This window comes from Carassius auratus, chromosome 19, assembly GCF_003368295.1.
Source record: "Carassius auratus strain Wakin chromosome 19, ASM336829v1, whole genome shotgun sequence".
Lineage (NCBI taxonomy): Eukaryota > Metazoa > Chordata > Actinopteri > Cypriniformes > Cyprinidae > Carassius > Carassius auratus.
The window spans coordinates 2,285,665-2,357,753 of record NC_039261.1 but is presented as its reverse complement, the minus strand read 5'-3'; the positions used below and the strand labels follow the sequence as shown (position 1 = coordinate 2,357,753).

The 72,089-nt window shown below is 40.0% G+C and overlaps 1 protein-coding gene and 1 long non-coding RNA gene across 3 annotated transcripts; both read right to left on the bottom strand.

Annotated features, from left to right (window-relative positions):
- Window positions 1–5,162: 5,162 nt before the first annotated feature.
- On the bottom strand, window positions 5,163–5,720 carry LOC113120249 (uncharacterized). The gene is made up of 3 exons (XR_003294557.1): window positions 5,523–5,720; window positions 5,360–5,434; window positions 5,163–5,217 (listed from the first exon to the last, which is right to left on the bottom strand). It is a non-coding gene; the product is annotated as an uncharacterized LOC113120249 (long non-coding RNA).
- Window positions 5,721–38,172: 32,452 nt separating this feature from the next.
- On the bottom strand, window positions 38,173–53,642 carry LOC113119132 (meprin A subunit beta-like). 2 transcript variants are annotated; one of them, XM_026288358.1, is made up of 15 exons: window positions 53,509–53,642; window positions 53,324–53,385; window positions 53,202–53,220; window positions 52,933–52,974; window positions 52,733–52,770; window positions 48,267–48,345; window positions 48,067–48,184; window positions 46,102–46,280; window positions 45,736–45,954; window positions 40,757–40,912; window positions 40,417–40,641; window positions 39,913–40,350; window positions 39,599–39,775; window positions 39,425–39,498; window positions 38,173–38,747 (listed from the first exon to the last, which is right to left on the bottom strand). In XM_026288358.1, exons 2-15 carry the CDS (start codon window positions 53,378–53,380, stop codon window positions 38,685–38,687), a joined length of 1,884 nt encoding a protein of 627 aa, XP_026144143.1. In that variant the 5' UTR covers window positions 53,381–53,385; window positions 53,509–53,642; the 3' UTR covers window positions 38,173–38,684. The 2 variants fall into 2 exon arrangements, with proteins under 2 accessions (XP_026144143.1, XP_026144144.1); XM_026288359.1 differs by lacking the exons at window positions 52,933–52,974; window positions 53,202–53,220; window positions 53,324–53,385; window positions 53,509–53,642 and having other exon boundaries at window positions 48,267–48,340.
- Between the last annotated feature and the right edge of the window lie 18,447 nt (window positions 53,643–72,089).

Here is a 72,089-nt window from a genome sequence, read left to right as displayed (position 1 = left end):
ATGCGAGCCACAGTACTTGCCTTTTGGTCTCGGGTTGGGTACGCTTGGGTAAATTTAGAAAACACATCAGTCACTACTAGCACGTTCTCACATCCATTACTGGCCCGCTCCAAAAGTGTAAAATCAATTGCGAGAATTTCCAAGGGCTTTGAAGCCATCAAATGCCCCATGGTTGTACGAACTTTGGGGCGTAAGGCTTTAGAGACCACACAACGCTCGCATTTGATACACCATTGCTCAACATCCTGGCGCAAATTAGGCCAAAAACATCTCTCCCTCACCAAGGTGGTTGTCCTCTCTATACCTTGATGCCCATGATGGTCATGAAGGCTCTCCAACACTTCCTCCTTTAGAACCTCAGGCAATAAAACCTGAAGCACTCTAACCTTCCCTGGAGCCAAGAAAACTTCTCTATACAAAACACCATCTACTTGTCGAATACGTTTCCATTGGCGAACAAATTCCATTACTTCCCTAGACTCCCTTGCCCTTTCATAACGAGTAGGGGCCACTCCTCTTTGCCAATATTTCAGAAATGCAGCAATATGCACATCTGCCGCCTGAAGAACTTGCATATCTGCCTTTTCACGACAGGGCAGAGCTGCTATTTCTGAAGCTTGAGTACAGGTCGAAGCAGAGCTCAAACACTGAACTAAGGAAAGTTCATGAGGCAAAGTGATACCAGAAGCAATTTCCCTAACCCTTTTAGGAGCTAGATCCACAGGAAGACGGGAGAGTGCATCCGCATTGCGATTGGCTGTCCCAGGACGATATTTCAGCTCAAAATCAAACAACGCCAGCTGTGACGCCCACCGCTGCTCTACAGCAGCCAACTTGGCGGTCTGAAGGTAACTCAAGGGGTTGTTATCTGTGAACACCACGAACTTGACACCCAGCAGATATTCCCGAAACTTCTCGGAGATGGCCCACTTAAGGGCCAAAAGCTCCAGCTTCATGGAACTATAGTTTAACATATTTCTTTCTGCAGGGCGCAAGCCCCGACTGGCATAAGCGATAGGCCTCCGCTGGCCCTCCTGTTCTTGAGACAATACAGCACCAAGACCAACCTGACTAGCATCTATCTCTAACACGAATGACTTTGTGAAATCAGCATAGCCTAAAACTGGGGCCTCTACCAGTGACTTCTTCAAAGCCACAAAGGCATTCTCCGCCGCCTCTGTCCATCGTCCTTCCAAAAGGGTGTCAGTGCCTGAACCCCGCTTCTTACCCTTACCTTGGAGCTCCCCTACTAATCTGTGTAGAGGTGATGCTAATTGAGCAAAACCCTCTACGAACCTTCTGTAGTATGATGCAAAACCCAAAAAGGAACGCAACTCCAAAAGGTTACTGGGTCGCTTCCAGTCAACTACAGCGCTGATTTTCTCTGGGTCAGTGGACACTCCCTGGGAGGAAATTATGTGACCAAGATACTTAACCCTTTCTTGAAAAAATTTACATTTTTGGAACTTCAATTTCAGGTTATTTTGTTGAAGACGCCCCAAAACCATCTCCAACCGTTGAAGATGTTGTTCAAAGGAACCAGAAAAGATGACTATGTCATCCAAATATAACAAAAGGGACTGGAACCGTTGATCACCAAAAATCCTTTCCATAAGCCTTTGGAAAGTACTGGGTGCATTGCACAAACCAAAAGGCATTCTGTTGTATTCAAAGAGGCCAAAAGGAGTGCAGAAAGCAGTCTTCTCTTTGTCCCGTTCGATCACTGGGACTTGGTTGTACCCACTCGTCAAGTCAAGAGTAGAGAACCACTTAGCACCAGTCAGCGCATCAAGTGATTCCTCAATCCTTGGAAGTGGGTAAGCATCCTTCCGTGTTTTCGCATTGAGTTGGCGGTAATCCACGCAAAGACGGATACTCCCATCCTTCTTTTGCACTATCACAATAGGTGATGAGTAAGGACTAGAACTAGGCCGAACTACACCCTGCTCAAGCAGCTCACTAATATGAGTTTTGACTTGCTCATACTGAGAGGGGGGCAACCGGCGATAACGCTGCCGAACAGGAACATTGTCTAGCACTGGGATCTCGTGTTGGACTAGGTGAGTACACCCCAAGTCACCCCCTTCTTTGCTAAAGACAGAACTAAACCGGGTCAAAAGGCATTTAACCTGCTGAGACTGCGTAGTGGATAATGAAGGCCATAACGCCTCATTGAAATCCAAAGATAGCCCACTACCTGCCTCCATGACCTGATTACAGCTCACCATATCCTGGCTATTCACGCTCTCCCCCAACGCAGATTCCAAAGTTGACTGCAGATTGACCACATACAATTGGCCCAAAAAAGTTTTTGGCCTAAGCCATTGGTCCTTTTCTCCCAAGTTTACCACCGGAACATGAACTACGCCCTGCTCTACTGGTAATAAACACTTTGAGATGAGGATATTCGCAGGTAGTATACCATCCTCCCCCATTGGAGGCTCCAAGAATACAGAAGTAATAACACGTGCCATACCTTGACTGCGACTTATAGGAACCCATTGCAGGGAACGCGCTGGCACACGTATAGCCGATCCTGCCCTTACAACTGCCTTCCCCAAGAACCCAGACTCGGCAGTAAGAGCTAAACTTTGGCACTCCAACAGGGCCTGCTTCCACTCCTTCCCGGCTTGCTTAACTGCGGGGGAGGAAAATAAACGCTCTTCGTGTTGACAAAAAAGCTCTTGATAGCAACAATTCAAAACATTCATGCCCAAGAGACCTGGGACTGCAAGCTTTTGTTGCCGTATAAGAGGATCTAGTGGATCTCTCATAATTAGTATCCCCATTTTAGGGAGGATCCTACCCAAAACCTCGACTTCCAGCTCCAAGTAGCCACAATAGGGAATGTCCAGCCCATTTGCAGCCTTCAACCGCAACCAGCTACAAGGTTTCAAACATTCCCTAATATGCAGTGGAAATGCAGACTCAAAGAAGCTCTCTGTGACCATTGACACCATAGACCCCGTGTCCAGTAAGCAGGGAGTTTTCACCCCCCCAAAACAAACTTCCACTATAGGGCACTGCCCAATAAGTTGGACCCAATCTTCCTCAAATACCCCTTTAGAGCCAGAAGAACCCCCCTCTGGTGTCAAGCTCCCAACACCAGAGGGTGCTAGTTTTCCGGCTGCTCGGGGGTTTCCCGTACAACCGTTCGACCTTGCCCATGGGATGACGGTCCCGGACCAATTCCTACACCCTCTCTCACATTCACGTGCATGCCTGCCAAGTCAGATCTGCAGAACCTTGCAATATGGCCAGCTTTATTGCAACGCATACAGATTGGCTTGCCATCGGCTTGGAACCGGGCAGAAACAGGCCGGGAGCCTACAGCACCCCCTACAGGATTTGATGGATTTATACTCAAGTGCTTCAAAATAGCATCCAACTGCGTCTGTTGCTTACGGAGACAATCTTTAAGCTCACCCAATTCATTAGTGGATTCAGAGGAGAATTGAGTTGACCTATACGTACCCACCACCTGAACATCTGCAGTACAGGAATGAGCTCGAGGTCTTATACTAGGAGTGCCTCCCTCATCTGCCCACCGTATAGCCTCAGCACGAACCTCTAGGAACGACATCTCAGCATTCAACCGTACCTGTCGTTTCAGCTCCCTACGAAGGGTATTATCCCGCATGTGTTCAATAAACTGATCACGTAAGGTGTGGTCGGGGTTACAAATGCCTGTCAAGTTCTTACGTTTCATTGCCTCCATTAGAGCCATGAGGGCGTGCGAGTATTCACGAAGCGATTCTCCCTCTAGCTGGCGACGTTGAAAAAACTGCTTCTGCAAACCAACCAAAGACTGAGAACAACCATACATCTCAAGCAAGATTATAAAGATTTTTTCAGGATCATCCCGGTTGCTAGATGGGTGAAACTTTACTTCAGCCTTCGCTTCTCCATCTAAAAGATCATAGACGAACAAAGCTTTCTCGGCCACTGGAACCGGCCGAACGATCAAAGACCTACGTACTTCTTCAACCCAGTCTTCTGCCGTCAACAAATCAACAGACCTCCTCCCAGAAAACCTGGGACACTTTCTTTCACGTGGAACATAAACATAACGTTCAGATGCCGGGATGTTAACAGATGGACGGGCACCAACATCCAGTCTAGAACTAGCAGATTGAGCCTCATCAACAACCTCAACAGGCCTCCTTACAAGTTCTTGCCGAAGTTGCTGGTTATCGGTCTGCAATTGTTGTACCAATTCTGTCAAGACTTTAAGTTGTTCCTCCATAGCAACCTGTAACATACACACAAAAGCAAACCAGAAGACAACTGATGATAGATAAGGATCACCGCTCGTAACAAAATTAAATTCTCGGTCAGTTGCGACCACCGTTTCTTTCCCCACCCAACAAAATACACACTCTAGAACAATACAACCATTTGCACTCAGGCTTCTTTAATGTATGGGACCCTGCCGACTACGCCAAGTGTGACCTAGGCTTGCTGGTTGTTATAAAATAGTCGACGAAATTGACTACGCCACCCACAAATTCTAGGACGTGGGACCCTAACAATGATCTAATCTCTTTTTTGTTTTTTCTTTGAATCACACAGGTGGTTCAAATAAATGAACTAGAAGCCAGAGTACAAAAAGGGTTGCTTTATTTTCCAGAATGAGCAAAATTTTATCTTCTCTTAAGAGTAGAAGGACTTGGTAAAACCATCCATGACACCAAAGAAACCAATAAAAAAAATAAACTAATTACAACAATTAAACACCACTCTGAATGGATTTAAAGTAAACCAAATTAATTTCCAAAAGAAATAACACTCCAAACAAATCGAAATCTAACAACATTCAATAAGAGAAACCAATCATTAGACTGATATTCACATTAATTAAACAGAGAAATCATACTTTAACCCAAAAGAAAACATAAGAATGGCACTCAAAATAACACCCAAATCAACCTAGAATACTAAAATGGGAAATATACCACATGGGAGGAAGAAAAAAACAAACCCAAAAGTCAAACCCAATCAAAAAATATAAAGAAAATAAAAATCAAACCCAATCAAACCATTATACGTAAAACACACAAATTAAACAAGGCCTCCCAATACAGCACTCTACCATTCAAATAAAACAGGCAGATCCTGCAAAATGAATGCCACAAATAAAACAAAACAAAACAACCAAATCCCAAGTTTGGTGGGGAAAAAAAACGATGGCCACTTGCCAAAGAAGGTTTTGATGTCCTGTAATTAAAACCATTTAAATTTTATTACACACCACATTCTACATTTGACAATCCAGAAAATACTCACGTTGCTAATGTATTAATGCTCCTTTAAAGGATACTTAAAGTGTATAAGTCTTTAAAAACTAATCATTACTTACGTCCAGTGGTCGTAACAAAGCGCAAAATGACAAGTGCACTCTGCTCTCACCTCGATCATTAAAACCGGAACAATCCTACAACACATTTACTATGGTAAATGCGAATCTTACTACCAAGCATCTCCTTTACGATAAACATGATTAAAACAACAGGTTTACTCACTCCGAGTTTTCGGACACAATAGGTCAAGTCGTTCCTTCAACGCGCCAGCAGAGGAAGAAGCACAAACTCGCTCACCAAGCGTAGAACGAGAGCAAACGCTGTTTCCTTGACGCCCGCGAGACTTTATACGCCACCTACCCATTACGTCATCTACCTACCTAACCGCACAACATACTCATTCCGGTTACAATGATTTAACAAGTTTATACAATTCTTCCTCTCCTATAGTAGAGAATGAGTGGAACTGTTCCTCAGGGGGTCTATAGTGCACTGTCTGATGTGATACTGTAGCTGACGGCTGAATGGTTGCAATTTTATCTCTAATACAGTAGTATCGATCTTAGAAGTAGTTTATGAAGTCATTGCTGTGATGTTGGGAAATGCCAACACTTGTTGATGCTTTATTTTTTATTAATTTAGCCACTGTATTGAATAAATACATTGTGTTACATTTGTTTTCTTCTAAAAGAGACTAAAAGTAATCAGATCTAGCAGTTTTTATTGCTTTTCTGTAGGATAGGTTACTTTCCTGCCAAGCAATACAAAATACCTCTAGTTTTGTTTTCCTCCAGGCTGCTCTTTTTAGGGTGCGAGTGTGCTCATTATACCATGGTGTCAGACTGTTTTCCTTAACCTTCCTTAAGTGTAAAGGAGCAATTGTATTTAAAATGCTAGAAAAGAGAGAATCCATAGTTTTCGAGAATGAGTCAGTCTTTTGTTTGTTATCTGGCTCAGCTCGGTGTTCATCTTCAGTTCTCTCTTCCAGTGTTTGGAATAACGGCGTTTAAAAGAACGGCGTTAGGTAACGACGTAATTTTTTCAGTAACGGGGTAATCTAACTAATTACTTTTCCCGTCATTACAACGCCCTGAACATTAAATGTGGTGCGTTACTATGCATTGATTTAAGGAACTATGGAATTCGAGCGCACCCCTGGCTCACACAGCGAGTGAGCAGGTGGGTTAATAACGAAATAAGCGATTATGATTGGCTAAGGCAGAGTCATGTGTTTCATGGTAGCCAATCAGAGCCAGTGTTTTTACACATATGCCGACACACGCGCCAGCGCCAGCGGCGCCAAACACACACACACGCAACAGCTGCACAGAGATTCGAAGCAGCAGCAGAAATGGCAAGTCAGGAGCAATCCGATGAAAAGTTGGCATTTTCAAGGTGGAGATATAAGCGCTACTTCAAATTCGTTGTAGTCAAAGGCAGGAACGTGCATATAATGTGTACATGTAATGTGTGACACACGCACGCATTTACAAAGCTAGTGGCCCAAAACACTTTTCTTACAAAGATAATACTTGAAGTGCAGGAAAAAAACTCTTGCTGTCTTTTGACGTGCAATAAATATCGAAAGTTATGTACGAACACCTGTCTGTTCTACTCATTTCAACTGACTTGTGAAAACTGCTAAAAAAAAAAAAAAATATTTGACATATAGCAACTTTTTTTTTTTTTTTTAAGCTGTACATGTGGAAAGTGCAGTTTGATGCCAACATCGCATGTTGTTTACTTGATGTGCTTACGCGCCGATAGCTAAGTTAACAACACAGAGATATTTGAAGCAGTTTAACTCACGATCGTGACCCTTTTTCGTTGGGACTGCATTATCCTTAAACAGCCAGTAAGATGAAAATTCTAAGCTTCCTATCACTGTTTATAAGTCCTGTACAATAGGTTTAAATCCATCCATGGTTAAAAAACATTGTCATTTTGTCAAAATATCATTTTAAAAATACCTCAATTCTCAGAGATCCCCAAACGGTTTGCGCGAAGCTGTTCAAAAGATTCAGTTTTCTTAAACCCCACCTTTTGGTAGCATATTGTGTTCTGATTGGTCAACTGACATAGTCAGGTTTGATTGGTTGTTCTGCACACAACTTCATGGTAAACAATGCGTTAGCATTTTTTGGGGGTGAATTATATCTTATTCCCCTCATTGCAAAGCAAACAGTAAAATAAAAAACTTGAACAGTCTTGCTGCTTTTTCTTCTGTGTGTGTGTATTCAAGACGCGCGCTTCAGTTCAGCATGGGGGCATGGTCACATTAGATATAATGAAGGGAGACGTGAAAAACAGACATCGCGTTGTTTTATATGGATTACTTTATCACAGAATATCTGTTAGCAGCACTTATTTAGTTTTAAAGAAGACATGTCAAGCTTTTTATAGATATCTCTCTCATGTCTCTTCTTTGAGTATTCACATTTGAGTTACACTTCATTTTAATGACGTGTTTGTAAATGAAGATCAGCGCAGAGAAAGGCTGCAGACAGCACACATACTGATAAGACGCTCGGGATAAAACAAACACATAACTTCATAATCATACTTTGTGTTGTGATTCGGAGATGCTCGTTGGTCTAAATAAAGTTGGTAATGAACCCTCTTTTATGGCCAAATGCTTTGAAAATCCCGCCTTGTACTCACCGAGATTAGAAAAGCAGTCATCAGTGAAATGTTGTGAACATGCTCTGGTATTGTGGTAAAACTAAATTTTAGCCATTGGTTCTTCTGATCTTCATTCTTTGGCAGTGAAAATAAAACAAACTTGCCTTTACAATTAAAAACACACTGTCTCCTCGACATGATGCTCTCACACCAACCAGAGCGTCTGTGTGTGTGTGTGTGGGGGGGGGGGGGGGCAGGTCAGAGGTCAGTTTCTCCCAAGACGGTAGGCGGAGATTATTATTCAAAGTGTTCCTAGTGAAGTACATAGAGATGGGCAAAAGATTTGAAATCTATAACGATTCGTTTCAGCGATTCAGAGTCAACTCCTTACTTTAGAAGCCAATAACTTTATAAATCGTGTACTTTTTGGTTTAATTACTTTGCACATTGTTTACACTGATGGACAGCTACACCATACACTGTAATACAGGTAATTTTTGATTTCCCATCTGTGTGGCTCTTTAAAGGTATTTTGTCTAGTCCTGTATTTATTAAGTGTGGAGTTTCTCAAGGGAGTATTTTAGGTCCCTTGTTTTTTCTTTTATATATAAATGATCTTAAAGCAGCATGCTCAGAGGAACTTATTCTGTATGCAGATGATGCAGCGGTTTTAATATCTCATCAGGATAAGGGGGTCATTGAAGAAAAGATGACTTTGCAGCTAGAGGTGATGTCTAAATGATTTTTGGATAATAAACTATCCCTACATGCAGGAAAGACTGAGGCCACTCTTTTTGCATCTAAAATGAAATTAAATAAGGATGATACCTTTTTAATTAAGATAAATGGTAAGGCTATAGAGGTAAAATCTGTAGTAAACTATTTGGGCTGTTTAATAGATAATACATTAACTGTGATTTGATGGCTAGAAAGGCATTTACAAAAAAAAAAAAAGTGGTAAAATTAAGTTTTTGGCGAGGCAAGCCAGTTTATTAGACATTCACTCTTTAAAATTATTAGCAGGTGCCTTGATTCAACCTCATTTTGATTATGCTTCCTCCTTTTGGTATAATGGTTGATCCCAAGTTTTGAAGAATAAATTGCAAAAGGCTCAAAATAAAACAGTTCGGATAATTTTAAAAGTACATTGTAGGGCGCATTTACATAGTGAGAGTTTTAAGGAGTTGGGGATATTGACTGTGTAAAAAAGGGTGATATTTTTAAAAATGGGTCTGACACATAGGATTGTCAATAATGTGGTTTCAAGTTATTTAGAAAATTATTTTTATATGGTGAGTCAGCAACATTCATATAAAACTAGGGGTAGGGATTTTAATATTTGTCCATGTAAATTTAAGAGTTTGGTAGGGAAAAATTATTTTTTATATACTAGTGCTATAGCATGAAATAAATTACCAGTTTCAATAAAGGTAGTAAAAGATTTTTTGAGTTTTAAAAGAATGGTAAAAAGATGGCTGTTTGGTGAGGGTAGTTTTGTGGAGATTTTATTGTAAATTGTGTCATTTAGTGGGATGTTTATTGTCAGTTGTGATTTGTATTTTTGGTGAATTATCTACTATATTGTTAAAAAGTAGATTTTTATTGATTAGATAAATTAGGATTAGGAGATACTGTTTGTTCTGTCTATTCTGCACGTACACATAACCTTTATATTAACATTGAGGGCCGCAATGGAAACAAGCCAAGGGCTTTATTGTGTTTTTATCCTCGACAGTTTTTTCTAAAGTGTATGGAATACTTGTATTTTGTACAATTTTATAAACTTGTCAAATAAATTTCAATTCAATTCAATTCAACAACCAGAGATGACCTAAAACGACGGGTGCAACAGGGGAGTCCATAAGGAGTAAGGATATGGTTTCAGTGTGGTTGCCTGAGGTGAGCAGAGTTATGGGTTCAGTGGTGTGGGTGACATGTGGCAGTTCCTGGCCATTGAATGTGGTGACATGGATCTGATGAGACAAGGGAAGGACAGGAAGGTTCAGGTGACATGCAAGGACAGTGTCAATGAAATTACCTTCGGCTCCAGTGTCCAGAAGGGTGTGACAGTTCTGAGTGTGGTTGTCTCCTCCCGGGATAGTCGAGCTCAACCCACCTGCATGGGTTCGTGATCGATGACGGGACCGACTATGTTCTCTCGACTCAAGCTACCACTCTCTGGATAGTTGGGAAGACGTGAATAACTGTCTGCCTGTGTTCCTAGACGGTTAATCCGGGCATTCACACGACGAAAAACGAACACAAGGAAGGCAGAACGTGAGACACGGGAAAAAAAACAATGGGTCATCCATAACAATCATTTAGTCTAAATCCTATGTCAATGTCATTTCATTGATCTTTACAAGAGGTACTTCCTGTTTGTTGATTTTCTTTGCCACATTTCTGACATAATTTCCAGAAAGTCAAGTGATTTCAATAACTTCACACCCCTGTCTGAATTCAAATCTAATCATGTTTATGGAGTCAATATAATGCCACATATATATGCAAAATAATACATTTTTGCAAAAGAAAATAAAAGTTTTGTAAATGAAAATGAAAGTATTGAGAAAAATAAATGTGCTTTTTGCAAACAAAAATAAAGAATTGCAAAATATAAATTAAACAGCCTGAGAGCAATGATTTTGCAATACATATTTTCCATGGTCATATATACAAATTTATTTGCAACGCTGCTCTTATTTTGTGTTTCAGTCAGGTTTGAGCTTGCGATAAAGATTTCTCTTAACTCTTCATGTTTCTGAGTGTCTCACTTTGTGGCACTGTTTTGATGTGGGGGTGGAGTCAAGGGACGGGGGCGTGTACAACATGACTCCCTGGAAGTGATCGCGAGATGCAGCTCACTGATGCAGGTACTGTCATGATGATGACAGAATGTGAATCCATTTGCAGGAGTTTATTAAAGGAAGATCTTACAATCAGAGTCGTGTAACCAGGCAAAGTGTCAATACCGTAAGTGAAGTGACATGCTGACACATGTTAAATAGTCCCAAACAGGAAATGACTGTAGAAGCAGAGGGAGTGGTGAACAGTCAATACTCTGGTGAAGGCTTCCTCTGCTGGTGTGGCATTACAGATGAGAAGAGGCTTGCGAGTGGATCGTTTCTTTTTATTCACTAGCATTAAAACATTCATGTTTTCTTTTATTAACTTTATTAACAAATTTGTGTATTAGCAGTGTTTGCTCAAGTTAAGGAAGTTGTAACCATGAGCATCTGTTGTTTGTTTCTCTCAATGTACACACTTTTATAGCATTACAATGTGCATTGTTTAATTTGGTTAACTTAATGTGCATTACCAGTTTTTCTAAAATCTCTTAACTTGTGGAGGATGCCAGCTTACAGAAGCGTTCTTTGTTCAGAGTTACTGCTAGTTTTAATGTAAAATAATGCAAATAACTTTATAAACTTTAACTTACATCATTAAAAATACCTATAGTGTTTGGGTTGCTCCAGCATTTGAACCTGTAAATATGGGAAATGAGACGGTTAGATGATATACACATACGAATGTTGGACAGTGACCCATGAGATGTAGAGATTGTAATTCTTCCTTTTTAACAGCAGGTGAAGAGAATTCAGGACCAACCTTATCAACTGCGATCAAGTCATCTTCTCTTGTCTCATCTCACCAATCAGAGGCAGGTGCTGATGTATATCAAGACATGTCTCTGTTTGGCTGGGCTGTTTTGGATCTGGTTATTACTGGAGCAATCTTTGCAGATGCAATATATATTTTGTCAACTGGTCCTCCATTTGGCTTACTAGAACCTTTACATTGTCCAGGCAAAGCTGGATAAATTGGGTTGTATGGAGGAGGCATTACAGTTTTTGCTGAGTTTACTGGTTCTTGCAAATATTTTCTTTCAGCCTCAGCTTTTATATTTGTCCAATCTGGATCAAATGAATCATCAATGATTGTGTTATCTTTTTCTGAATATGTAATAGACATGGTTTTATTCAACTTGTTGAATATGCTTCAATCTGAGGCTTCATTGCTTCAAAAAGTGGAACTGGACTCCCATTTGAACCTTTCTTCAAAAACTTGGCTTGCTTCTTGTTCTTCTTTTCCAAGTACCAAGCAGATATGGTTCTGCTGTTGCAGCCAGTCTCTGTCTTGGTGGTCCACTTGGTGCATGAATTCACTGGCTTCTTCGTGTCCCGTGTATTTGTTGTTCTGTGTGTGAGTGGGCGTGACCGCTCATTATTACTGTTCAGCACTCCAGCAGATCTCATTCACTGCACCAGCTGCTGCCAATTCATTCACCTACAAAAACTCACCGCACTCTCCTCTCTTTGTCAGATCGTTGTTTTGGTGTCCACAGTGTTCGTCGTGTGCTGTACCAGTCCTGTTCCGGTTCCAAGTTCCTGTTCGCTGTTCATGTGATTCTCATCTGGATGTTCACCGTCACCTGTCTTCACCAGCACACTGACCATCTAGTCCCTGCACCACCAGCCCACCCGAACTCCAGTATTGCTCATTGACTTTTTCAATTCCTAATAAAGTGTTCACTTGCAATCTTGCTTCCGCCTCTTGAATCATGACAGCGTGTGAGTATCTGTGTGTGTGTATGCTGAAGGGATGGGTCCTCCCCTCCCCTCTCTTCCTCTCTCTCTAGCTGACAACTCAAAATAAAACAAAGAAAGATAAAGAGAACAAAGTTAAATCCTAAATATTCTTATAATTCCCTTTTTTTCTTTTTAGTCAAGCTGATCTCTCTCTTTCCCAAACCATGAACAGCTTTACTGTCAAAATCAGAAGGCGATTCTAGCCACTATGATTCATAAAGGTACCTTTTTACTTTAGCATGTTTAAATGATTTAGGGTTCTCAAAACAGCACTACCTTTAGTGCAGACCCGCCACTTTAAACCACTCCGAATCTTACAACTCATAACTTTCCCACACTTCTTCTAAATGCAGCTTTTTAGTGTAATGACATGTTTTAGAGTTTAACCTGCCCCTTTTTGCAGACTCGCCACATTCTACTACCTCACAGTAACATGAGCTAATTTCTAAATCGCATTACGGCTTATTCTCCTGAAAATTTGAATAAATGGTATTTTACTCTAAAAGATCCACTTTTATCCACTTAGAGCTTCATTCAAATATTTTGGAGGTCCACTGATCAGAACAACTCAATAAGATACATCAAATTAAATTACTTAAATTTAACTATGTCTGACACATTTATTGGCAACACAGCTGGTATTTTAAAATTACAGCAGTTCTTTTCAACAGTTTCAGTCACCGTCTCAACATCACATATGTCATCAGGCAGATTTAGATTTATTTTTAGGAAAAAGAAAAATGTCTTACCTGATGAATCGTGATAATTGAGACAAATGTCTGAAATGGAGATCCTGTTCGTGACGCCAAATGTTGATCTAAAATCAGTCTTTGTCCCTTTATTATTGACATATGTATCAGGTATAGGAGAGAAACTTGTTGTTTTTGCCAACTGTATGTTCCTTTCTCCATTTCTCTGAGGCTTTAACAGTAACCATAGATTATATACCACTGACCAAATTCCTTACAAGGTACAGAAACATGTTGGTTTGTTTAAAAGAGAATGTATACTTCATGCTGACATCAGTTGATATATGTAAACATACATACATTGGTGGAAAGAAGAAGCCACCCAATGCATCAGTGGAACACATTACATGTACACACTCCTGCATGTACACATTCTGGTATGGTCAAAATTAGCTCTTCTCCCTGTGTCTGTAATATGATCCTAACATTTTCATGCAGACTTTAACTCATGCAGTAAAACTTCATCATCCACTAAAACTTCACACATACATATTATTAAAATAAAAAATTTTTGGTCTACAATAGCATCTATAGCAACTTGGATCTATTGCTAAGAAAATATGTTAATTCCACTTAATTCCACAGTGTAAATAACAAACTACAAACTATTTTTCTTACTCTATTGGCATATAATTTGTAAAATAAGAAAAATGCACTTAAAATATTATTACTAATATTATTATTATATATATATATATATATATTTTGCCCATGAGATACCAAAAAATGATTTGCTATTAGTTCATTAATCTAACGTTCTGCCAGTAATCACTTGTGATATTATAACACTGAGAAGAATTACATCTGTATCGAGTCTGAAGTATGCAGATGGCTTTTTGGCAGCTGCTGTTTCCATGGTGTCGTAATATCAGCGCTCCATTGATAATGGCTTTTTATAGTTGTGGTGCACGTGCTTAACTCAGAGTCAGTCAACTTAGAGTTGATTAAACCAACTCATTTCAGCTGTTCTGTAACCGAAAACTCAGAGTTTCCCATCTCAGGGTAAGTCAATTCAGAGTTCAAGTTTAAACTCAGACTTGGTTGAACCTCCTTAGTGAAACGGGCCCCAGGCCAGAGGAACGACTATAACAGAAGCTTGTTTTTGAGCTATGTGACCCATTTTTGTGTTGTTTTTGAGGTTTGTGTTTGGATTATTGTACGGTTGGAAGATCCAAACATGGCCCATTATAAGATTTCTAACAGAATCAGTCACTTACTGATTTTTTATATGTTGATATTTTATATAATGCATGATGCCATGTGTCTAAACAAGATGTCCAGGATCTTCAGCAGAAATATAGGCCCACAACATCAAAAATACAGCAGTATATTTCATTGTACACATGGGGTACTTTTTATCTCTGTGTTCACCAATCCCATCTTGTTTGGAGTGTTTGCTGCTAAAAAAGCTATTTTTTTAGTTTCATCTCACCATAGAAGCCAGTCCCATTTGAAGTTCCAGTCATGTCTGATAACTGAATATGCCTTAGTTTGTTTTTAAATGAGCTAGAATAATTTTTCTTGAAGCCCTCCCAAACACCAAGGGTGACTTTTATTCTGTCTGACAATTTTTTTTTTTTAGCTTTTCTGAACCAGAGACTCAACTATTTTCTGCAATTCTTCAGCTGTGAGTCTTGAGCCACTCGAACTCTCCTTCTCACTGTGCATTAGGACGTTATAGCCACACATCCCCTTCTAGGCAGTTTCGTAACATTTTAAGTTTATTGGAAATTCTTATTTATTGCCCTGATGGTGGAAATGGAAATTTTCACTGCTCTAGCCCTTTTCTTACATTTACATAACATTTACATTTAATCATTTAGCAGACGCTTTTATCCAAAGCGACTTACAAATGAGAACAATAGAAGCAGTCAGGTCAACAAGAGAACAACAACAGTATACAAGTGCCATGACAAGTCTCAGTTAGTCTAGTATAGAACACATAGCCAGGATTTTTTTTTTATTTTTTTTTTTATAAATGAATAGACAAAAAAAGGAAAAGTGCTAGTGTTAGTTGGTTAAGTGCAGGCGAAAAAGATGAGTCTTTAGATGTTTCTTGAAAATGAGTAAAGACTCAGCTGTACGAATTGAGATTGGGAGGTCATTCCACCAGCTGGGCACAGTCCAGGAAAAGGTCAGTGAGAGTGATTTTGAACTTCTTTGGGATGGTACCACAAGGCGTCGTTCACTTGCAGAGGGCAAACTTCTGGAGGGCACATAAGATTTAAACAATTAGTTTAGGTAAGTTGGTGCCATGCCAGTGGTCGTCTTGTAGGCTAGCATCAGTACCTTGAATTTTATGCAAGCAGCTACTGATAGCCAGTGTAACCTGATGAGGAGAAGGAGTAACGTGAGCTTTTTTTGGCTCATTGAAGACAACCCTCGCTGCTACATTCTGGATCAATTGCAGAGGCTTGACAGTACATGCAAGAAGGCCCGCCAGGAGAGCATTACAATAGTCCAGTCTGGAGAGAACAAGAGCTTGGACAAGAAGTTGGGTTGCTTGCTCTGACAGGAAGGGTCTAATCTTCCTAATGTTGTATAAGGCAAACCTGCAGGACCGGGTAGTTGTAGCATTGTGGTCTGTGAAGCTTAACTGATGATCCATCACAACTCCTAGGTTTCTGGCTGTCCTTAAAGGAGTAATGGTTGATGAACCCAGCAGTATAGAGAAGTTGTGATGAAACGATGGGTTAGCTGGAAATTACCAGGAGTTCTATCTTCGTAATGTTAAGCTGAAGGTGATGGTCATTCATCCAGCTAGAAATGTCACTCAGACAGGCTGAAATACGAGCAGCTACCGTCGGGTCATCTGGTTGGAATGAGAAGTAGAGTTGGGTGTCATCAGCGTAGCAGTGATAAGAAAAGCCATGCTTCTGAATGACAGATCCTAATGACGTCATGTAGATGGAGAAGAAAAGTGGTCCAAGTACTGAGCCTTGAGGAACCCCAGTAGCAAGGTGGTGTGACTTTGAAACATCACCCCTCCAAGGCACACTGAAGGATCTGTCAGAGAGGTAGGACTTAACCCACAGGAGTGCTGTTCCAGAGATGCCCATCTTTCTGAGGGTGGACAGGGGAATCTGGTGATTAACAGTGTCAAAAGCAGCAGACAGGTCCAGTAAGATGAGTACCGAGGATTTTGAAGCTGCTCTTGCTAGTCGCATGGCTTCAGTAACTGAGAGCAGAGCAGTCTCAGTTGAGTGGCCACTTTTGAAGCCAGATTGGTTGCTGTCCAGGAGGTTGTTCTGTACAAGGAACATAGAAAGCTGGTTGAACACAGCTCCCTCAAGTGTCTTTGCAATGAATGGAAGAAGGGATACCGGTCTGTAGTTGTCAAGAAGCGCTGGATTTAGAGATGTTTTCTTAAGCAGTTGGCTTACCCGAGCCTGCTTGAATGCTGAGGGAAATGTTCCAGAGTGAAGAGAGGAGTTGATAATGTGAGTAAGTGAAGGTATGACTGAAGAAGAGATCGCTTGAAGGAGGTGAGTCGGGATCGGATCAAGTGGACAAATAGTAGGATGATTGGACAGGAGAAGTTTGGAGACGTCCATCCCTGAGAGTGGGGAGAAGGAGGAGAAAGAGTGTGCGTCGGTCATTGTGAAGTTGTCCTCAGTCTGCTTTGTGGAGAATTGGTCACTGATGGATCTTGTCTTATTTGTGAAGAAAACTGCGAAGTCGTCCACTGTAAGAGTCGATGGAGGAGGTGGTGGTGGCGGATTAAGAAGAGAAGAGAAAGTCTTGAAGAGTGTAGAGAAGTGAAGTGGCTTTAAGAAGCCAATTTTTGAAGCTCAATTATCTTATGCTGCACAGAAATATATTCTTTGGGTTTTGTAATTGTGATGGATGATTAAGGGAATTTATATTTATATTTTTGTGATAATTTCATGTTGATAATCAACCTGGAGTGCTCAAAATTGTGAATATGAATGGGAATATACTTCAGAAATATTTTACTCATAAAAATTTGAAGGGGTGCCAACAATTGTGTCCAACGTGTATTTGAGAAAAACATTTATTTCATAATGATATTTCCCCCCATTTTAAATTCTTATTATACAATGAAAGGTTAGATTTTTGTGATTTTTTTAAATAAAAGAACAAGAGGATTACCAACACATATTAATTTTCACAGCCGCCTTTGATCATATTAACCAAGGGTGCCTATATTTTTGTCCATGACTAAAAAAAGAGTCTAATGGGTGAAGATGGCAGACGACTGTACATTCACGATGGACGTATGCGCAACTTGACATTTTACAATTGCATATGGCATTAGACTTTACATATAGTATGGTTTTGTGTAATATGAATAGACCCAAGCAATTCACAGATAATGCCAGATAATCACTTTACTTCTACCATAATTTTAACAGACTTGGATCATTTGTGATTCTGGCCGTCATTCTTTCTTGCATTTTCTTGAGCCTTCACTTTGCCAGTTATAAACTATATATTGTTAGTTGCCTGGATAGCCCACAGTCATTATGCTACACCATATCGTCCTCTTCTGGATGAAAAATGATCTGCAGTACATTTTGCCATTTTTGAAAGTTAGATTTACTTCTGTGGTTATTTTGGTGGAAGTAACTCAGAATTAATACAGGAGTAATGTAACGCATTACAATTCTGAGACAATAATATTTTAAGGTAAGGAATTACTTTTAAATGACAGATACAAGTAATCTATAATGTATTACAGTTTGGAAGTAACTTGCACAACACTAAGCAAGCCAGAGGCGACAGCGGCAAGGAACCGAAACTCCATCAGTGACAGAATTATATTAGCTTAAATTCTGAATCTGGCAGAATATCAGTGCTTGGTATTACTAGATCTCAGTGCTCCGTTTGAAACTGTTGATTATAGCATACTATAGATCTCAATTTTCAGTTTCGATGATTGATTGTCGTTTAAATTAATGACCAATTAATCAATTAATCATTAACCTTAATGCTGCAAAATGTATCTATTGCAGGCAGCAGTCACTGGCATGACAGGATGTGCAAAACCAACACACACACAAAACGCTTTCTCACTTGATTTAATGTTTTAGTATGACTAAAATGCTAGTAGCAGGAGTATAAAATGAATAGATGTGATTATGATCATTTGATCAATGAAGAGAGCGCGCCATACGTTTGAGATCAATTTACTTTGTTGACTGTTCTGGTAGGCCTATTTGTTTTTTGAAAATCCGTCATATAGTGCATTAGATTGTGACAGTCATGGCCGTTGCCAGGCTTTGAAAATTAGTGAGGTCCAGGGGGTTTCTAATAATAAACCCCTTATTATAGAATTGTGCTATAATAATCCCTTTAAATAAAACTAGTCATATACACTAACACTAGCAGAAACAGAAATATAGACGTCTTTGGAGGGGTGCTCATTTTTAAATCATACCCTATTTATTGCATCAAAGTTTGTTAATACTTTACTATATTTATGGGGTGGCTAATTTTATCAGCTGTTTATTATTCATGCAACCATACATATCGCTGTAATAGTTTTTATTTATAACCATTATATAGCTTATAACTATGTCTATTGCTCTTATGAATGTTTATAACATGATTTGTGAAAGTTTAACTACTATACTGAATTGACTTCTTAATGGCTGGTGTTTACGTATTTCATTTCATTCTGTACCCTAAGTTACTTGTTCTAAAGATTTCTGCACTAGTGTTAGACAGCATTTTGATTGCGTTGATAACGTTTCTGACATCTTATATCTTTTTTTTTCTTACCGAATGTCATATCTTGTCAGCAATACCCTGTCCCTGGACTTTATAAGACCATCGCTGATCATCGCCTCTAGTTCCGGAGAAGCTAAACCGTTTGTCATACATATTTTGATGGGATCGACCCGGATTTGAATCCGCCATTAGGCCAACTTTTTTCTCCCTTTTCAAATCACATCAGAAAAGCATTTATTTTCAATGAAAATGAAGTAAATAATGAAAAATTTACAAATAAAGTATTGGGTAGGGTAAGGGTAGATGCAAGGAGGGCTTTATTAAGATTATTGTAATGCTTTATTGGGTGGTTGTTCTGCACGCTTAGTAAACAAACTACAGCTAGTCCAAAATGCAGCAGCAAGCGTTCTTACTAGAACCAGGAAGTATGAGTCTGTTTCTCTCTTATTGCGAGGTCACCATAGCCACCAGATCCAGTCTGTATCCAGATTAGAGGGTCAATGCAGTCACCCGGATCCAGTACGTATCCAGACCAGATGGTGGATCAGCACCTAGAAAGGACCTCTACTGCCCTGAAAGACAGCGGAGACCAGGACAACTAGAGCCCCAGATACAGATCCCCTGTAAAGACCTTGTCTCAGAGGAGCACCAGGACAAGACCACAGGAAACAGATGATTCTTCTGCACAATCTGACTTTGCTGCAGTCTGGAATTGAACTACTGGTTTCGTCTGGTCAGAGGAGAACTGACCCCCAACTGAGCCTGGTTTCTTCCAAGGTTTTTTCTCCATTCTGTCACCGATGGCATTTCGGTTCCTTGCCCCTGTCGCCTCTGGCTTGTTTAGTTGGGGTCACTTCATCTACAGCGATATCATTGACTTGATTGCAAATAAATGCACAGACACTATTTAAACTGAACAGAGATGACATCACTGAATTCAATGATGAACTGCCTTTAACTATCATTCTGCTTTACTGAAACACTAATGAATGTTTTCCTAATGAATGTTGTTCAATTGCTTTGATGCAATGCATTTTGTTTAAAGCGCTATATAAATAAAGGTGACTTGGCTTGACTTGACTTTATGATCCCAGTAAGGTGGCATCCATTTAATAATTCTAATTAAAATAAAAATTTACACTCATTAATTATTGCATACTGTTTTATACAGTAATGTATTACAATACTGAGGTGCAGATAATAGCCACTATTTGCAATAGGTATTATAGAAAAAAATAGCAGAAAAACCTGCTATTTTAACATCTATAGCTATTTGCACTTAGTGTAAATAGCCACTGCTGGACTAATGCCAGCGATGCAATGTTGACAGATATTGCTATTAAAATAAATAAAAATCTATAAATAAATAAATTATTTCAAATATTTTGGAAATTAGATATGATAAAGATATCGCTGACCCTAAACTGCAACTTCCTACTTTATTAACTTTTTAAAGTGTCAAATTAAGTGAAAAAACAAGTTGAAAAAACATTTATAATAGCTGGATCTGGATCATGCTCTTGCTCACAACACTCTGAAGACTTGATCACTTCGGAATTGTCTCGTAGCGATCATTTTCACACCACGGATGCTAAACATTCTGAATTATACATGCAGACATTCATATGAGGCAGTGGTTCCCAAATTTTTTCATCTATGGGCCCACACAACCACACACATATGTTTGCGCGGCCCACTGCAAAAAAAAATTTACTGACCCTGCTATTGTTGGGTTAATAACTTAGTACTCAGATGCTAGATTGTTAACTGTATTTACTGAATGAACTATGGCTGTGTGATACGGACAAAAAAAAAAAAAACTATCACAGTTTCTTTGATAAATTTTGAGATTTCGATTTTAATTACAATTTTGACACACACGGATATGCTTTACAGTCATAAATCCATTCAGGATGATTTTCCATATAACATATTTCCAAAAGAAAAGCAATTAGAGCTTTATCAAAAAGTTCTAACATCTCTAGAAAAGACATGTCAAAATAATCACTATAGTACAGGTGTAACAAAATGTATATCAATCAATCAATCAATCAATCACCTTTATTTATATAGTGCTTTAAACAAAATACATTGCGCCAAAGCACTGAACAACATTCATTTGGAAAACAGTGTCTCAATAATGCAAAATGATAGTTAAAGGCAGTTCATCATTGAATTCAGTTATGTCATCTCTGTTCAGTTTAAATAGTGTCTGTTTTAATTTGCAATCAAGTCAATGATATCGCTGTAGATGAAGTGACCCCAACTAAGCAAGCCAGAGGCGACAGCGGCAAGGAACCGAAACTCCATCGGTGACAGAATGGAGAAAAAAACCTTGGGAGAAACAAGGCTCAGTTGGGGGGTCAGTTCTCCTCTGACCAGACGAAACCAGTAGTTCAATTCCAGGCTGCAGCAAAGTCAGATTGTGCAGAAGAATCATCTGTTTCCTGTGGTCTTGTCCTGGTGCTCCTCTGAGACAAGGTCTTTACAGGGGATCTGTATCTGGGCTCTAGTTGTCCTGGTCACCGCTGTCTTTCAGGGTAGTAGAGGTCCTTTCTAGGTGCTGATCCACCATCTGGTCTGGATACGTACTGGATCCGGGTGACTGCAGTGACCCTCTGATCTGGACACAGACTGGATCTGGTGGCCACGGTGACCTCGGAACAAGAGATCCGAGCACGTTATAGACTGCACGTTATTATTACAAAGGCGCATCACAAACAGTGTGTGAACCTGGAGTTTGGCAGATGCCCAGTCTGTTCTGTTCTCGCGCCAGGCGCGTTGCATTCTGATTGGATCATTGGACAGCATACTGCGGGAGGTCAGGTCCGCGGAAAATCATGCTATAAAACCATTTAGAAATCGTGCACGCTCAAAACGTGATTTTATGACAATTTCTATTAATTGCACAGCCCTAGAATGAACAGACAATGAACAGAAAATAACTCGGGCTGGCACCTCTCAGAAAAACGGGAAAACCAGATCCAGGCAGAGCTTGGCAGGGGGTAGACAGTCAGCAGAGCAAGCAGTCAGGAGGAAACATGTTGACAGCCATTTATGTTGACGTTGTTGACCGCCTTCATTTAAGCATGTTTGAATTTGTTGTTCTGTAGCATATGCAGCAAAAATATAAAAAGGTGGTTTATTCCTTAGTTATAGTTTAATATTTACTTTTTGTTATTTAATTACAATATATATATAAAATGGTGTTATTATGTTATGACTTAGACATTTTTACATATATTAACAATATTATTATTTCTTTATTTCTTTTAATAGTAATTGGCGGCCCACCTGCAGTACCACCGGCCAACAGGTTAAAAACCACTGATATGAGGAGTTTAGCAGCAAATTAATCAGTCAGAGAACAAATTTTATTTTTGCACATTAAAAATTTACGGTGACCTCATATCTTGCTACGGCCTTGGTGACAGTGCATGATGAGCAAGCACGGCTTTGGCTGGATTTATTTGGAGGATATTGCTCACATCTCATTCGGCACAAATCCAAATGTTTCCAATTATTTTATTCGCAATGTATTTGAATGTTAATCTATTATTTATGATGTACTAGGCTTGTACTTTACAAGCATTCACATATAAATGAAAAATTAAATATGACTGGTTATTATTATTAATATTTACTTGGAATGTGATGACTTTTGTGGAACTTGCCATGTGAGATTTTCTTTTCTAGCTAGACCAGTGTTTTTAATAACAACTCGAACAGTTTATCAGGTGAATAAAAGGCTGAATCACTTTACTTTTATTCTTTTCTCTGAGTTAAATTTTATTTATTTTGCATATGCCTTTATCCTAAGTGACTTACAAATGAGTTCAATAGATGCAACAAGTCCTGGATAGTCTAATGGGAAGAGAATGTATGAGAGTATGAAAGAGAATTATTAAGAAATTATATTGTACCTTATACCGGATATAAACTAGAATAGTAAAATAATATAACGTAAATGTCTCAAAAGAAGTCAAAGGGTTAAAGCAATATTTCATTAAATCAAACAAACTCATATTGTCCTCTAACATCTGTAACACGACATCAAAAACTAGGAAACAAAGCACAAGGCCTAACGATTACGATTAGATGGGAAAATACTATAAAAATATCAGTGAAACAAAATTGTTAACCACACCAAAATGGATCATGAAAGCACCAAAAAGTGCTTATATTTAGTTATCAGTGCAAGAAAAACTGTAAAGCAATGTTTACAAAATTATGTCACGAGTTATTTTTCTATATTTATATGATAATTTTCTTAGTGTTTTGGGTTCTTCAGTTACATAGGGATGTTTTTACAAAAAATCCTTAATATTTTGTGTCTGTTCAGCCTTTTCAAGAGAGTGTACAACTTCAAACTTTACTGAATGTTTAGTTTTTAGAGAACTGGCTAGATGTGTTCCAGTTGTAATAGTTGTGTTGACGATTCATTAATTGTAATAATATGGAAATGGACAATTGTCCAAAAAAGAAATACCTAGTCAAATGCTTTCAAGTAGAAATTTTATTAATTTGATTTTATTTATTCCTATAAATGCTGAATGTTGGCCTTTCTTAGAAAGAAGGCCTCGTCCACAGTCATATAAAGTTGAACAAACTGAAACAAACAAACAAAATGTGTACAACGTCATCTGTAATCGTGATCATCTGACTTAGTAAAATGACAGTCACAGTAGATCGAGAAGGGGTTTTTCTGTATATGCATTATGACCCTTTTCTTAAATGACGTATTGAAATGTAGATAGTTATCTGGTTTCATTGTAATTAAAAATAAATAAATAAATAAATAAATAAAATCCCTTTCTTAAAAGCAACATGTCAAACTTATTTGGTGGCCTGTTTCTCATTTCATGGTGTTCTGATCACATATTTAAAAGACTTATAAAAGTAGCGTGAACCTTCATAAAAGTATACTAAAGTAGACATTATAAAACAAAGAGAACCTATTAATGACTTTGTTAGAACACTAAATATGACGATCTTCTTGAATGGTGTCATTGAGCGTGTGTGGAGCTGTTTGGAATACTTTAAAAAGAATCACGTTTTAAAAACATTGCAACAACCAAATTTTTCAAAAGGAGCTTCTGTAATATTATGTTTTGGCATCATATTTGCTAGGAATTAATTTAATCTTTGTAAAAAAAAAAAAAAAAAAAAGTTAAGTCATATATATGAAACAATCCACCTTAAAATGTAACACAGGTTTTAACGGAGTAGGTATTTTCTACCACAAGACATTGTAATTTGGAGTCAGAGATGGTTGGATCCATATGCAGAATTTTATTAAGAGAATGGTCAAACAGGCAGAGATCAGAAAAAGGCATCAGGTATGTTAGGGGATATCCAAAATCAGAACCAGTAACAAGCAGAGGTCGGGGCAGGCAGCAGAGAATCACAGTCCGTATAAACAAACACGGAAGGAACAAACACAAGGAGAAACGCTCGGAATTGACAGACTAGGCTAGAACAAGACTTCAAAATCATTGAGTGTCCAAACACAGCTTATATAGGGAAGTGGTAATGGGGAACACCTGGTGGTGATTAGCCCTAAGAATGGGATTATTGGAAATGGAGTTGGAAATGGTAATACAAGATGCCAGAGTCCTGAGTGGAGTGCCCTCTATTGGAGTTCTTGGGCACTCCAGCTGACGATCGTCACAGACACAACAGGTATCCAAAAAATGTGTGTCACTGCGACATGAACATTTTTGGGGAAAAAAATTCAGGTGTCTGTAGTTGACTTAAACATTTTCAATGAACCAGAACTTTATGGGGGTCGGTGCCTACAAAAGTCATACAATCTCTCTTCAAAGACCAGCATAAAAAGGAGCACTATACAAAGTTGATACATCACATTTTGTAACTTTCTACATATATTTTCAGTAGATAACCAATAGTATATTGACAGTACATGATATTTATCACAGAGAGCTGCACGGTACAACCGTCTTGACTCCCTCTGCTGAAATTATGTGACCTAGGTATGTGATGTTGCATTGCATGAAGTTGCATTTTCCAAGATTAAGGGTAAATCCAGCGTCATGTAAACATTGAAATACGAGGGTGAGATCGTAGATGTGCTCCTCTTCGTTTTGGAGTACACTACTACATTATCTATATACACCAGTCTCTGAAAAGAGGCAGCTGAGTTTTTGAGGCCGAAAGGTAACCGCAATAATTCAAATAAGCCTGCAGATGTCACAAACGCGGTTTTCTGTACACTATCCTCCTCCATCTCAAGTTGCCAGTAGCCACTTTTAAGATCTAGTGTACTAAAAACAGTAGCACCATGGAATGACTCCAATATTTCCTGAATTTGTGGCATGGGGTATGCATCAAGATGGGTTTTGGAGTTTAAGCCTCTTTAATCAATGCACAACCTAGAACTTCCATCCTTCTTGGGGACAACAACAACTGGAGATGCCCATGGGGAAATAGAAGGTTGATATTTTTGTCCAGCAGTTCCTGGATTTCATTGTCAACATACTTTTGTTTGTCCATTGAGAGTTTGTATGCCCTTTTTCTGACTGGGAGTTCATCCGTGGTTATAATTCTATGCTTAACTATCTTTGTATGCCCAACCTCTGTAGAGCAGACAGAAGGTCAGTCCATCAACAAATTCTCCAATCTTTCCTTGAATGGTGGTGTAGTCTCTGCCTTACTTGTTAAAAGTTGTATGGACTCAAGTACGGTGTCATCAATATTAGGTGTGGGTATAGCCAAGTAGAAGTAGACTGAAGAATTAGAATCTTGCGTCACAAATGGGAAAAACTGGTTAGTGCCCTGGCCACTTGCAGAAGGTAAACCATACTGGGCTTTACTAAAATCCAAAACAACTCCAGACTGTGACAAAAAATCCATTCCTAAAATGACTGGTACTGTTAAATCTCTGTCTTTCAGGATAAACAGTGTTAAGGTAAATGGCTGACCCTGCACCTTACCTTGCCATATCACTTTTCTAGTTGCTGCCTGCTTCTGCCCATTAGCCAACATAAAGGTTTGGCCCTTACTTGACTTATTGACTTATTTCACCCTTGTTCAGTTGTTTCCAGACTGATTCTTAGATTAAGGACAATGAACTACCAGTGTCCACCATGGCCAACAGAAAACGATCACATAAGATAATAGGTACGTTGACTGTCTTTGTTACAGTTGGACACTGCACTTCAATGGACTGCATCACTCTAGTACTAGCCGGCGTTTGTTTTCTCTTTTGCTCTTCTGAATGAACCTGATTCCAGTATTTCTTGGCTTCATCAAAGTCACATTCAATTTGCGGCCCAATTCTGACCAGCTCACCAACATTTGCCACAGTACCTCTTAACAGACTAGCCAGGTGAGGATTGCAGTTACGCAATATGGCCTGTACAATGTCCTTCTCCGGCATATTCTTTCTCCATCTCAAACACAAAGCTCGATAATGAAAAGCAAAGTCTCTTATGCTTTCTTTGGCCCCTTGTTTTCTCTCCACCAATCGTCTTGATGCCTTCGCTCAGAAAAGGCAAGGATCAGTATCAGCAAACACTACAGTAGAGGTAATCAGAATCGTCGTCAAACACAGGCAATAGATCGGGGTAGCAAGCAATATTCAGAGTCCAGTAAACAATCTAAGGTCAAGAGGTGGGCAGCAATGGTTCAAGAGACGGTAAACAAACAGAACTGGTAAACAGGAAAACAAACACGGGAAATAACGCTTGGAAATGTCAGCCGGAGCAAAACAAGACTTTGCGTTAGGCTGATGGAGTGGTGCAGCTTATATAGAATATCAAATAAGCTGCACCTGTGTGATGATCAGAGTCCGAAGCACGGGATGATGGGTAATGTAGTGTGAATCAGTTTAAGTGATAGTGTGGATGCGTGAGAGTCAATATTCGGGAGACTGAGCCCTCTGCTGGCCAGTAGCGGGAATCACGGGGTTCGTCTCCGTGACAGAGCCCCCTCCCTGCGAGCGACTCCTGGCGCAAGATGGTAGACGACGTCGGGGTCTACCGTGTGGTCGAGGGGCCGGTCTCTCCGGATGTAACCGATGGAACTCAGTGATGAGGTTGGGGTCTAGTATGTTGTCAGCATTGACCCAGGATTGTTCCTCCGGACCGTACCCCTCCCAGTCAACCAGATATTGCAGGATGCGTCCACGACACCTGGAGTTAAGAAGTTCTCGCACCTGGTAAGTTTCCTCAGTCTCAATCTGGACGGGCTGGGGACTCTGCTCACGGGACCTCCCCTCTCCCTCTTCTCCAGGGGCCACAGCGGGCTTGAGCAGAGATACATGAAAAGTGGGAGAAATGCGATAGGTGTCAGGTAATGCAAGACGGAATGAAACAGGAGTGATCTGATGTGTAATCTTGAATGGACCCACGTACCTCGGACTTAACTTCTTGCAGGGTAGTCGGAGACGGAGACCTCGGGTAGAGAGCCACACCCATTGTCCGGGTTGGTATACAGGCCCAGGACGCCGACGGGTGTCAGCATGTTCCTTTTGATGGCGGATGGCTCGTTGAAGATGTACGTGAGCTTGGTTCCATGTCTCTTCACTGCGTTGCAACCAGTCCGTGATGGCGGGTACGTCGGTGGGTTCCCCGGACCAGGGAAACATGGGAGGCTGATAGCCTAGGATGCACTTAAAGGGAGTTATACCAGTAGCTGGCTTGACCAGGGAGTTCTGTGCGTACTCAGCCCAAAGGAGGTACCGTGCCCAATTTTCTTGGTTGGAACTACAGTATGATCTCAGGAACCGGGTGAGTTCCTGATTGAGTCTTTCGACCTGACCGTTGGATTGAGGGTGGTAACTGGAGGTCAGGCTTACGTTTACGTCAAGGGCTTGGAAGAAGGCTTTCCAGAGACGGGATGTGAATTGAGGACCTCTATCGGAGACGATATCTTCCGGTAGTCCGTAGAGACGGAAGACCCAGTTACAGAGTAGTTCGGCTGTTTGCAGGGCAGTAGGCAGTTTGGGCAGAGGAATCAGGCGACAGGCTTTGGAGAATCGATCAATCACAGTAAGAATAACAGTGTTACCTTGAGAGACAGGTAGGTCAGTGATAAAGTCTATTGCCAGGTGAGACCAAGGTCATTGTGGGATGGGGAGTGGTTGGAGTAATACGGCTGGCAATTGGCGGGGAGTCTTGTGTGCATTACAGGTTTGGCATTGTTGGATGAAGGCTATGGTGTCTTTGGGTAATGATTCCCACCAGAACCAGTTCTGAAGCAGATGAATGGTAGCCGTGATACCTGGATGGCCGGATGCGGGCAAACAGTGCGTGTGGTTGAGTATTTGATCGCGTAGAGTGGGTGGTACGTAAACCTTATCAGGAGGACAAGTTGTTGGAGGTGCATGTTGAGAGTTGTGCTGTTGGATAAGTGTCATGATGTCCCATTGTACGGGTGCAATGATTACCTTGAAAGGGAGTATAGGTTCAGGTTCGGAGGAGATCTGTTCATCTTCGTGAATACGGGATAGCGCATCTGCCTTTGAGTTCTTGGAGCCCGGACGGTAGGTGACTGAGAAGTCGAATCGGGAGAAAAACAATGACCATCTTGCCTGCCGTGGATTGAGGCACTTGGCTGAGTGCAAATACTCAAGGTTCTTATGATCTGTTAGTACAGTGAAAGGAAAGTTGGCCCCTCCAGCCAGTGTCTCCTCTCCTCGAAGGACGCCTTCATAGCGAGGAGTTCACGATCTCCTACATCGTAGTTACATTCAGCAGCATTGAGTTTGCGGGAGTAAACGGCACATGGGTGGAGTTTACCAGTAGAACTCTGGCATTGAGAGAGAATAGCCCTGATACCAGTGTTGGAGGCGTCCACTTCGACGAGGAACTGAAGAGATGGGTCAGAATGGTGGAGTATGGGTGCAGTCACAAACCGTTCCTTTAGTTCTTGGAATGCTTGGAGAGCAGCCTCTGACCAGTGTAGCCGATGGGTTCCTTTTTTGACCATTGACGTGAGAGGACTGACCACAGAGCTGAAGTTTCTGATGAAACGGCGGTAGAAATTAGCAAATCCCAGAAAGCGTTGGAGTTCCTTCAGTGTTTTGGGTTCAGACCATCTGAGAACGGCATTGACTTTGCTCTCATCCATGGCCACCCCCTCTGAACTGATGACGTACCCCAGAAAGGTGGTGGAGGTGGTATGGAACTCACACTTATCCGCCTTGGCATAGAGTTGGTGTTCAATAAGTCGCTGCAGCATGGCTCTCAAATGTTGGATATGTTCCTCCAGGGTATCTGAATAGATCAAGATATCGTCAATGTAGATGATAACAGTCTTATTTAGCATGTCTCTGAAGATGTCATTGACAAAGGATTGAAAAACCGAAGGACTGTTGACCAGTCCGAACGGCATCACCCGGTATTCGTAGTGCCCATTGGTGGTTGAGAAAGCTGTTTTCCACTCGTCCCCCTCCCTAATGCGGATGAGGTTGTATGCACAGCGCAAATCCAATTTGGTGTAGTGTTGTGCAGTTCGTAGCTGTTCTAATGCAGAGGGCACCAGTGGAAGTGGATAGCGAAACTTCACTGTTATCTCGTTGAGTCCACGATAATCGATGCAAGGTCGCAAACCTCCATCCTTCTTACGGACAAAGAAGAAGCCAGCTGAAGCAGGAGAGGTGGACGGACGTATGAACCCCTTCTCCAACTCCTCCTCGATGTACTTGGCCATGGCTTCTGACTCGGGTAATGATAATGGAAATACTCGACCCCGGGGTGGTGATGAGCCTGAAATTAGATCAATGGCACAATCGTGACTGCGGTGTGGTGGTAATGTGTTTGCTTGTACCTTGCTGAAGGCGGTGGCGAGATCGTGATACTCCTTGGGCAGATTGGGAATGTTGGTGGACTCCGAGCCTAACGTGACGACTTGCACAGTCATGGGAGAGATGGTCGAAAGGCATGATTTCTGACACTGGGTGCTCCATCTAAGAATTTGTCCCTCTCTCCACGACACTTGAGGGTCATGCAGTCGGAGCTAGGGCAAGCCCAAAATAACAGGAGTGTTAGATACAGGGAGCACGTAGAATTGAATGGTTTCTTGATGTAGCAGACCAGTTAACATTTGCAGTTCTTGAGTGCGGTGAGTAATCAATCCAGACCCCAAAGGGCGTCCATCTATTGTGGCTACAGACAGAGAGTTTGTACCTGGAATTAGAGAAATGTTATTCCTTTTGGCAAATTCTTCAGAGATAAAATTCCCAGCTGCTCCGGAGTCAAGTAGAGCAGTGGTAGCTACACGAACGTTGCTAGTCTTGATTACCAGGGGAACGGAGACACAGTTAAAAGATGCACTCACCGACTTAGGAGTACAAGAAGAGCGGCGTGACAGGCAAGTAATTCGTTGATGTCCTGGAGCGCCACAGTAGAGACAGAGTCGATTAGACATGCGGCGGTGATGTTCCTCAGCCTCAGTTCCTCAGTCAGATGATAGGAGTTGATCTGCATGGGTTCTGTAGTTTCTGCGGATCGTGTTGTCGTAACAGGGAAGAGGCGTTGAGCACTGACACGGCGAGAGCGTTGTAGGTTATCAATGGTGATGGTAAGCGAAATGAGATCACTCAGAGTTCTCCCCTCATCACGGCAAGCGAGTTTGGTTTGAAGTTCGTGATTAAGCCCCTTGCAGAACAATACTTTCAGCGTGTCACTCACCCATGACGTTTGAGCAGCCAGTGTACGAAAGTTCATAGCGTATTCCGCTACTGTTAATCCTCCCTACGATAATTCAAGTAGACGCTCACCCGCTCCTTTCCCCTCTCGGGGGTGATCAAACACCTCACGGAATCGCACCAGAAAGTCAATGAAAGTGGTGAACGCTGTTCCATCCTCGCGCCATACAGCCGTTATCCATTCCAAAGCTCTTCCCGTTAATAATGAGCAAACGAAGGTGATCTTACCAGCATCAGTGGTGTAAAGGGTGGGTTGTTGGTCGACGAACAGCGAGCATTGCAGTAGGAAGCCCTTACACTTGGTAGAGTCCCCGTCAAATTTCTCCGGGTAAGCCAGTCGTGGATAAACTTGCGCTGGCGTTCCTGCCGCGTGAGCAATGGCGGCCGCTGCCGGTGGTGGTGACGTCACGGCAGAGCTGTGGAGGTTTTGAACAGCCTTTACCAGTTCCTCAGTGATTGAAGTCAAACGATTCAATCGATGCTGGTTAGCAGCGATTTGACTTGCCTGGGCTGCCATTGTAGCACACAGATGATCGTAAGCCGCTGGATTCGGTTGTGGCGAAGTCTTCTGTAATGATTCATCACCAGACGGGGAATCCATCTTGCAGGCTTTATTGAACAACTCGTGGTCGTACAGGCAAGGATCAGTATCAGCAAACACTACAGTAGAGGTAATCAGAATCGTCGTCAAACACAGGCAATAGATCGGGGTAGCAAGCAATATTCAGAGTCCAATAAACAATCCAAGGTCAAGAGGCGGGCAGCAATGGTTCAAGAGATGGTAAACAAACAGAACTGGTAAACAGGAAAACAAACACGGGAAATAACGCTTGGAAATGTCAGCCGGAGCAAAACAAGACTTCGCGTTAGGCTGATGGAGTGGTGCACCTTATATAGCATATCAAATAAGCTGCACCTGTGTGATGATCAGAATCCGAAGCACGGGATGATGGGTAATGTAGTGTGAATCAGTTTAAGTGATAGTGTGGATGCGTGAGAGTCAATATTCGGGAGACTGAGCCCTCTGCTGGCCAGTAGCGGGAATCACGGGGTTCGTCTCCGTGACACCGCCAACTATTCACTTTCCTTCTTTCTGCTTGCCACCAGTTTTTAGCGGTTTCTTTTAGCACAGTGTTAAGCAACGCCAGGACTTCCTGATCACTCAAAGGCCTCACTGCAAAGTACTCCTAGCAGCGTTCAATAAATAAAATAGGGTTTTCATTTTGCTTATTACTAAAACAAGGAAAGTCTAACTTGACTGGAGGATTGTAGGGCATTAACATAGTCTTCTCTTGACTGGTCAACGAGTTTTTCTGGACTTCATAGGTATGATGCGGACTTGGTCCAAAATCATCAGCTCCACCACAACTTTTGGACGTTACTGTTGTGGACATTGGAGTCAATGATTTGATCTTGGCTTTAAGCTGCACATCCTTTCTCTTTAGACAGTCTACCATTGACTGACCGAGTTCCTGTACAGACCTTTCCACCACTTTCTTGACTCTCTCACATTCACGCTCCACACGATACATCAACCGATCTTCCATCCCTTTACATTTCTTCTGGAATTCTTCTTGTGAAACACAGCCACTCATCATCTTGATACTGCCAGCAACCTGTCCTTCCAGCGCATTGACTTTATCAGTAAGTTGTTCTATCAGTTTAGTAATGGACGTGTCTCTCTCTCTACTGCAGGTGGTGGGGGTAGTGGTAAGTTAAGATCTTCATCTATGCTGGCTTCACTCTCATTTTCAGAGAATATGTATAGATCACTAAAGGTAGTTCTTAAATCTTTGAGGGGTTCTCTGGGATTGGTAAATGAACCAGTGGAAAAATCCACCTCTTCCCTATCCGGAGTTGCATGACTTTCCATCTTGTGTGGACTATTCGACTTTCTCAACAAACAGTAAGTGTCCCTGTTCGGGCATCATTCTATAACCGTTCCCTTGATCTCACAATGGAATTAGTTATAAATCTGTTTTTATAGGGTAGAATCACTAACTATTTTTCAATACGATCTTCACAAGTCTAATAAAAAAAATCAATAAATAAATACTTCTCATTCATTTGCATATTGTTTTATCTTTTCAGACCCTTTCATTGACACACACAGACATCGTACATGTTTTTACCCTCAAAAACCAACAGCATATAAATATAAGTCTTATCTGTTTATGACTTATCTGATGAAGACGTTGATGATGATGACAATGCTGAAAATGACGATAATGACAAAGACAATAATCCTGAAAGTCCATTCACCACACTCTAATCCATTAATGTCCACGAAAGCTCATGTCCATGGGGTACATCCCACAATTTCCACGTGCAAACTTTTGTGTAGATATCGAATCACAGTAAACCCAAGTCTTCAAAATCACTGGTGTGGCACAATCCAATTTCAGGATCCACAGCAGTATTTCACATTGCCTCTACATTCACTTCATTGACATGTTTCAGACAAGGTTTCAGACAGGCATGTAAAAGATGTCTCCCACAGAATGTGGAGTCCTTCTATCAAAATAATCACATTAAATAGTTATATATAACTACATAAATAACAGTCAACATTTAAGTCGATATAAAAGAAACAATGCTTACTTCAGATTGAGCATGAAACTCTAAGTTTCCCAATCAGGACCAATGATTGTTTGGAGCCATAAGCCATGCTTATTCCTCCATTACCAATCTACTACTACTACTTTCTAGACCAGTTTTCTACATCAGAGTATTACTCCTTGTTGCCGCCTCATGGTGAGTAGTAGAGATACAACGGAAAAAAAAACATGTTAACAGGTTTGACTGTTACAATGGGTCCGATTTTGTAAATCCGCAACCGCCCGTACCCGCAGTGCTTAAAACCGCATCCGACCCGTTTTACCACAGCTGCACTAATTAAAATCCGCACCCGACCTGACCCGCTTAAAATAGAACTGACACCCGACCCGCACCTGAAATCAAATCAGTTAAGCCAATCACATTAGATACATTTTTTTCACATTTTATTGCCAGGTCATACAGTAGTTATAACACGGCCTTTGGCATTAACACAAGGGCAACCTCAGCCGAAGCTGTCAAAAAGCCGGTACATAAAAAATATGGCTAACCTTACCACAAAACTGAGTAATGCAATTTCGTCTAGTCTACATCAGACAATCTTGGGTGTAGGCCTATAGTAGGCTGTGTTATGTTTCCTGATTGACTTTATGCTTAGTTAAATCTGTTTTGCACATGCTTCGCCACAGAGTTAGCAATTTCAGACAGTACAGGACAGCATCTGTTTGATTCACTTCACGTCTGTGGGCATTACGCACAGCTCAGTGTGGCCCAGTCACGGCACCAGGATTCCAGTTTTGGATGGGCCAGACCAATTGTGGGTGGGCCTTAAATTAAAAACAAAAAATATTGACTAATATAGCCTACTGTTATATTATCTGTGTGTAAACATAATATAGATTTTAATAGCTTGATGCTCTTTAAATATTTTATTGCATTGTTAAAAATTTCGGTGCATAGGACAGACCTATCAGCTCTCCATGGTTACGCATGAAACGTATCATATACCTGGGCTGCGTTTCCAATAACATTGTCTCTTAGCATGCTACGAAGACTCTTAAGGTATAACTTAACTAAAGGTATACTACCACTAAAGGTATACCATTGCTAGGCGTCTTCAGGGCTATCATCCACTCACGAGTCAGAGGCGCTGGTGCCCTACTACGGCGCTGTTTTTGGTAAAACATGATTTCATTAATTTTTATTTTTTGGAAAACTCTTTTTAAAAGATATTAGTTTTTTATAAATTTTATCTTAATTTTGATCAATGTTTTATCAATCAATTGCCCGTATTAAATATATAAGAAGCAAATATATAGCAGACAATGTAATAACCCTAAAAAATATTTTGCTACCTAAAAGTTAAATATTCTTTTGTGTCACCCATGCATGCATGTCTCTTTCCCTCATATTAAATATAAAACGCATGTGGACTGATATTTTTCCAATGTCTGGACTCCTTTTAATGGAGTATATAAACAGACATTTCAATATATTGGTATTAAATGCATTTTCTGAGAATTTATATTTCGTGTTTTTACTGCAAATGTTGAAATACGTGCTCTTTGGTCCATCAGTGCTTGAGTCACTAATCACATTAGAATAAAATATCTCATAATAAAATAAAAAATTGACTGATTTATGAATGTATAGTTCTCATCAGTCAGGTACCCGAACCCGTGCAGGACTCTAATTTATCATTCTGATAAAGGACTGTTCAGAAAAGCCTGATATAGAACAAAAAGTTCAAAAATAGATCAGCATGTCAGATTTTGAGTAGGTCAACGTTACAGGACTCTAGGAAAACCCTAAGATATGGTCACTTTTTTATTTAGGCTTTTAAGCTGGAAAATGATTTGAAATAAAACTAAGTACAAATTTCCTTTAAAATTATAAACTAAGATTTAAACAGGTACTGTTGAATAAAAATCATAATTTAGGTCAAATTTGAAGGTAAATAAGTAATGTATTTTATTTTATACATTTGAGATTTAATCTAAACAATCTTTTAATTTTGAAAGATCTAATTTAAACTCTTAAGATCTTATGATTCAATCTGGAAAAGGGTTAACAGACTACATCTCAGATCATCTGGTCTAACTCCTCCCTCACCAACCCGTCTCTGAGTGGGCCCAGTTTTACATTGGGACTACCCTCGGGGAGGACCTGCCAGGTTTTGGTTATGATTCAAGTTAAAATTTATATTTTGTAAATCACTCATCCATGTTTTCGACGTTGTTGCATAATATTCTATCTCTTAGCACACTTAAAAAATATAAGGTATCATTTTTCATATTTATTGGGATCCAAAATTTATTAAATGTTTATTTTATGCAGCGTTATATATAATTACAGTTTTATTTGCTACTATCTTCTTTAAAAATACTGTATTTTATAAGATCATTAAGCTTAAATAAATGCTGAATGTATGTTTACATTTATGGTTTTGCTTCAGTAAGATGTTACTATGATGTCAAATATATTTTATTATTTAAAATAGAGATAAGCCTCTCTGTAACTCAAAATGTTTATGTACTGTATGTGCGTGCTTGTTCATAATGACTTATCAGGACACAAATTTATATAATGACAGGGCTACTGATATAATAGCGTAAATTTGGAACATAATGACATTTCTGAATTTTGAGTCCTCATAATTAAGATTGCTTACAAACAATATTACATTAAATGTGTAAGCATAAGCAGAATTTTTTTATGTGATGGTAGGTGTCTGTAAAGTACAAAATCATTACGCCTATGGAACGTCCCCTGAAAACAAAACAAAAAAAATGTGTGTGTGTGTGTGTGTGTGTGTCAGCATGACCACAGACAGGCAATTCAGTTCTGTTAGTGAGAAGAGCTCAATTTCCAACTTATGTACATTTTGTAAAACATTTTACTCGAGGGTATGAACGTCTTTGGCTTAATAATGTAAAGCATTTTTACTGACAAATGAACCTATAGTAAATGTTTATTTTATAAAGTTTGCTATATGTATACTGGTGCACTGGATATGTTTTGACATGATTGTACATGTTTGTGTTTTTGTGAAAACAACGTTTATGCTTAGTGAAAAACTACAATATTAATTTAAAATGTGTTTTATAAGTTCAATAAACTTCATAAATGTTGCAAATGATTTGCTTTAGTAACAAGCTGTCATATTCTTTAAAATGGGTATTTGTCTCTTTTAGCCTGTAATGTTTACATATGTGTGCGCTAGTTTATATGATTTAGCAGTGACAATTTGTATAATGACATGAGTTTAACACTGACATAACAAAGGTAAATTTATTTTATGAAATTTCTTGAGCTCTTATAATTCAGATCACTTAAAAACAATATTTTCTTAAAAATGTTTGTATGCAGAATTTGTATGATGGATAGGTGTACAGTTTGTATAGCAAAAAATCATTGTCTATGGAATGTCATTATCGAGTGTAGCAATACTCCAAATATTTGTCACCATCAGTTTGCTTTCTAAATACGAAATTATATGAAAATCAGAACGTTTACTGTGATGGGTAGCTTTAGAGGACGATAGTGTATAAAATTCATTAATATAAAGAAACAAAAAAAAAACTGCTTTGCAACAATTTAAGTCAGAAAATGTCAGTGTAAAGCTTCCATAAAACATTTGACATGTCCGGACATGTCGGGGGATAACCCTTACCATTTGGCCTGTTAAAATATATTTTTTTCCCCAATCCTGGTAAAATGTACAACATTTTTATATTTTTAGTGATAACAAAAACTAGCCTAAATCTTTTGATTGGTTTTATATCATGTGTGATCACATAATTTATTTATTTATTTTAATATAAAAGAAGAGAGTAAGACTTGGGGGCGATTGAATGCACATGCATGCATGAATGATACAGAGAGGTTGAGAGAGGGGGGAAAGAGAGCTTTTACAACTTTAATAAGCTTATGGCTCGAAAAATTATCTCAAAGGTAAGCGAAAGGACTAAGTTCAAGAATATCCAGCCTCTTAGATAGTAAAACGTTAAAAATCCTGGCTGATGCGCTTGTTCAATGTCATTTTGACTATGCATGTACATCTTGGTACACAGGCACTACTAAAGTTCTTAAAGACAAGCTACAGATCTGTCAAAATAAACTAATCAGAGTGATCCTTAAATTACATCCTAGAACTCATCTTCTTCCTAACCATTTCTCAAGTCTTGGGTGGCTCAGAGTGGAGGAGAGGGTTTCTCAACTTAAACTGTGTTTAGTTTATAAAATAAGAAATAATCTGGCACCCAAATATTTATGTGATTACTTTTCAAAAATTAGTGATACGCACAATTACTGCACCAGGGGGAGTTTGACAGATTACAGGCCCTGCCGCTTCAAGAGCTGTGTGGGAAAGTACTCTTTCCTATACTCTGCAGCTGTCTTATGGAATGGGTTACCTTTAAACCTTAAACTGTTGAGCGCTTCCTTTTATCATTTTAAATTTTGAATTAAAAATTGGTTATTAAACTCATAAAGAGGAAAAAAGAAAAAAGTAAGGAAATTCTTGAAGTAGTAGGAATACTTAATTGTCTGCTTGTGTGTCTGTTTGTCTTTTGGGAATTTAGTTTATTTTTTATTGTGTTTTTATTAGTGTTTTTGTTTATTTATATGTATTTTTTATGCTTCTTCATTGTCCTAAATGTTGTTAATACATGTACTGTTACTCATTTTACATCTTAAGGACCACAATGGAAATAAGCCTATGGGCTTTTTGTGTTTTTATCCTTTTGAACACTTCGTGTTGATTGTTGTTGTTCAATAAAGCACTCAATCAATCAATCAATCAAAAATATTTCAATTGAAATGTGATGCTTGCACAAGGAAGATTTTCTCCTGGAAAATGTAAGCGTTATTTTATTTATTTATTGTTTTATCACTAATTTATTAATAGTCTTGTTACATATTTTATTTTAAATTATTTTATACAACCATTAGATTATATAAACAAGCACACACATATTGTGATCTCATGATCTGATTGAATTGTTTATTAATTATTGACCTTAAAACCAATATCTCACACCATATCTCCCATAGAGTGTGAGAGAGAAAGCAAAAAAACCCTGCCTTGGAACACAACCAAACACCAGATGGGGAAAGCCCCCAGATGTAGGAACAGACCATTCAAATCTACAAAAACATTCCTATGGACCGACCATAAAATCTTCCGCAGGAGGTAATTTGTCTCCTCTCACCACTCTGAAACACTCACACATTTGTGTGAGAAACTTCCAGACATGTGTTTTGGGGCAAGTTGGAGCTAAACTCATAATCATAATCAGATCAAAGTTGCTCAAAGCTTATGAGTTGGAATCAAATTCAATTGGGAGATGTGCATGAATACCCAGCAATATTTACAGTTATGAAACTCCTGTTGATCATATATAACTGCCATAGCTGATTGCTGTTCTCATCGTGCAGTGATGTTCTTGATGTTGGGATGCCACTCAGTGACTGTGTTTAACTGGTTTTGTAGTCTTAGCCCTCAGTGTGCTCTGCTGTAGCTGTAGTGGGAATTGTAGTTGTCGAAATCGCCGTTTGAGCAACTCTAAGTAACAAACAAAATGTTGTTGTTATAATCAGATGCACAATTTAGCAATTCCTCTCTGAACAGCCTCTGGCCAGTGATTTACAGCATTCTAAAACAGGTTTAGTCATGAATGTTTAGAATGATAAATTATAATAAATGCAGCCTAATTAAATGTACATTCAGTTTCATTTAGTGCTAAGATCCTGTCTTACTAGCAACGGCTGTTTTCACTAACAGATTGACAGAAGAAGTCTATAAAACGGCACCTGTTTCTGAATGTTTCTTGAGTTTACTAAAAAATCACAAACATAACATCTATAACCACATAATTCTGTAGGCCTAAACAATATTAATATATAACAGCCTGTTGTTTTGTTTCCATTGGTTGGATAAGGAAAAAGTCATGACATGTCAGGTTAAGTTGATTTTTGAGAAAGGCTCTTCTGCACAGCAGACGTTTTTCTATTTAGTTTCATTCTATTGTCTGTATATTAACATACTGTGTATCTTTGTCTGCATTAAAGGCTTTGAGAATCTTTCCTTTTATCACTGATAATGTTAAAGGCTAAAGTGATTGTGGCTCTCATTATGTAAAAATTCAGGTCTAATTCTGTATTTTCCAATCAGTTCTAAAAAAGACTTTGCCTTTAAAGAATAGGAGGGTAAAGAATAAAAGAAGTTAGAAGGAGACTCACCTTAGAAACGTTGAAGTTCTTCACAGTTACTTTAGAGCAGGGTAGAGAGGCATTCTGAAGCAGTGCTGAGATATCTGGATTGATGAACAACATGTTCTCAGAAATCACAATCTAATCATGCTCAGTTAACACAGCAGTTAAACTTGTTCTCCGAGGTTCCTTTACAAATCCTACCTTGCATGGTGAAGAGCAATATGAGGTCTCCACCCTTGATAAACTCTCTTCTAGTGAGATCTTCTTTTGTTAAGAGCACAACATGAGCAGGTCCAGCCAAAAATACAAACTCACCACTGATGTTGATTTGAAATCCGAATCTAGTGTATTGAGGTTTTTCCCAGTGATACCCACCATCTGTTAGAACAAAACATGGCTTTTTAAAGAACCATAAAAGCTATAGATAAAAACATTGATTCTCATCTAAGTCAAATGTTGCATAGAAACATATGAATCATGACAGAAAAATTATCAGATTGCATCAAAGATCTAACCATCATAAGTCAAATCAGGGTCAGTGGTGATGCTCTGCTCAAAGGACATGCGCTTCTGGATGTGTGGATTCTGGTCCAGGATCTGGACAGTGATTTGTCTCCATGGACAAGGCCACTGCAGTTGCTCATCATATGCACCAGATACCAGATAAACATTTATTGAAATTGGATTCCTGAACAAAGATAACTGTGCCGCAAAGCGGTATCCATCATTGGAGTAATACAGTGGACTCCAAATGCTCAACCCACTGTTTAGTTTTTTCTCAAAGTCTCTAATCTGCCATATGAAGGGACACTCAGTCTCTGAAATATTGATATCGTCCAGTGAGAAGCCCCCACTGGAGCTTCCAGCTCCTTTACGTGCTTCAAACACAACTTGGAAAGATGTATTTGCATTCATTGGCACATGATGCAACTTCCAGTAATTCCCAGGGGTTTCTGCAAGAAACTGAAGGTCAGTGACATTGAAATACAGGACTATATGGTGTGCAGGAAGAGACGGACCTGTGATATGATCCATGAGTCTGAGAGCTCCTCTGCAGTCTGCTTGATTCTGCTGCTCTCGGATCCAGATGTTGAGCTGGTCAGACTCATGACCGCTGTGATAGTAGTAGAACTGCAGGCACTGAACTTTGCAGTCTCTTGTAGGGGTCACTGTCTTGCTCTCCAATCTGGCTGTGTCGCCCTCGTTTCTGCCCTCAGTGCTGAAGTGCATGAAGAAAGATGTCCCTGCAGGCATCAGAACAGTGTTTGTTTAGAGTGGAACAGTTACTGCAGCTGTGGATGGAAGTGAGTTAATGTAAGTGAAGTCTCTATTTCTCACACTTTCTGTGACAGGTCTCACCGTTCTGTTTTTTGCCCAAGTATGTGTGGTCGGTCACATTGATGCCACTCACTGACTTCACTCTCCGCCAGCCGTCATCAGCAGAAGAACTGATGCCCATCTGACACAGAGATTCATCATCAAAACTACAGTGATCGAGGAAAGACACAGAGGAATCTGTGAAGACAAACAAACAATCACTGAGACTAAATCAATCCATTACCATTTACATTCATCACAGTGGTTGTTACAGACATGCCAGGTTCCACCTCCTTCCAATCACAGCGCATTCCCTCACCTGAATACCAATCACTCCTACCTGATCCTAATCCACCAGCAATCACCGCAGCACTACATATACCACACACATGCACTCAGTCAGCATCTGGTCTCGTTCGCAACAAGGTCTTATCTGTATGCTAACTCTGAGGACTAAATATATCTCTACTTACCTCTCTCCAGCGATCTCCAGAAGCTCCCAGTCTTCATCGTGCATGTGTGTGGTACACCCTCTTCCTCCAGCGTCTCTACCCCTCATCAACGGATCCATTCTCCACTGCCTCCAACACCTTCACTCTACCCAGCACTACCCGCTCCTCTGCTTGTGCCTTAATAAACTGTGTTTCTGCTATCCTCAGCCTCCTGTGGTGGTATTCCGTAACAGAAGACGGGACCAAGACCGATGGGCACAAGCATGAGCCTCACGGACCCCTTCCAAGACCTGGTCGACATATTGCGTCGGACACTCACCACTTTACCCGCATCCCCAACACCTGCGAGCACTTCCGCCGACAACTCAAGCACTTCCTCACCTGCCGTGCACGCCAGTCCCATGGCCAAGCCGGCGCCCTACTCTGGTCCGGTGGAGGATTGCAGCGGATTTCTACTCCAATGCTCGCTGGTCCTGGAGATGCAACCATACTTATATCCTATCGAAAGATCTAAGGCGGCCTTCTTGATATCTCAATTGCAAGGTAAAGCACTTCAGTGGGCCGATTCAATTTGGACACAGAATAACCCAATTATCCAGTCTTATTCTAGCTTCATCTACCATTTCCGAGAAGTTGTTGGCAGACCAGCTTGGGACTCGTCTATTGGTGAGAAGCTTTATAACCTAAAATAGGGAAAAATATCTGTCAATGAATTTGCTCTTCAGTTCAGGACTCTAGTGGCCACCAGTGGATGGAATGAGCAGGCCTTGCTGACCTACCGTCAGGGATTGAAACCTCGAGTGCGGTTGCATCTCGCTGCATACGAGAACACCATCGGGCTAGAAAAGTTCATTCAACTCTTCATCCACTTCGCTACCCATATGCATTCATGCCTCAATGAGCACCAACTCGCCACTCTGCCGAGCAGAGGCTGTCAGACAAAGACGGCTGTCCCAGAATCTGTGTCTCTACTATGTATCCCCAGGGCATGTCATCTCTGTATGCCCCATCCATCCTCCTCGTCCCATGGTAAGTGCCATTCTCCCTTTGAAGTATCAAATGAAACCACTCACTACTGTTGTGACACTTACTGCCCCTGCTCTCTTTCAGTTTCCGCCCTCCTCGATTCTGGGACAGATGGCAACTTCATCTCCAGTGCCCTCTGCCGTCAACTCAAACTCGCTACCACGGCAACGCTGTCAGCCTACCAGGTCAACACAATAACTAGAAGGCCTTTGAATAGAAGGTGTGTGCGTCATAGTGTGGGTCCCATCACCCTCCAAACCGGACTACTCCATCAAGAGGAGATCCACCTGCTGGTTCTGGAGGAATCTACTGCTGACATCACCCTAGGGTGCCCATGTTTGGAGCAGCTTAACCCTGTCATCTCGTGGAAGACAGGAAAAGTCCTGAAGTGGGACAACTCCTTTTTCCAGGGCTGCATCACTGGTTGTCCTGTCCCAGCCAAACCTTCCCTGGCACCTCTTGCAGTATGTACCACCTCCATAGAGAACCCAGTGGAAAACCAATCCATCTCCATCTTTCTCAGGGTAACATTCATCCATCTACCTCCCCTGCTGCTTCCAGTTTCTTTTTTGTGGAGAAGAAGGACGGAGGCTTGTGGTCCTGTATCGATTATCGGGCCTTGAACAATATAACAGTTAAGTTCCGATATCCACTTCCCCTTATCCCAGCTGCCCTGGAACATCTCAGTGCTGCCACTTTTTTCACCAAGTTGGACCTCCGCAGCGCATACAACCTCATTCGGATACGTGAGGGGGGCAAGTGGAAAACTGCCTTCATCACCCCTCCTGGCCACTATGAGTACTGTGTGATGCCGTATGGACTTGTTAATGCCCCCTCAATCTTCTAGAACTTTATCCATGAGGTGCTCCGGGAGTTCCTCCATAAGTTCGTTCTCGTCTATATAGATGTCCTCATTTACTCCCGGAGCCTAGCGTAACATCGTCGCCACGGTATTGATGTCCTGCAATGCCTGAGGGCCTTTCAGCTCTATCTCAAGACTGAGAAATACTCCTTCCACCAGCCCTCAGTGCAGTTCCTTGTATACAACATCAACAGCAGTGGCATCTGGATGAGGGGAAGGAAAATGCTTTAAGAAATTGGCCAATTCCCACCACCATTAAACAACTCCAATGATTCCTTGGCTTTGCCAATTTCTACAGATGTTTCATCCAAAATTACAGTACCATCACCAACCCTCTCACTAGCCTCCTCCAGAACAAACCCAAATCGCTATCATGGACACCAGCAGTCACAGAAGCCTTCATCTCCCTCAAGAGGGCCTTTACGACAGCTCCACTCCTGGTCCATCCTGACCCAAATTTACCCTTCGTCGTAGAAGTTGACGCCTCTACCACAGGAGTGGGAGCGGTCTTATCACAGCAGCAGGGGAATACCAGTCGCCTCCACCCATGTGTCTTCTTCTCTCGGAAGCTCAACTCTGTGGAGGTAAGTTATGACATCGGCAACTGTGAGCTGCTGGCCATCAAGTTGGCCCTTGAGGAATGGAGGCATTGGCTGGAGGGAGCCAAACATCCTTTTCTAGTTCTCACAGACCATAAGAACCTCAAATATCTACTGGTTGCCAAGAGGCTGAATCCAAGATAGGCCCACTGGGCGCTATTCTTCACCTGCTTCCACTTTTCCATCTCGTATTGCCCAGGGACCAAGAATGTGAAGGCTGACACCCTGTCCCAGTGTTACACCCATGAAGGAAACTTAGAAGAGCCTGAAACTATACTTCCTGAAAAAGTAATCATCAGCCCCATTACCTCGTCTGCAGAGACCATTCCTTTCTCCAATCCTGCTACCAACACCATGCCGGGTTGCCCACCGGGACACCAATACATCCCCAGGACACGCTGCACTCCACTCATTCACTCCGCTCACACATCTCTTGGCACTGTTCACCTGGGAGTCAATGAAACCTCTTAGCAACTCTCATTGCTAAGCGAACGCTTCTGGTGGCCCAACATGGCTTCTGACGTCAGAAGGTACGTGAATGGATGTACAGACTGCGCTATCTCAGAGAGTCCACGCCATCTACCATCAGGAAAGCTCCATCCTCTGCCCATCCCTTATTGCCCGTGGTCACACCTAGGTGTGGATTTTATCACTGATCTTCCTCCTTCTGACAATAAAACCTGCATTCTAGTCATTGTGGACAGATTTTCTAAATCATGTCGTCTTCTCCCTCTGAAAGGTCTGCCCACGGCCATGGAAATGGCAGAGTTACTGTTTAACCATGTCTTCAGGTACTTCGACATTCCAGAAGACATCATTTCAGATAGAGGTCCCCAGTTCATCTCCCGGATATGGAGAGCATTTCACGGACTGAGAGGAAGGTTAAGGAGATCGGACACTTCCTCCGTACCTTCTGCTATGGCCAGCACTATTGGAAAACCAGTTCCTAGGGTTGTCCGAGTATGCACATAACTCCCTGCGACAACCTACCACCAGACTCACTCCATTCCAGTGTGTGCTTGGCTACCAGCCACCACTCTTTCCATGGTTAGGAGAACCCTCGGACGTCCCCTCCACTGACTACTGGTTCCGAGAGAGCGATAGGGTCTGGGACGCAGCTCACCACCAACTCCAACGGGCCCTACATAGGTCGCAGGATGACAGACGACCTTCGCCGATCTGAGGCCCCTGAATACCTGCCTGGTCAGGAGGTCTGGCTGTCCACTAGGGACATCTGCGCCTACCCTGCCGCAAGCTGAGTCCCAGATTCATTGGCCCATTCACCATCCTAGAGCAGATCTATCCGGTCACTTTCAAACTTTAACTACCACCAGAGTTCCGGATTCACCCCACTTTCCATGTGTCCCTCCTTAAGCCTTACCATCCCTCTGTTTCTCCCTGCACAGAACCAGAGGAACAGAACCCTATGGTCCAGAGGACCCCTCATGGGTCCCACGCAACAACATCCTGGATCCGAACCTACTAGACACCTTCCACTCCAGTCATCCCAACAGACCAGCTCCTAGAGGAAGAGGTTGTCCAACACGTCGTCGGGGTCCTCGGCCCTCAGGAGCAGGCCATGGGGAGGGGGGTACTGCTACAGACACGCCAGGTTCCAACTCCTTCCAATCACAGCGCACTCCCTCACCTGAATACTAATCACTCCCACCTGATCCTCATCCACCATCACCGTAGCACTACAAATACCACACACACGCACTCAGTCAGCGTCCGGTCTTGTTCACAACAAGGTCTTACCTGTATGCAAACTCTAAGGACTAACTCTATCTCTACTTACCTCTCTCCAGCGATCTCTAGAAGCTCCCAGTCTTCATCGTACGTGTGTGTGGTACACCCTCTTCCTCCAGGGTCTCGACCCCTCATCAACGGATCCATTCTACACTGCCTCCAACACCTTCACTACCCAGCACTACCCGCTCCTCTGCTTGTGCCTAAATAAACTGTGTTTCTGTTATCCTCAGCCTCCTGTGGTGGTATTCCGTAACAGTGGTCCTTGGTGGTCAAATATTGGTCCAGCTGCAATGACTTAAAGGCCACAAATGAAAACTGTCAAATACTCACTGCATTTGTAGAGTTTGTTGAGCTCCATCGCATCATACTCGCTCATTTCCATAAGTTGTCCGATCACGTCTTGGATCTCAGGACTTTTGGTTATGATTGTGGGTCCGTTACCATTGCTGAAGGCATTTTTATCAAAATGCATCACAGAGTAATAATCATATGGGGTTTCTTGGGTAGTGGACACGTTCTCATTGTGTCTATTGAAATTACTCTCATATCCTACAAATAAAGAATACCACAGTTATTAAGGTGATTCTTCATAAGGCTTATTTTCTGTGTGTATAAAAAGCTAATTAATTGAATCACTATTTTACAGTGATTCCTTAAAAACAGCACCAAAAATGTATAATAAAATGATGTGTCAACCTTTCCTGATGTTTTCATATTTGATTGTCACATAATCATCTCTGTCATATCTCAAATGTTCATGGTTCAATCCCAGAGCATGGAGAAACTGGTGCTCAACAATGCCTTTTCTTCCACAGTCCTTTCCGATGGAAAGAGTCTGTCCTCCAGGAAACGAGCGTCCAATATATGACCAACACCTGAGGAATAATTCATAGCTGGATAAATTTAACACTACTAGTCAGATTATATAAGAAATTTATACTAAAACTGTGCAATTTATTTCCGTTGTATAATATGTGTTTAAAGACCTTATTTGACACAAGACTTTACGAGGAAAATGTCTGAAATTTTGACTTATAATTAATAAACTAAAAATTGTTCTCTAGACATTCACTATAGCATATACCATATCAGCAGGGCCATATTAACCATTAGGCTAGGTGGGTTTGTAACCCCGGGCACGAGCAAGGAGGGGGCCTGTGATTGACTGGAGCGCCGATATCCCAATCCATCATGCCCTCTGCTTATTAGCGCTGTTATTTAGTTGAGCTTTTACATAAATTCTGTGCATTAACATTTGAGACTGAAAAGTAAAGTCTGAATTTGGTTTACCAGTAAAGTGCATTTATTCTATATTTGACTTTTGAATAATATGTGCACGTATTTATCAGGTGATCGCTGCCCAGTATGTATGCATTCACCTCTCTTCACGTCGTTCTGGAGTAATCTGGAAATGGTCGCGCAGAGAAGAGTATTCGATAAGTAAAAATGTTAGCAGTTCTGAGAGAGGCTCAAAAACTGAAAAACTTCAAATATAAACAACATAAAAAATGTGACTTTGTCAGTAAAATTCACAGCTATCAGGTTATTTTACTAAAGCTGTTGATGAAGTGGAAGTTGCTGGAATAGCAAGTGAAGCAGGCTCATGGAACAGATAAAACACAGCGCCATCGTCCACACAGATTTTAGGTTAGTTTGATTATTAACTGGATGTATATTGTTTTTGTGATTAAACTATAATAATTTAAGGGTTGGGCGATAATCTGGTAGAAATATATCAATCGTTGATTGAAGCACATCATGATGTAGGCTAAGCTTATCATTTAAACGCATTTTAAAACAAATGGTTTAAACTGGTCATGGATATTAAGCAGTAGGGCAGAATTCATTCTGGTAAATGCTTGCATTTACATTGATGCATTTAGCAGACGCTTTTATCCAAAGCAACTCATAGTGCATTCAGGCTTTACATTCTTTAACTAGTATGTATGTACTCTGGGAATTGAACCCACAACCTTTTCGCTCCTTGTGCTTAAACATTCAAATACACATAGTCATGTGTCAAAATGCTTGCCTTTGCAATTATCCTTCTAAACAGTTATTTGTTTCTTAAATCAATATTAATAGTTAAAGATAAATAATATCATACAGGCTTAAGAACATCAACATAATTATCATCCTCTAAAGCAGCCTAATACAGCTGCTGTTTCCATTTGTGTATACAATGTAAGTCAAACATCAGAAAGAAAATCAATTACTGTCCTTGACTGAATAACTTCTGTAAAATAAATAAGAATGAATGTATATTGAATTTATACAGGGAAGACTATTCAGTCTGTAATATAATATTTATCATTCAGTGCTTCAAGTTTTTCCAAGTAGGCAGATTTTTTTATGATCTTTGTTCTGTTGTAGCCTAATTTGTGACTGTTTAGTGATCCTTAGTAAGTTTATCTTTGCTTAGGCTAGTATTATTTTGTGTAATATTGAAATTGGTAACAAAAATCATGAAATTTCAGTGCTTCAAGAATTTTGATATGGGATAAAAATCCTATTTAATGCTTTAAATATCATTGTAATTGAGGGGCCGGGCAGTTGGTCATAACTCCAGGGCCCAGTGCAGTCTTAATGCGGTCCTGCATGTCAGAACAGTCTATAATATATTGCTGATATTGCTAATTACTAATCTGAACTATACAGTACCCTTTATGACTCTCCGCAGAGATGTAAAACTCTTCTTCTTCTCTGGGCTTAAAGTCAACACATGATTTCAGTCTGAACTGCTCGAAGGCTCTCAGAATGACACCTTTATAGTTCATACCTATAACAACAAACACAACTGAGTGGAAAAGAATATGGAAGTTACATTCAATATTTAAAAGATGAGGAATATGAAATCTTACTGAGATTTCCACTCAGCTCATATGGCACAGGAGTATCCCAACAGGACTGATACCCTTCAATTGAACTTCCTGGCCTAGACTTTAAAGCAGATCATTTTAAGTTACCTGTTTATCTCACCCACACCCACACACACACACGCACGCACACACACACACGCACACACTCACCAGTGTTGTCGCTAGGGCGGGGCTTGACTTGGCAATAGCCCTTTCAGAAACTTCCTTACATCGTTACATGCAGGGCAATTATTGCATGCAATTTAATAATAATATTTAATTTAAAATTAAAGTAACCTAATAATAAAAGGCCTAATAATAAGAAGAATGTAACAGGACTACATTAATTGGAAAAGCTAATTGAATTGAATTTACAATTCCTTCAGCCTGAGGATTTTGGTGTGAAAGGGCTTTTACATTTGCAAATATATATATATATATATATATATATATATATATATATATATATATATATATATATATATATATACACACATATATATATATATATATATATATATATATATATATATATATTTTTTTTTTTTTTTTAGTCTAGGAGAGCATAAGTCTAAGTGGACGTCCATGACATGTGGAGTCCCACAAGGGTCAATTCTCGCACCACTCTTGTTTAGCCTGTATATGTTCCCACTAAGTCAAATAATGAGAAAGAACAAAATTGCCTATTGCCTGATACCCAGATTTACCTAGCCTTATCTCCAAATGACTACAGCCCCATTGACTCCCTCTGCAAATGCATTGATGAAATGATTAGCTGCATGAGCCAGAACTTTCTTCAGTTAAACAAGGAAAAAACTGAAGTCATTGCATTTGGAAACAAAGATGAAGTGTTCAAGGTGAATGCATACCTTGACTCTAGGGTCAAACAACTAAAAATCAAGTCAGGAACCTTGGTGTGATTCTGGAGACAGACCTTAGTTTTAGTAGTCATGTCAAAGCAGTAACTAAATCAGCATACTGTCATTTAAAAAACATTGCAAGAATTAGATTTTTTGTTTCAAGCCAAGACTTGGAGAAACTTGTTCATGCCTTTATCACCAGCAGGGTGTACTATTGTAATGGGCTCCTCACCGGCCTTCCCAAAAAGACCATTAGACAGCTGCAGCTCATCCAGAACGCTGCTGCCAGGATTCTGACTAGAACCGGAAAATCTGAGCATATCACACCAGTCCTCAGGTCCTTACACTGGCTTCCAGTTACATTTAGGATTGATTTTAAAGTACTTTTACTTGTTTATCACTTGTACTGTAGTTTTACTTGTTAATCACGAAATGGCTTAGGACAAAAATATATTGCAGATATGCTCACTGAATATAAGCCTAACAGAGCACTCAGATCACTAGGATCGAGTCAGTTAGAAATACCAAGGGTTCACACAAAACAAGGGGAGTCCTCCACCCACAGTTGGAATCAGCTTCCAGAAGAGATCAGATGTGCTAAAACACTTATCACATTTAAATCTAGACTCAAAACTCATCTGTTTAGCTGTGCATTTATTGAATGAGCACTGTGTGATGTCCGAACTGAACGTACTGTATTTTACATAATCACTGTATTTTATGTCAAAAAAAATTATATTTTTTTATGTTTTAAATTAATTTTAAATAAGTAGTTTTTTTATTATTATTTTCAAAGTTTTTAAATTGCTTATTTTATTTTTTGATAATTTTTCTTCGTTATTATTTTACTTTTTTTATATAAAGCACTTTGAATAACCATTGGGTACGAAATGCGCTATATGAATAAACCTGTCTTACCTTAATTTCCATAAAAAGTTACATAATTAGTTACATTTTAGGGAGTAACACAATATTGAAATGCAGTAACTTTCCTCAACACTGTATGCCACTATGTGGAAATAGTTGTGTTTACCATGTTTTCTTGCCAGCTGTCATTGAGAGTGACTGACACTTGATGATCAAAAAAAAAAAGAAAAAACTAAATAGATGTGTAAAAAATAAAATAACATAAAAAAAGAGAAAATCCCTACATTCACTCTTTTCAATATGTGTTAATAAACTGTATTCATTTGTAAGTTTATTAGTTTGTAAGTGTCATATTTGGCTGTTGGCATTCAGAGTTATATTACCAATAACAGTGGCATTTTAGAGAATTTTAATACTACATTAAAAAAAAAACAATTGCAGGTTAACCTGCATTAATGGGTACATAAATAACTCAAGATATGTATATCATGTTTAAAATGTCTCAAAAATGGTGTTAAAGACCATTTTTTTACGTTTTTGGTATTAACGGTTTTTTTTACGCAACTCGGTGATGACGTCACATTGGGGAGAAGTCGAAGAAACGTAGCCTCAGCCTAGTATGATGCCGCGTTCCAGACAGCCCGTAACCCATGTTTTTCCTACCTTAAACCCGTGAAAGTGCACTGGAACGGCAATCAAACCCGTGACTTCCCACCTGTGAACTCGTACTAGATCGATGTACTCCGAGTTCCGAGGTCACACAGCATGCTAAACAACGATGGCAGCCCCTACAAACAATACTGCCTACGCATGCAGTGTTTATGCAAGTAGTACACGTTGAAAAAATTATTTTAGGTCAATGTAACGTTGCAATAAAATAAATTCCTTGCGCTCAGAAAGTTTGGCGTAACTTGCCTGGAACGGTACAAAGTTGTTAGTTGTGGTATGTAATAGTGATCACGAGCTCAAAAACCTGTCTGGAACGCAGCATCAGACTGACTGAGATGAGGAAGACGTGGCGTGAACCAGCATGTATGATGGCCCAGCCAGATGTGAGAGGACAAATGAGGAAATGAGGCCAAGAACTGATGTCCGTCAAAGCTGCATGGTCAGAGGAGAAAGAGTGGAGAGTTGGTGAAGTGTCCTGGTAAGTTGCTATCATTTAGCATCGCAGCAATGAGCACTGGAGCTAGTCTACAAGCAGCAGTGCACAATAACGACACATATAGTTTTTTTTACTGTCATTGAATAGCACCGAGTGAAAAATCAACGTTTTCCTTATATCTAGTGGCAGTGATCATGACGTTAGTTCAGATAAGTACCGGTAACCTTTGTCATAGTATCGTAGAACTGGTAAATTTTGTCTTTGTCATCTAGAAATAAAAGGCATTATGCTAGCTATATGGACGTTTTCTCCGGTGAAAATGTTGTTGCAAACGAAGCCGCGTGTCTGTCGCTGTGTTTGACAGGAGCTTGTGTGGGTGCCGTCTCATGGAAACTGCGTTGGAAAGCTTGAGCTGTGGAGAAGCGAGTGCGTTTGGGTCGCTGTTGGTCGATATCTCTCTATCTATCTGTCTGTCTATCTATCTATCTATATACTGTATCTAGTCTATCTATCTATATATATATATATATATATGTATTTATCTATTTATCTATAATCTGCGTTCTGTGCTATCTGAATACTCTTGTCTCTCTAGACACTCTCAATGCTCTCAAGGCGGCTTTGGTAAATTCTCTCCCCAACGTGACGTGATGCAATGCATTGTGGGGGAAAGGAGACAGCTGTAAGATATTACCTACCTTTTCGTATTATATTCCGTTCAGTCCATTCACATCTGAATCATCTATTTTCAGTGTCCACTTTTCTTTACTTCACACTTGCCATCATTCACTCATTCACACCAATCACCTGATTTTACCAAGTGAGACATGTTCCTGGGACAACATTGTGATTAAACCAATCAGATTTGAAGAACCAGTTTATAGATTTTGTGAAGTTTACGCTTACAATCACTGTTTGGTGCTTGTACAGCAGTTTCATTCATCTATCATTTCCTCTGATTTTAGGGATTACTCATAGTTAAGGTTAGGTTTAGGTGTAGGGATATGGTCAAGAATATATTTTTGAGTAAAATGTTGTTCCAGGGTCAACAAAATATGTTGACCTAGGAACACATCGAACTCAGCAATATCAGGATGTGCTTCACACACACTCTCTTCTCTCTCACACATGCACATACACACCTTCTCACAGACACATAAACTACACATACATACACAAACACACAAACATTACATGCGCACACACACACACGTTTGTTTTTGTGAAAAGTGTGTTCATCCCATAGGTGTAATGGTTTTTAAACTGTACAAACTGTATATTCTATGGCCCTTCACCAACCCTACACCTAACCCTAACCCTCACAGGAAACTTTCTGCATTTTTACTTTCTCAAAAAAAAACTCTTTCTGTATGATTTATAAGTGTTTTGAAAAATGTGAACATGGGTTATGTCCTCATAAGTCACTCTCTCCTTGTAATACCTGTGTCATACCCATGTCATTATACAGAGTTGTGTCATGATATGACACAAAAACATGCCCACACGCGCACACACACACACACACACACACACACACACAAACACACGCACAAACACACACACACACACACACACACACACACACATAAACACATGCAAAAACACACTACACTACACACACACACACACACACATACCTCCATGATGTCTCCTTCTGTGAGGTTTAAACCTGATGCTACAAGAGTGTTCAGTTCAAAGTTAATATGCATGAATAGAAAAGTATATCAGTAAATATAAATTTAGAATAAAAATGATAATTTATAAATAAATATAGATAATAGTTATCTTACTGCTTTTATAAATGTATTTGGGTTCTTGAGATAATATAATAGTTTACCTTTGTTTATATCCAGAATGCTCTTCCATTTGTCTAAAATGTCTTTGAGAATATTAGATTGAAGTCAACAAAAGACAGAAAAAAAGAGAGTGAATGAGGATTGTGTGCATTGCTACACAAATTATAACTTTAGTGAAACAATATGAAAGTAAAGTGATAAATGAGCAATCTGATCATCAGGCAGTAACGAGCGATTAAAACAGGGTAAAAAACATCCTACACTGGAAACATATTACAATAACTTTACAACAGATCAATGATGAACTTACCATTTTGACCAAAAGTGATCTGAGAACATGAGATATGAAAATAATACAAGACATAAAGAAAAATAGATTTAGTCAAAGAAATCAAGAGCTGTATACTGATGACTGTCCACTGTCTAACTTACTGATGGATGATCAAGAACCAAAGCCAAGCTCAGCAGAAGAAAAGCACAGAAATGCATTGCCACTGCAAATCAGAATCAACACATTTGATTGATAACGCTTTATCTTATCACTCATTAACCTGCCACCAATGTTTTCATTTAATGTTTCCTATATTAATTCAGGAAACTAAAAGAGGGATACTTACCAGTTTCCAGTCACAAATGAGGCTTTGCGTGTTAAAATGTGAAACTAGAGTCTTAAGCTTCATTCATCTCACAGCAATCCACTACAATCCTCCCTGAAACTGACTGGAAAAACTAGATAGATCACAAAATCAACATAACTGAAGCGGCTGCCTGATTGCTCCTTTTTAGTCTTTACTCAAATATTTCAGACTCATGAAATTATATTTTAGATTTTGTAAAATAACTGTAAGCCACAGCTTCACAGGGCTTGTTTTCTGTTTATTTGCACATTTGTGTAATGACCCTGTGGAACAGACACAAATAAACCAGTGAATCGTCACGTGAGCTGTTGAAATGCTACATTCCAGAAACATAAATGATGCCCACTGCTCTGTGTGTGTTCACTGCTGTGTGTGTGTGTGCACTTTGGATGAGTTAATTGCAGAGCATGAATTCTGAGTATGGATCACCATACTTGGCTGTATGTCACTTTCACTGACTTGGCTTAATGTTTCACAGGAAGGGCAATAAAATTTAACAGAACAAAAAACATTTCCACTGACAGACACCTCAGGACTGTCCCCACCTTCCCACTCCTTTCTCTACATTCCAGAAAAACAAAGGAACTCATATAGATTAGTTTGAAAGACAATCATCGAAAAGTTTGAAAGAGCAACTAGATTCACAAATAATATGTGTTATGTCTCATATATATGCTTGATGTGTTTTATGTAATCGGTGTGACTTTGACCAATGTTTTATTACTTCTTTAAGCAGATAAAGCCATTATATATGTGTAAGAAATGGAAAGTTTAGTGCTGAATGAAACCTTGCTTTATTTGCACTACTTTGGTCCAGTCAAGTCACCTTTATTTATATAGCGCTTAAAACAAAACACATTGCGTCAAAGCAACTGAACAACATTCATTAGAAAAACAGTGTCAATAATGCAAAATGACAGTTAAAGACAGTTCATCATTGAATTCAGTGATGTCATGTGACGGCTGGTGAAAGGACAGTCTGAAAACAATAGCGAGTTACAGATTTTGATGAGAAGATATGATGATGGTACATAAACACACAATGACGATGAGACAGCGATACTCCGAAGGGATGGTGTAGCGGTGAGAAGTCCAGACGGTGGTGGAGAGAAGGTGAGGAATCCGGATGTTGACGGCGTGAGGCAGCAGGAGAGAGTGGCACAGGAACTGCGGGGAATAGAGCCGAAGGTAAGTGTCCGTGGCTGAGTGAACGTGTGAAGAGTGGATGAGGTTCTGGGGAAACACAGACATCCAAACGCAAACAACACTGAGAGCCAGACGGGGGAAAACACATCAACATGAAACAACGATCTCACAAACACAGGACGTGAGACAAGCCATTATATAGTGGATGAGTAATGAGTGGCAGCTGTTGCTGATACAATTAACGGAGACGCCCACAACTAATCAGTGCAGACGCGGAACACACAGAATTCACCACAAAGTGTAAAAAACCAGAGATCACGGTTTACCAACTGTGACATGTCATCTCTGTTCAGTTCAATAGTGTCTGTGCATTTATTCATTTAGTCAACGATATCGCTGTAGATGAAGTGACCCCAACTAAGCAAGCCAGAGGCGACAGCGGCAAGGAACCGAAACTCCATCAATGACAGAATGGAGAAAAAACCTTGGGAGAAACCAGGCTCAGTTGGGGGGTCAGTTCTCCTCTGACCAGACGAAACCAGTAGTTCAATTCCAGACTGCAGCAAAGTCAGATTGTGCAGAAGAATCATCTGTTTCCTGTGGTCTTGTCCTGGTGCTCCTCTGAGACAAGGTCTTTACAGGGGATCTGTATCTGGGGCTCTAGTTGTCCTGGTCTCCGCTGTCTTTCAGGGCAGTAGAGGTCCTTTCTAGGTGCTGATCCACCATCTGATCTGGATACGTACTGGATCCGGGTGACTGCAGTGACACTCAACAACATGTATATTAGATCCTGTACCCACTAAATTAATGAAAGAGCTGTTACCTGTAGCCGAAGAACCGCTTCTCAATATCATTAACTCATCGTTATCTTTAGGTCACGTCTCAAAACCATTCAAGCTGGCGGTTATCAAGCCTCTTATTAAGAAACCAAAACTAGATCCTAGTGTACTGGCAAATTATAGGCCTATTTCAAATCTTCCATTTATGTCTAAAATTTTTGAAAAAGCTGTGTCTGCTCAATTGAGCACCTTCCTGCACAAAAATAATCTGTATGAAGAATTTCAGTCAGGTTTTAGGCCCCACCATAGCACAGAAACTGAACTTGTTAAAATTACAAACGACCTGCTCCTTGCGTCAGATCAAGGCTGCATCTCATTTCTAGTCTTACTTGATCTTAGTGCTGCGTTCGACACCATAGATCAGGACATACTCATAGATCGATTACAAAACTATACAGGTATTCAAGGGCAGGCTCTAAGATGGTTAAGATCCTACCTGTCCGATCGCTTCCATTTTGTTTACTTAAATGGGGAGTCATCTCATTTATCATCAGTGAAATATGGAGTGCCACAAGGATCCGTCCTAGGTCCCCTTCTATTTTAAATATACATGTTGCCCCTTGGTAATATTATTAGAAAATACGGAATTAGCTTCCACTGTTATGCGGATGATACTCAGCTATATATCTCAACGAGACCAGATGAAACTTCCCAATTATCTAAGCTAACAGAGTGTGTTAAAAATGTAAAAGATTGGATGACAAATAATTTTCTCCAATTAAATTCGGATTAGACAGAGATACTAATTATTGGACCAAAAAACACTACACAGAATCTTGTAGATTACAATCTGCAACTAGACGGATGTACTGTTACTTCCTCTACAGTCAGAAATCTGGGTGTTATATTAGACAGCAATTTGTCTTTTGAAAATCATATTTCCTATGTTACAAAAACTGCATTCTTCCATCTTAGAAACACTGCCAAGCTACGAAACATGTTATCTGTTTCTGATGCAGAAAAGCTAGTTCATGCATTCATGACCTCTAGACTGGACTATTGTAATGCACTTCTAGGTGGTTGTCCTGCTTCTTCAATAAACAAGCTACAGGTCGTCCAAAATACAGCAGCTAGAGTCCTTACCAGGTCAAGAAAATATGACCATATTACCCCAATTTTACAGTCTCTGCACTGGCTACCTATTAAGTTCCGTATCAGTTACAAATTATCATTACTTACCTATAAGGCCCTAAATGGTTTAGCTCCTGCGTACCTAACTAGCCTTCTACCACACTACAACCCATCACGCACCCTAAGGTCACAAAACGCTGGACTTTTGGTAGTTCCTAGGATAGCAAAGTCCACTAAAGGAGGTAGAGCTTTTTCACATTTGGCTCCCAAACTCTGGAATAGCCTTCCTGATAATGTTCGGGGTTCAGACACACTCTCTCTGTTTAAATCTAGATTAAAAACACATCTCTTTCGCCAAGCATTCGAATAATGTATCTTTTAAATTGTGAGTGTAGTTGTATCTGATCAAAGGTGCATTTTTATTCTTTAGCTTGGGTTAAACTAATTTTACTTTGTTGGATCAGCAGCTATGCTAATGATGTCTCTATGTGTTTCTCTGTTTCTGCTGGGATCTTCATCCTGTGGTAACTAGGATTTACACAAGCTCCAGTCTGGATCCAGAACACCTGAGAAGAGATGATGCTGACCCTCAGAGGACCTCAGATGATGCTAACCCTGAATCAACAACAGAACTAACAAATATTGCTACAAGTGTGACTGCATCATATAATAACTTAATTAATAATATTGATAGTTCATCGTCTAGCTGACTACGCCTTGTATTATTATTATTTATTTATTTTTTTTCTAAAATCTTGACAAATGTGCACAAACTACTAGCTACTACTAAATATTGTAGAAACGTAATTTTCTGTAAAGTTGCTTTGTAACGATTTGTTTTGTAAAAAGCGCTATACAAATAAACTTGAATTGAATTGAATTGAATTGAACTGCAGTGACCCTCTGATCTGGATACAGACTGGATCTGGTGGCTACAGTGACCTCGGAATAAGAGAGAAACAGACTAATATTAGCATAGATGCCATTCTTCTAATGATGTAGCAAGTACATAGGGTGTTATGGGAAGTGTTCCCGGTTCCGGTTTACCTAATTAATGCAGCCTAAAAATCCTTTAACCGATTTGGATATTAAAAGCATATTAGTATGTTATGTGTAAACCAGGTTAAAGAGATGGGTCTTTAATCTAGATTTAAACTGCAAGAGTGTTTCTGCTTCCCGAACTTCTGGGAGGGACCAAATCGACTCACTTTTAAACCAGATCACACAAACAGATACTTTTCTTGTTTTTCGCTTTCATGCATCCTTGGGGTTTTATCTCACGCATCGTACTATCGAACATTCAAGTCATCCAGAACTCAAATACGCAGTTGAAACCTCATTGACTGCCGAAAGTTTCATAGTCTAAAGCCAAGAAACGAAACTTCCAGTGCTTCACCGATTTGTTTGTGAGTGTTCCACTTCAAATTCATCTATGCTGTATCAAATCAACTCATTCTTTCAGAACACTAGCAAAGGTTGACAGCCGACAAACACACTGTCAGCCACAAAACAATGACCTTAAAAACACTAACAACATGTAGCATTATACTGTGTTTTCTTGTGTGAAACAAGGACACATCTCTGTTTATAATCCACTGCAATATATGTTACTGGAATGAATCAGACATGATGCAGAATTCATCAATATTTTATGTAGTTTATGTATTTTAATTTTTTTTGCCCTGAGTAATTCAAAAATAGAAGAATTTGTATCCACACCATCCACTGATACAGGTACAATAGTAATGCTGCAGTCTTCTCCATTTGGCCACAGGTTGTCATCCACATTACATATTATGTCATCTAGAGCAATACACCTAGGAATCTTCTGGCATGCCTGATCCATCCCTGACCATCTTCTTCTGATATCTCCAGGCATTCAGCATTCATTGTGTCCAGGAGGGACATTTGATCCTGTGGATGGTCATACTTATAATTGCTTTTATAGCATTTAGTTTAACAGTTGTGAATACAGTATGTAAGCATGTGTAAACTGGCCTGTATGTACAAAGAGTTTTGGCAGTTGTTGTGTCTGAGTGAGAAAATAATTCATCAAATTTGAGAGATGTAGTCGTTGAATGCATTTTGTGCCAAAGCAATGATAATTGATCCTCAGTTTAGCCCACATAAACTTCTGTTGTGCTCACTGTGTGAAGAGATTTGCAGAAGTGTTGAGAAATGTCCAAGCGTCTGTAAAAAACTGTAATGTTCTTTTGCCATTTAATTCACTAAAACTAGTGAACTTTGGAATGCGGTGCTCAGAGACAGTGTCTGAACATTACTGTGACGAGTGGGGCGGGGCCGAGAGCCATGGGAAGGTGATTAGAAATGAGTGACACCTGCTCGACCCACCGGTCTCGAGTCCCACGGAGTAGATGGAAGGATATAAAACAGGAGCGACGACAGTGAAGGACGAGAGAGGACCAGGCCTGGGTTGTAGTTGTGTTTGGTTTTTATTTGTGCACTTCAGTCATCTGTGAGGGGCTGACGCGCTGTTTTGTCTTTATTTTGCTATTAAAGTTTCTATTTGATTGTCCGCCAGTTCCCGCCTCCTTCTTCCTATAGTTATGGAGTTCATTACAATTATTTTATGGGAGAATTTTGAAATCTTGATCAAGCAAAATTGTGGTTAAATCCATGTGTCTGTAGACTAAAACAAGTGCCAAGATCTGCCGATATCTTAATACCGTATTTTATTAATTACAGTAAATCTGTAGAATAATTTATCTAACTCTAACGAGCTGAGATGGTTCAGCGCTAGAACATAAAAATCTAAATAGTGTCTCAGTCTTCTATCTTTCTGTCACTGTCTTCTGTGAGTGTTGTGTTTGTTTGGTGCCATGTGCTCTCTCCTGTCTTTTTTGTTTATTTTTACTAAAAAGTAATTTTTCCCTGCATTTGGACCCAGACCCTGTTCTTTCTTTGGCTCTACTGCCCCGTGACAGAATACAGCTAGCAACATGGGTCGAGCAGGGAAGTTCCTCAATGTCCGCCAGGGAGATCGGAGCATCAAGGATTATTGTTGGCTGCAGAAAGGACCTGCCTAATGGTCTGTTTCTGGGGAGGCCTAGCTGAGCCGTTAAAGTCCCTTATGCTCTTCTGGGACCACGAGGAGAGGCTGGAGGATTACATCAACCTGGTTGTCCAGTTGAGCGGCTCAATCATCAGGGTGGAGTTAGCTGCAGAGCCTGCTCAAGATTCTCCCGAGGCGATAGTCCAGGAGTCAGCAGAGGCCCCATCAGCTGCACCCAGTCCCCACCCAGCGCCTTCTGCTCTCAGTTCCCCCGAGGCGGCAGCGTTACCTATATAACCGTTTTTTTTTTTTTTACAGACGTGATTCAGGAAACTAAAAGAGGGATACTTACCAGTTTCCAGTCACAAATGAGGCTTTGCGTGTTAAAATGTGAAACTAGAGTCTTAAGCTTCATTCATCTCACAGCAATCCACTACAATCCTCCCTGAAAATGACTGGAAAAACTAGATAGATCACAAAATCAACATAACTGAAGCAGCTGCCTGATTGCTCCTTTTTAGTCTTTACTCAAATATTTCAGACTCATGAAATGATATTTTAGATTTTGTAAAATAACTGTAAGCCACAGCTTCACAGGGCTTGTTTTCTGTTTATTTGCACATTTGTGTAATGACCCTGTGGAACAGACACAAATAAACCAGTGAATCGTCACGTGAGCTGTTGAAATGCTACATTCCAGAAACATAAATGATGCCCACTGCTCTGTGTGTGTTCACTGCTGTGTGTGTGTGTGCACTTTGGATGAGTTAATTGCAGAGCATGAATTCTGAGTATGGATCACCATACTTGGCTGTATGTCACTTTCACTGACTTGGCTTAATGTTTCACAGGAAGGGCAATAAAATTTAACAGAACAAAAACATTTCCAGTGACAGACACCTCAGGACTGTCCCCACCTTCCCACTCCTTTCTCTACATTCCAGAAAAACAAAGGAACTCATATAGATTAGTTTGAAAGACAATCATCGAAAAGTTTGAAAGAGCAACTAGATTCACAAATAATATGTGTTATGTCTCATATATATGCTTGATGTGTTTTATGTAATCGGTGTGACTTTGACCAATGTTTTATTACTTCTTTAAGCAGATAAAGCCATTATATATGTGTAAGATATGGAAAGTTTAGTGCTGAATGAAACCTTGCTTTATTTGCACTACTTTGGTCCAGTCAAGTCACCCTTATATATATAGCAGTTAAAACAAAACATAGGGATTTTGTTTTTACCAAAATTCATTAATATTTTGTGTCTGTTCAGCTTTTTCAAGAGAGTGTACAACTTCAAACTTTACTGAATGTTTAGTTTTTAGAGAACTGGCTAGATGTGTTCCAGTTGTAATAGCTGTGTTGACGATTCATTTATTGTAATAATATGGAAATGGACAATTGTTCAAAAAAGAAATACCTAGTCAAATGCTCTCAAGTAGAAATTTTATTAATTTGATTTTATTTATTTCTATAAACACTGAATGTTGGCCTTTTCTTAGAAAGAAGGCCTTGTCTACAGTCATATAAAGTTGAACAAACAAAATGTGCACAACGTCATCTGTAATCCTGATCATCTGACTTAGTAAAATGCGGTTACAGTAGATCGACAAGGGGTTTTTCTGTATATGCATTATGACCCTTTGCTTAAATGATGTATACACTTTCTGGGTAACTAGAAATTACAACTGTGCCCCCATAGAACTTGTTAGGGATCTGTATAAAAGACTGCTTTTTAAGTTATCTTCCTGATGTAACGAATTCCTTAGCATATCCAAAACCTCAGAACAACTTGATGATGTAACAGAAACTATGGACTCTCTCTTTTCTAGCACTTTAAATACAGTTGCTCCTTTACGCTTAAGAAAGGTTAAGGAAAACAGTTTGAGACCATGGTATAATGAGCATACTCGCACCCTAAAGTGAGCAGCCCGAAAAATGGAGCGCAGCTGGAGGAAAACAAAACTAGAGGTATTTCGTATTGCTTGGCGGGAAAGTAACCTATCCTACAGAAAAGCATTAAAAACTGCTAGATCTGATTACTTTTCTTCTCTTTTAGAAGAAAACAAACATAACCCCAGGTATTTATTCAATACAGTGGCTAAATTAACGAAAAATAAAGCCTCAACAAGTGTTGACATTTCCCAACACCACAGCAGTAATGACTTTATGAACTACTTTACTTCTAAAATCGATACTATTAGAGATAAAATTGCAACCATTCAGCTGTCAGCTACAGTATCACATCATACAGTGCACTATAGACCCCCTGAGGAACAGTTCCACTCATTCTCTACTATAGGAGAGGAAGAATTGTATAAACTTGTTAAATCATCTAAACTTACAACATGTATGTTAGACCATATACCATCTAAGCTCCTAAAAGAGGTGCTTCCAGAAGTCATAGGTCCTCTTCTGACTATTATTAATTCCTCATTGTCATTAGGATATGTCCCCAAAACCTTCAAACTGGCTGTTATTAAGCCTCTCATAAAAAAGCCACAACTTGACCCCAGAGAACTAGTTAATTATAGACCAATCTCGAATCTCCCTTTTCTGTCCAAGATACTAGAAAAGGTGGTATCCTCACAATTATATTCCTTCTTTGAGAAAAATGGTATATGTGAGGATTTCCAGTCAGGATTTAGACCGTATCATAGTACTGAAACTGCTCTCCTTAGAGTTACAAATGATCTGCTCTTATCATCTGATCGTGGGTGTATCTCTCTATTAGTTTTATTGGATCTTAGTGCTGCGTTTGACACAATTGACCACAACATTCTTTTGCATAGACTTGAACACTTTGTTGGCATCAGTGGAAGTGCATTAGCATGGTTTAAATCATACTTATATGACCGCCATCAGTTCGTAGCAGTGAATGAAGATGTATCATATCGATCACAAGTGCAGTATGGAGTACCTCAAGGCTCAGTTCTAGGGCCGCTACTCTTCACGCTTTATATGTTACCCTTGGGAGATATCATCAGGAAACATGGTGTTAGCTTTCACTGTTATGCTGATGATACTCAGCTCTATATTTCCTCGCAGCCCGGTGAAACACACCAATTTGAAAAACTAATGGAATGCATAGTCGATATAAAAAATTGGATGACGAGTAATTTCTTACTGCTAAATTCAGAAAAAACAGGTGTTAATCATAGGGCCTAAAAACTCTACTTGTAATAACCTAGAACACTGTCTAAGACTTGATGGTTGCTCTGTCAATTCTTCGTCATCAGTTAGGAACCTAGGTGTGCTACTTGATCGCAATCTTTCCTTAGAAAGCCACGTTTCTAGCATTTGTAAAACTGCATTTTTCCATCTCAAAAATATATATAAATTACGGCCTATGCTCTCAATGTCAAATGCAGACATGTTAATCCATGCATTTATGACTTCAAGGTTAGACTATTGTAATGCTTTATTGGGTGGTTGTTCTGCACGCTTGGTAAACAAACTACAGCTAGTCCAAAATGCAGCAGCAAGAGTTCTTACTAGAACCAGGAAGTATGACCATATTAGCCCGGTCCTGTCCACACTGCACTGGCTCCCTATCAAACATCGTATAGATTTTAAAATATTGCTTATTACTTATAAAACCCTGAATGGTTTAGCACCTCAGTATTTGAATGAGCTCCTTTTACATTATACTCCTCTACGTCCGCTACGTTCTCAAAACTCAGGCAATTTGATAATACCTAGAATATCAAAATCAACTGCGGGCGGCAGATCCTTTTCCTATTTGGCGCCTAAACTCTGGAATAACCTACCTAACATTGTTCGGGAGGCAGACACACTCTTGCAGTTTAAATCTAGATTAAAGACCCATCTCTTTAACCTGGCATACACATAACATACTAATATGCTTTTAATATCCAAATCCGTTAAAGGATTTTTAGGCTGCATTAATTAGGTAAACTGGAACCGGAAACACTTCACATAACACCGTACTTTCTACATCATTAGAAGAATGGCATCTACGCTAATATTTGTCTGTTTCTCTCTTGTTCCGAGGTCACCGTGGCCACCAGATCCAGTCTGTGTCCAGATCAGAGGGTCACTGCAGTCACCCGGATCCAGTACGTATCCAGACCAGATGGTGGATCAGCACCTAGAAAGGACCTCTACTGCCCTGAAAGACAGCGGAGACCAGGACAACTAGAGCCCCAGATACAGATCCCCTGTAAAGACCTTGTCTCAGAGGAGCACGAGGACAAGACCACAGGAAACAGATGATTCTTCTGCACAATCTGACTTTGCTACAGTCTGGAATTGAACTACTTGTTTCGTCTGGTCAGAGGAGAACTGGCCCCCCAACTGAGCCTGGTTTCTCCCAATGTTTTTTTCTCCATTCTGTCACCGATGGAGTTTCGGTTCCTTGCCGCTGTCGCCTCTGGCTTGCTTAGTTGGGGTCACTTCATCTACAGTGATATCATTGACTTGATTGCAAATAAAAACAGACACTATTTCAATTGAACAGAGATGACATAACTGAATTCAATGATAAACTGCCTTTAACTATCATTTTGCATTATTGAGACACTGTTTTCCAAATGAATGTTGTTCAGTGCTTTGGCGCAATGTATTTTGTTTAAAGCACTATATAAATAAAGGTGATTGATCTTGTTCCGAGGTCACCGTGGCCACCAGATCCAGTCTGTATCCAGATCAGAGGGTCACTGCAGTCACCCGGATCCAGTACGTATCCAGACATAATGGTGGATCAGCACCTATAAAGGACCTCTACTGCCCTGAAAGACAGCGGAGACTAGGACAACTAGAGCCCAGATACAGATCCCCTGTAAAGACCTCGTCTCAGAGGACCACCAGGACAAGACCACAGGAAACAGATGATTTTTCTGCATAATCTGACTCTGCTGCAGCCTGGAATTGAACTACTGGTTTCGTCTGGTCAGAGGAGAACTGGCCCCCCAACTGAGCCTGGTTGTCCCAAGGTTTTTTTCTCCATTCTGTCACCGATGGAGTTTTGGTTCCTTGCCGCTGTCGCCTCTGGCTTGCTTAGTTGGGGTCACTTCATCTACAGCGATATCATTGACTTGATTGCAAATAAATGCACAGACACTATTTAAACTGAACACATATGACATAACTGAATTCAATGATAAACTGCCTTTAACTATCATTTTGCATTATTGAGACACTGTTTTCCAAATGAATGTTGTTCAGTGCTTTGATGCAATGTATTTTGTTTAAAGCGCTATATAAATAAAGGTGATTGATTGATTGATATAGAGGGAATGCATGGACAATAAAGTTTATTCTATATCTATTGTATATGTAATTAAAAACAAAATATATAATATATATATAAAATTTGTTGAAACAATCTCTGCTGATACATCTCTTTAATTTCATATTGGATGGTGAAAAATCCACATTCTGATGCATTAGAAAAAGTATAAGAAAATACGGGTAAGAAGCTTCATCTAGACCCCTCATTATTTAGACCCTGAAATGGGACCAGTTCCAATTGGATAATGAACCTCTGGAGGAAATCATTTGAAATGTAGGTTTGTCAAAAAAGAAAGAATAATATTTTATCTGGTTTAATTGTAATTAAAAATAAATTAATAAAATAAAATAAAATAAAATCCCTTTCTTAAAAGCAATGTGTCAAACTTATTTGTTGGCCTGATTCTCATTTCGTGGTGTACTGATCACATATTTTATATATTTATTTATATGTTTATTTGTATAAGGACAGTACAAAAGAAACATTATCTCAGTCAAAACTGGAAAATATGTGTTGCACACAGAGAGTATTGCATAAGCTAAGCTAATTTGCATTGCATTGGAAGTCCCTAGAAAGGCTTTTCAAAAAAAAAGTAAAATAGAAACATAGAATAAAACTACTACTCATGGAATAAAACTACCACAATATGTCCCTTACAGACATTCTGCGCTCTCTCTCCGCACCTGTTTTCTACCTTCTCTGATTAGACGCTCTATTTCTAGACTTTCCCTTCCTCTGTTGTTTGTCAGATTATTGCCTGATGTTACGTGTCCATAACCTGCCTCCTTACCTCTGTTTAGTTCTGTCATGTCCCGTCTGAAGTGAAACTGTTTGACTGCCTAATTACCTTTACTCTGCTCTCTTCATCCTCCAGTCACGTGAGTGGTCCTCGGTTGGTGTATCCGTGCTCTGAACGCACCAAGCCATTTTCTCTCTCTGCCTTCAGGGGTTTTTCCCATGGCCAGTCCTGACTGCAGTTTTCTGTTGCTTAACCTCTGAAAGACTTTCTGTTCCTGTGAGACTGAGATTATCATTTGTTGGAGTAGTATCCCAGAGACTTTGTGTTGGATCATTTTGCCTAGTGGGCTACCTGTGTTTCCTTCTAAGAACTGAGACTCTTCATTAAAGCTTTGTTGAAATGCCTGTTGCTTTTGGGTCCTCTCTCCTTATCACTGACAGAATAATCTGACCATTAATGGACCCAGCAAGAGTCCCCTTCAGTCTGCACTCGAACTCCAGGGAGCCATGATAGGCTGTCATGAGGAGGAGCTGACCGCCGCTCGCAACGCAATGGACTCCCTTGCGGCCCACATCACTGAGATGTCGCAAGAGCTTCTTCACCTTCGCCTCGAGTCATCCTCTTCCAGAGGGCAGGATGTGCAAGAGCCCAGATTAAAACAACCCACCATGTTATGCCGGTGAGCCCAGAGAAAGTTTTTCATTTCTGACCCAGTGCGTGGTTGTCTTCTCATTACAGTCGTCCACATATGCCAGTGAACGCTCCCGCATCGCCTTCGTCATCTCTCTGCTGTCCAGCCGGGCACGAGGATGGGGAACAGCGGTATGGAACTCCGATGCCAACTGCCTCACTCGTTATTCCCTCTTCAGGGAGGAGATGGCTTCCCGGCAGCTGTCCACGCTGCGTCAAGGAAGAGGATCAGCAGCAGATTTCTCGGCAGAGTTTCGCAACTTATCCACTTCCTGCGCCTGGAACGAATCAGCCCTGGTCGCCCGTTTCCTTGAAGGGCTCTGTGCTGATATCAAGGATGAGATCCTCGCACGCGAGGTCCCCACCCGTCTGGACCCTCTGATCAACTTGGCCATCCGAGTGGAGAAGCGCTTTGATGTACGTCGCCGCAGCTGCCACCAGGAAGGATCTCTTTCCCCCACCCCTACACCACCCCCAGCGCTGACTTTGAGCCCATGCAGTTGGATGGACTTCAAATCTCCGCGGCCGAACGTCAAAGCTGCATCATGTCTCGCCTGTGCATGTACTGCGGATCTGCCTCTTACCTGGTCTCCACCTGTCCGGTAAAAGCCAGCACTCACCAGTAGAGAGAGGGTTACTGGTTAGCGCTTCAACCCTAAACCCTCCACCACGCACATGCACTACTTTCTCTGCTCTTCTCCGCTTGTCGGGTTCCTCCACCTCTTGCACAGCCTTGATTGACTCAGGAGCCGAGGGAAACTTTGTGGATGAGACCTGGGCTCGTGATCAGGGGATTCCCCTCATAGAACGCAGGGACTCCACACCTGTCAACGCCTTTGAAGGTAGTATTCTCTCTAGAGTGCACTTTGGCTGTTCCCTCCGCCAGAGGACGTTCCCACAGAGGAGGAGATCCTTTCTCAGAGTATGGTGGTGGGTGCAGCTGTCTGGGAAATTGAACGATTAGTCAAACACTCTCTGGCCCACTCTGTCACTCCCCGTCTTTGTCCCAAGGGTATTTTATTCGTTCCCCCTTCCGCCCGTCTCGCCATCCTCCAGTGGGGTCACTCCTCCAAATTGTTCGCCCATCCCAGTGTTAGGGGCACCATCGCAGCTATCCGCCAAAGGTTCTGGTGGCCCTCTCATGAGCGCGACATACACTGTTTCATCGCTTCATGCTCTGTCTGCACCCAGACTAAGTCTGGCAATTTGCCCCCTGTGGGATTACTACACCCCTTCCGGTACCGTCGTGTCTGTGGTGACACATCGCCATGCACTTTATCACTGGTCTTCCTCCCTCTGAGGGAAACTCAGTGATACTTACAGTCATTAACCGTTTGTTCTAAAGCCGCCCGCTTTATCCCTTTACCTAAGCTCCCGTCCTCTGAAGAAACAGCCCAAATTGTCATCGACCAGATTTTTAAGATCCATAGGCTCCCCACCAACATTGTCGTTAATAGGGGTTCCCAATTTGCCTTAGAGTTTTGTCCCCTAATTGGAGCGTCGGTTAGTCTCTCCTCCGGCTTTCACCCACAAACTAACGGCCAGGCCGAGCGAACCAACCAGATAGTCGGACGTATCCTCCGTAGCCTTGCTTTCCGTAACCCTGCCTCCTGGTCAGAACAGCTTCCCTGGGCAGAGTATGCTTACAATTCCGCCCCGTCCTCTGCTACAGGTTTATCCCCTTTTGAGTTTTGCCTCGGTTACCAACCTCTGCTCTTTTCCTCACAAGATGCTGATTGTAGAGTTCCGTCCGTCACTGCTTTTGTTCAACGCGCTAAACGTACTTGGAGAAGGGTCAGATCCACCCTGTGCAAGACTCGTACTCGGCAGGCCACCAATAAGCATCAAGCCAAAAGCCCCCCCATTCCATTGACCAGAAGGTTTGGCTATCCAACCTAAATCTCCCCCTTCAGTCTTCGTCGCGTAAACTGGCTCCTAAATTCATCGGGCCATTCCGTGTTCTTAAGGTTCTCAGCCCTGTCTCAGTCAAACTCAAATTATCTTCCAACCTCTGATGCATTCACCCTGTCTTTCATGTTTCATGTATTAAACCCGTTGTCCGGTAAAAAGATGAGCTGCCTCATTTGAGATATATTTTCTAATAAGTCTAAAACAGTTTAGGTTACTCCTTACCATTTTTGATAGCTTTTTTATATGTTTATCAAATTTAAGTTGTGAGTCTAAAACAGTACCTGTAAACAGTGTCTTTATTATTTACTCTAATTATTACTTTTTCTTTTTGCTTTCTATTAGAAAAGCACATAAAGAGAGTTTTCTTCACATTCAGAGTAAGATGATTTTCCTGAAGCCATATAGATATCCTATTTGTTTATTTAAAACTGCAGCAACCTTGGCAGATGACTTAGTGTCATCAGCATAAAGCTGACATTCAACATCTGGGCAACAACATGGTAGATCAAAAGCAAGGGGCCTAAGATTGAGCCTTGTGCTAAACCCATTTTATTTCTCATAGACAATGATTTTGTATCCTCAATTTTAACACACTGATCTCTTAGATTTAAATACGAGGTTAAGCACTCAATTGAACGTTTACTAAAATTAAATGCACTTACTTTAGATAAGAGAATAGTGTGGTTAACTGTATCAAATGCCTTTCTTAGATCAATAAATACTGCTCCCATCACATGACCCTGGTCCAAAGACTGTCTAGGTTTTTCCAAGAAGTAACATATAGCTGTTTCTGTGGAATTATGGGCTCTAAAACCAAATTGATGTTTGTGTAGGAGGTTATTACTCTCCAGATTAATTGTTCATCTACAACCTTCTCCAAAATCTTTGACATAACCAGCAGGATTGATATTGGTCGATAATTTCTCCAAAATCTTTGACATAACCGGCAGGATTGATATTGGTCGATAATTTGAAATCAGGCTTGGATCCCCTGATTTGAAGCCTTTTTCCATGTGTTAGGGAAAATACAGTATCTAATTGATACATTTGTCAAATGAGTTAACAGAGCTATCATCATGGTGCTATATTTTTTTATTAAATTAATATCTAAATTGTAAACATCTGTTCCTGTTGAACTCGGTAGAAGCTTTACAATTTCAGTTATTCTGTTTTCTTCAATCTCCTTAATAAAAAATGAATTTGGTAGCTCATCCTCCACTTTATTATTTAATAATACTGGTTTAAAATTTTGAGCGAATTCATCTACTGAACTTATAAAATATTTATTAAACGCATATGCTAGAGAACCTTTATCATCAATAACTTTTCCATCTATTTGTATCTCTTTGATTGTTTGCTGCTTATTATTTGTTAAATTATTTAATTGTTTCCATAGGGTTGTAATTTGACCTTTGGCACTTTCTATTATTTGTGTATAATGTGATACTTTTGACTTCCGTAATTCTTGTACTACTTTGTTTCGGAGACCTTTATAGATTAAATGATCTGTATTTAATTTGGACAATAATGCAATTTTTAAAGTTTGGTATCTGTTTTTCATAAGATTATGAATATCACTGTTTAATCATGGTAATGATAAATTTTTCCTTGAGCATTTCAAAGGAATATAATATTTGTTTACCAAGTTAGTTACAGTTTCAGTTAAGGAAGTGCAACACAAGTTCCCCTCATTTATCTGTAATATATTATCCCAATCAACGTTGTTGATCTCTAATTCAAATTGACCTGATTTAGATTTCAGAATCCCAAACTTAATTCTATCTGGTCTCTGGTTTTTGAATTGCTTTAATCGTTGTTTAGTTAGTTTCCTTACTGTTAATATCATATTATGATCTGATAACCCAGTCAGTAGATTATAATTTTTATATATATATAATATATAAATATATATAAATATATATAATTATATAGTCTATAATTAACTAGTTCTCTGGGGTCAAGTTGTGGCTTTTTTATGAGAGGCTTAATAACAGCCAGTTTGAAGGTTTTGGGGACATATTCTAATGACAATGAGGAATTAATAGTCAGAAAAGGACCTATGACTTCTGGAAGCACCTCTTTTAAGAGCTTAGATGGTATAGGGTCTAACATACATGTTGTTGGTTTAGATGATTTAACAAGTTTATACAATTCTTCCTCTCCTATAGTAGAGAATGAGTGGAACTGTTCCTCAGGGGGTCTATAGTGCACTGTCTGATGTGATACTGTAGCTGACGGCTGAATGGTTGCAATTTTATCTCTAATAGTATCGATTTTAGAAGTAAAGTATGTATGTATGTAAGTATGTTTATTAAACATAATCATAAGTGTATATAATTATTTATTTGTCTTGTTGCCACCAGCAGCCTCCTCCAATTTCCAGGTATTAGCCTGTTAAATGTCACCCCGTCCCGTATACGGGACACCTACGTTGACTATACTATATTACAATCAAATCTAATCTAATCTTGACAAACTATATATCGTTGGAAAGGTCTAAGACTCCCAAATATATATTTTACCAATATTTTTTGTTAAACATTATGTAGGAAAAGTAATAGATGAATTTATGACAAGAGTGCACCCTCAGAAATCTACATTACAAAAGGAGCTTTGACCTTTGTTTAAAAAAAAGACTTCCTCGTTGCCTTTTTCTCTATCACATTTTAGAAATCATCAGAAGTTATATATCACTTGAAAACATAAAATCTCAAAATTCATCCTTCAAAACCCATTTTAAAATCAGACATTGCATTACCATGTAAATGGCACATCAAAATCATGTTACAAAATGTTTTCAGTCATGAATTATACAAATTTTGGTTTGTATCATGCACATTCAAGTCTATCTTCAAAAACGTGAGTGACAGTTAACAGGTTAGCGACAGCTGCCATCCGGTTTTATTGGCAGTCACTTCCTGCTGACAGCTGCCGATTTTTCGCTGAACCCCCTCTCTATAAATCTTAAGAATATTGTTGTTTTCCTTAAAAAAAACAAGAAGTCTGGAATGTAGATGGGCAACAAAATTAATTCTTCTCATGAACTGCTAAAGATTATTTTCGGAGAATAGCCAAAAGCAAAGTTTCAGTTGAGACTTATGTCATGTTTATGATTCACTGATGTAATTACAACCTTTAACATATACCTCCTTTAACATATATATTTGGTATGTATTGTCTTCATTTCCTTTTAGCCCTAAGGATAACTGTCACATTTTTTTATATGTCAACCTGATTTTATCCTACCCATCAGGTTTACTGTGCATGCACACATGAATAATACGTCATTTTCTCATGCTACACAACAATATTTAATGTATCTGCATTACTTTAATGGTAGGTTTAGGCTTATGATAGATGTAGACTTTAATAAAACAATCTTATAGGTAGAAAAAAAATATTTATTGGTTTCCTATAGCTGAACAATCCCTTCTGGCTACAACCGCGAATATAACACATAATTACTGTATTTGCATTACTGTAGTGTAGTTAATAAACCAATAATGTATTGGCAGCATTTTTCAATGTCAAATTGCACTACCCACTGTTTTAATGGGAGGTAGCAAAATCCAACAGGGTAGCACAAATTGACAGAACAGTGTCAACCTTTGGAAATTTGAACAAATTTGTGGCACCCCACAAAATTAATTTAATCAAAATACTTTAATTTCTACCTTCGATATGATACTTTTGAAAAGTATAGATATTCGGTACAGCAGGGAAGAACTGCATATACTCTCAAACAGATATTTTTAATGTAATTACTTTTTTTTGTACATTAGTGGTGGCAATCAGTAAGCTAATTTCTAATGAAAAGATCAATTCTTGTAGGCTTTTATTCATATGCTTTCACACAGGAGTCTGCAACTGATCCGTGGCTATTTACTACAAAC

Excerpts from the sequence above, each read along its gene's own strand:
- LOC113119132 (XM_026288358.1), bottom strand. The coding sequence starts at position 53,380 with ATGCATTTCTGTGCTTTTCTTCTGCTGAGCTTGGCTTTGGTTCTTGAT. Across the intron at positions 40,351-40,416 it reads ACTCATGGATCATATCACAG|AAACCCCTGGGAATTACTGG; the intron begins GTCCGTCTCTTC and ends AGTTTCTTGCAG. Across the intron at positions 38,748-39,424 it reads AGAACTTCAACGTTTCTAAG|AGTTGCTCAAACGGCGATTT; the intron begins GTGAGTCTCCTT and ends TTTGTTACTTAG.